The sequence below is a fragment of the Zootoca vivipara genome, chromosome 9 (genome assembly GCF_963506605.1).
Source record: "Zootoca vivipara chromosome 9, rZooViv1.1, whole genome shotgun sequence".
NCBI classification, from domain to species: Eukaryota; Metazoa; Chordata; class Lepidosauria; order Squamata; family Lacertidae; genus Zootoca; species Zootoca vivipara.
In genome coordinates this window covers 59,269,314-59,321,056 of record NC_083284.1, presented here as the reverse complement: position 1 = coordinate 59,321,056, position 51,743 = coordinate 59,269,314, and the positions used below count along the sequence as shown (strand labels likewise).

Below are 51,743 nucleotides of genomic sequence, written 5' to 3'. Positions count from 1 at the left end.
ATTATTATTTACATTACAGTATTGGGGTTTTTAAATTAATTATTGGGGTGTTTGAGGTGTTAGCAGAGGGGTAGTACCTCTAGAGGGGGTTAGACATCGTGTTCCTTCTGGGGTAATTTCTGCACTTTTGCTCCCCACCCTGCACTCTGCTCTCACCTGTGGCTCCTAGAAGCTATCAGTATGCAGCTGCAGCCACCACACCACCAGGAATGGCCTTGGCCAGCAAAAGTAGGTGAGGGTAGTCTACGGGTCTCAAACTCTCTGTAAATTAGGGACTTCCCCTGCATGCAAAGACAGGCTCTGGCGGATTGAGCATGCAAGACCAATGCTGGGTTTCTGCACCAACGGTGGAGGGAAGAGAGAGGCAAGTGGAGCTTGTCAACCTGAGAAGAAGGAAAACTCTGCCCCTAAACCTCCGCTGTATAGGGAAGTTTTTAAAAAATGTTTTATTATGTTTTTGACATATGTTGGAAGCCGCCCAGAGTGGCTGGGGCAACGCAGTAAGATGTGTGGGGTAGAAATAGTAAAATTATCATCATGGAATGGGACACCTCTATTTTCTTCGGATAAATGTTGGAGGGTATGTAGGACACATGATACAGAACTGCTTTCACACTGTGGTTGTAAAGGATAAGTATTTTAAGAGGAGGTATCAGCAGGTTGATAATATCAATGAACATGCTCAATGGGAATGCAGTATTGACTGTCAAAACAGGAGGAGCGTGGAAAACTAGGGGAGTGGGATGGAATGGAGTAGCTGAAATCCTGAACAGCCGCAGGATTGTTCTGCTCCTACTTGAAATAACATGAATACCTGCAGCGCTATAAACCAGCCATTATGATTCTGATTTCTTAACTAAAGGTAAAGGGACCCCTGACCATTAGGTCCAGTCGTGACCGACTCTGGGGTTGCGCGCTCATCTCGCATTATTGGCCGAGGGAGCCGGCGTATAGCTTGCAGGTCATGTGGCCAGCATGACAAAGCCGCTTCTGGCAAACCAGAGCAGCACATGGAAACGCCGTTTACCTTCCCGCTGTAGCGGTTCCTATTTATCTACTTGCATTTTGACATGCTTTCGAACTGCTAGGTTGGCAGGAGCTGGGACCAAGCAACGGGAGCTCACCCCGTCACAGGGATTTGAACCGCCGACCTTCTGATCAGCAAGCCCTAGGCTCAGTGGTTTAACCACAGCGCCACTTCTTAAGTAGCCTATTCCAAATATAATAGGGTCACTGTGGCATTTTGCGAAATGCCTTAATAAATTCAGACTCTGTGCACCTAAGTTGCTCCCTACAGAGTTTAAGTTTCTTTTCCCCTCCATCAGAGCGGCCTGATCCATGGAGTACCAAACTCCTATTCAGAAAGGGGCAGGTGGGAGAAAAGTGCTCATCCATGCCCTCCAAACTCGGCTGTTTTTCTCTTGGTTGGGATTTTGGACAATAGTAAGTCTAAAAAGGTAAAGGTACCCCTGACCAATAGGTCCAGTCGCGGACGACTCTGGGGTTGCAGCGCTCATCTTGCTCTATAGGCCGAGGGAGCTGGCGTTTGTCCACAGACAGCTTCCAGGTCATGTGGCCAGCATGACTAAGCTGCTTCTGGCGAACCAGAGCTGCGCACGGAAATGCCGTTTCCCTTCCCGCTGGAGCGGTACCTATTTACCTACCGGGTACTTGCACTTTGATGTGCTTTCGAACTGCTAGGTTGGCAGTAGCTGGGACCGAATAACAGGAGGTCACCGTCGCGGGGATTCAAGCCCCCGACCTTCTGCTCAGCAAGCCCTAGGCTCAGTGGTTTAGACCACAGCGCCACCCGCATCCCTAATAGTAAGTGTAGAATCATACAATTGTAGAGTTGGAAGGGACCCCAAGAGTCATCTAGTTCAACCACCTGCAATGCAGGAATCTCAACAGATGGTTCACCATCCAATTGGAAACCATACTGGCCCCTGCTTAGCTTTGCAAATGCATTAGCAGCTTTATTTCTGCACCACTAGGGAGAAAAACAATTGAGAAGGCACAGTTGGGGGGCGTGGAGAGAGAGGAATGCACAGGCAATTGAAAGGTTAAGCACCTCTGTCCTTCCCACTCCTAATATATGTATTTCACATAATCCATCACTCACTGAATAAGGATTCTCCAGCAACCCAGTTCTTATGCCAGGGTCTGCCACCATTGGATCCAAAATCCAAGTGTGCCACACATCCTGCTCTGTGAAAATGCTTCAGGGCTGTTTTGTAACTTAATTATTTCAAAGTGCTTTCCATGGACAGGTAATCCTCAATAATGTTACCGATTCGAAAGTCAAAGGAGAAAAATGGTCCTTTGCAATATGACTAGGGAAAGCGGAGATACATGTGATAACGTACCACCAGAGGGCAGTGTTTGGGAGAAGAAGAGAATGATTGAAATAAGTTTTCTCAAAACATGCAGCCCCTACTCTAAATGAAGTGTTGCTTAGATTTGCTGGCAAAGTAGCCATTTAGGCATTGCCAAAAAAGAGGAGATGCAACCTCAAAACACTAAGGCAAAAGAAGGCGCAGATTTGCAAAAAGAAGAATGTGTCAGTATGGATGCAAATTTAGAAATAATCAGCTATGATTTAAACAGAAATACGGTACATTTTAATATAGTAGGGAAGATTGTGACCTGGACAGCAGACTGAGCTGTGCAGGTCTTTAAGACACACGTATTTCTCGGTCTCGGTCTCCATCTCAGTCTCTCTCTGACCTGGACTGGACAGCCCTTCAAAAGAAAAGTCCTCTTACAGCACTCCAATTAGAGCATTGTATTGGGGGGGGGGGGGGAGAGACACATACCACCCCCCACCCCACCCCAAAAATACAGGTTTCTGAGAAGGCATTACCTAAAACAGGAGTGCCAAAAAAAAATTTCAAAGAGGGCCAGATCTATGAAGTGAACATGCGTGAGGGCTGACCAAAGTTGTTGTTGTTTTTTACAATTTTACCCCAGGATATGTACTGCCACGGGGGCCAGATTAAATTGACCGGTGGGCTGGATTAGGCCCCCAAATCGAACTTTGGACATGCCTGACCTAAAACAAGCTTGTTCCTTGGCTCAATTGTCACCAAATTCGGGTGGCATTTCAGCAGAGGCAGACTTCCATCCAAGGTAGATCGGGTACACACAGGTAGTTAATTGCAGCAATGCTGCAATATCAGACCACATAAGGTGCCTAACTAGGCGTCTTCTTCAAATAGATAGAATAATATTTACCCAGGTGTAAAAAAAACTCTGAGCAGGTACAGAGTTTCTTTCCCCACCACCCCCTTCCACTTGTATTGTAATTAAGATGCAAGCCTAAGCCATCACACCTTTTCAGCAATTAAGTACAACTTTGGGAATTAAGCACAATTCCCAGCTGCTTGAAAGCATTCTAGCAGCACCATCCAAGAATCTTTGTTAATATTTAGAGTGCTTAGCAGCATTCTCCTGCCCCACTAAACCTTAGGCCAGTACTTTGTACCTGACCACATCCCCTCATTTTCACAACCTCTGTAGAGATAATGGGAAATATAGAGAAAGCTTGTTTGGAAGAGAATGTGCCAAAGCTCATTGAATTGTGTCCAGTATGTAGTAAGAAAGAAGGCAGTTTCAGGATATGTGTATCAATGTACATCAGTGCACTTGCATCAGCTGTGAATCTAGTATTATGCCCTTATCCTGATTCACTGTCCTTTTACTTCCCACTTCTACAATGCTGTTCCAAAAAATCATCACAATGATTCCCGGGTCTTGCATCATCCAAGCAGCAAAGGGAACCCAAGCTCTAATAACAGGTGCTCCTTTGCAATCTAAACTGGTGTGACTATGACTGCTTACAATTTGGGGGTGAGGAGTGTATGGGGGAAACACAATTTGATTTTGACAACATCAATAAAACCAGAGATGTGACAACATAGGAGGGTGCAATTTAATTTGCGTTGAAATAAATATTAGGCATACAGAGCGTCGTGAATGAAAGAGGGTCACAATAAATTACGAGCTGAGACATTTTGCACAATCATTGCAGAAAGCCCTTGGTATTTCCAATTTCAGACCATCGAATTTATCATTTTTGCTGATTTAAGCAGAACTCCAAATAAATATGGATCTCGGCGCTTACTTTCACAGGTACTGGCATGGATAATTTACGGTTGTGATCCAATTTGTAAATCAGCAGGGGCCACTAAATTGCAGCATAAAAAAGAAAGAGCGAATGAGGGTCCTTTTTCCTTTGTGTCAGCAGGCTGCGATGATTATGTTTATTAGATTTCCTTGAAAGGGTTTCACATTTTCTCAAATATGCAGGAGAACTATTTCCCCTCTGAGGCCGGCATTAGCATTTTGTGCCTCAGTCCTCGAAGACAGGGAAAGTGATGAATTTTTCAATTGGTTTTTTTGAAATGTGTGCTCAGCCCCTGCCAGCCAGGGTACAGCAGCAATCTGCCACCTAAAAATGGCGCCGTTACCAAGGAAGGAGCAGGTCTTCTGCATGGAAATATGTGGAATGTACCATTTGAACAGACTGGTATAACTTGATTTATTTTTAGGTAGGCCCAATCTGACATATGGGCTGTGCAGGAAGCTAAAATCCTTCTAAAACAGATGCTTGAACTGGATTCAATTCCAGTGCAGCCCCTTTCCCTGCCCAATAGCTGACAAAGGACTTTTTTAGCACCCATCTGTTCCCTGCACCAGCTAAGGCCCCACATGCACAGGCCGAGATGATGCTCTGCACATGTCTTCTTGGATCCGATCTGCAGTATAAACAGCCATTTGGCTGTGCTGGCAGGTCAGGCCCCCAGAACCAATACAAGAGTTATGAAAAACAGCCAACATGTTTGAGTTACTTGAGAAATTATGCAAATATACTCCATTTGCATATGTTACAGAGGACCTCGCATGCGTCTTTTGGGATGCAAATTTCTACTTTTAGCAGAGAGTATACACAGCTCTGGGCACAGGGGGGTAAGAAGGAAGATTTTTCATTCTCCAGTTCAAAGGCCTTCGGCTAAGATTCAATTACCACAAAACAACTTCTAGGAGCCCAGGGGAGGGGCTGTAGATTACCTCTGCCCCTCAACTGCTGCCCTCCTGCTGCTCAGTACACAGCTTTGAAACTGGAGGGGACTTTTAGCAGCTGTTTGTAATAGACCTGCAAGACTCTTGGCTGGAAACTACCAAACAGATCTTTGCACCCCAACTTTTATACAGAAGGCAATAAAATATAGTACACTAGTGGAATTGAGTTAGCTGTAAATCCCGACGTTTAAAATCATACTCGGGAACCAGTTGTCTTGATTAAGTAATAGTTCTGGGAGGGGTGTAACCCCGAGAGCTCTGAAAAAACAGTCTTTCAAGAGATCCAAAGATAGCTAGATGATAGATAGATGATAGATAGCTAGATAGATAGCTAGATAGCTAGATAGATAGATAGATAGATAGATAGATAGATAGATAGATAGATAGATAGATAGATAGATAGATAGATATGGCATACAAACACTCACTCTGACTTTGCAAGCGTGGTCACCGAGCATTGTGGGTGAGGACTGATGCAGCAGTCCATCGGCAAAGCTATGTTTATTGAGATTCATAAGAATGCAGATGTACAGTACATTCCTGAGTGACCAGTTATGTGAGTTTTGTTGCCTGCAGTTGCAGCTGGATTGGGGTGAGGACTCTGTTGTGTTTCTTTTCCTCTAATGGAATTACACTCCAAGCCTCGGGATTCAACATACAACTACAAATAACGTTAAAATAGGTTCAGACATTTCATTCCAGGCTACCACAACAGTCACTTTATTGCTGTAGAAATTTTTATAAAATCCTCAAAGCAAGAGAGCCTAGATGAAAAAACTCATGAAGCATTCCTGCACACTAGTGTGCGCCTTCCCTATAAGTAGATGTTTATGAGCCAAAAAGCTAAAAGGAGTGCAATCAACCAGCCGTACACAGCCATTTTTAAAGCTGCATTTGTCCATACCCGGAAGTTTAGCAAGCAATGCGCAGGGTGGGCTATCGACAAGCTAATGAATGAGTTCAATCTAAATGGCATTCACATTTAATCAAAAAGAAATAAGGTAGTTACAAGGAAACATAAGTTTTAAAAACAGCAGCACCGTTCCAAACTATTTAAATGTATCATTCGGTTCATGCAGTTGTTAAGACACTAAATCATGAAGTGGCTTAGAAAAATCAATGAGTAAGTATAGTGCCTGGGCAAATTCCTCAGTTCTAAAATGCAGGCACTCAATGGGAAAAATAGAATTTAATCTTCATAAACAGCAACAAGCTGACAGCGCAGTGCCTTCCATTTAAGGAGAAGACGCACACACACAAACACACAAGTTTACATATCTCCCCAGCGCACGTTCCCCATCAGATATCATAGAAGACTATGGCTGTAACGTACATACTTCCTGGCCCTTTTTAGGATGCCTAGATCTTGCTATCCCTGGCTTCAAGAGTAATCCCGGAACACTTAGTGAGGATTTATCTCAAGGAAATACCCAGACTGGGTTGCGCGTTTAGGACATGTGTTCACTAAACCATCAGCTATCATTATGCAAAACCTCTCCCGAGTATTTCTCAGGAACAGGTTGTATTTCTGAGTGGTCCAAATAATATTACGTGATTCGGACCAAGTATACACCAACAGCTCGACTGGGAAATATCACACAACTGAATACTCCTGCATAGTTAGGAACTGGGAGTGGGGGCAGGAGAGCAATGAAAAACAGCAACCTGCCTACACCAACCTCCTAACTCAGGTCCAGGAAGAATTTTAATAAACACCAAGGTGTTTGGCTAGACACAGATGCCTAGGCCCTGACCCAAGAGCCTAAATTGATTGCCCTCCGCCCCCCCAAACCCCAACTTTTTCTGCCTCCCCAAAACAAACCCACACTCATATTTTTTTCTGGGGGTGACATAAAAAATGAAAACCAAGAAAACCCAAGTAATCACAGCACTGGGGTGATCAGAACGGCTTAAATTTCTCTGCCCAGACTCTTGGTGGATATGTAAATAACCCTTCCCCAGTTACCATTTCAGGAGCGGGGGAGGGGAGCCCTTTTCTCAGCAGATCTGCAAGGATCAACTGCAAAGGGATGGGCTATGTACCTGTGTGTACAAGTGTGTGCAGCCCCAGGTGGGTTGACTACAGCAGGCTTCCTCAACCTCGGCCCTCCAGATGTTTTTTTGGCCTACAACTCCCATGATCCCTAGCTAGCAGGACCAGTGGTCAGGGATGATGGGAAATGTAGTCTCAAAACATCTGGAGGGCTGAGGTTGAGGAAGCCTGGACTACAGGAATGTAACCCTCAGACCAAAATTTTAAAAAAAGTTGGGCAGCTCTGCTTAAAGAGGAAGAAGGCAAGTTATGCAAGTGTGACGCAACTCAGTTTAAAATGCTCTTCAGTCCTCAGGACATTCAATAACCGGCTTATCATGGGAATCAAAACTATTAGGTTGCTGAATCTGCTAAGTGAACCAATTTGTGCAGTTTTTTCCTTCTTGGTATGCTGAAATAGCAAATGACCAGGCTTCCAATTACCTCTGCTTTGTAAGACAACAGCCCCACTTCCACTGGGAAGTGGGGCTGTTCTAGGGGAGAAGTACTGCAATATTATTTTATCCCTGTGGTGAGAAATTTGTGACCCTCCAGGTCTTAGACTAGCAATCCCATCATCCCTGACCCCTGACCATGCTGGCTGAGGAAGATGCGAGTTGGAGAGCAACATCATCTGGAGGGCCAGAGTTTCCACACCTCTGCTTTACATACGTAATAGTTCCTCTAGTTTGAGCATGATGGGCAGGATGCTTCCCTGTACAGGCGCAGCACCCCCAGTGACAGAAGTCCTATGAGGTCGCAACAGAGCTGTGTTCCCACAGTCACATCCTCTCAGTTTCCTGACCATGTATACAGGAGAAAGGGCTGGGTCAGGAGACGCATGCCCACTCCACATTATGGTCCGACACATCTGCAATTGTGCCCATGCATACAAACTGAAGGTAGAGGAAGAGAGAAGGTTCATGCTCATAACTTGGAAGGCAGACCCATGTCATAATGTAATTTACAGCTACAGTCATGTTTAGCATTGCACCATGAGTATGCAATGGTGTTTGGAACTAGCCTAACTGCATGAACTTTAAAAATTACCTCGCAAGGGCAACGCTTCCAATGTATATTGAAAATTAATGTAACATCCATCTTTATTATTCAGACTTTTCAAAGACTGGCATTTTAAGAAGCCTGCTTTTTGGAAGGCAGGAAAAAATAGGGCATTCAGATGATCTAGAGAAATATTTACTTTACAAAGAAATAAAGTACTTAGGGAAGGGTGGAGAGCTTTCCATTTCAAAAGCATTAAATAAATCAGAACAGTGAAATTTGACGCTTCGTTCTACTGTTCACATTTGAAGTAGATGCCAATTGATTTGTATTGACCACAATGATTTACTCAATTGACTAAACTTGTCTCATTTACTGAATGGAAGGAATACTGACTCAAATGTACCGCATGGGTAGAGATTTCAATAGGTACTCCTAAGAGGCTACTAGTTATGTTGCAGCCACAGCTTATAGCTTGTTAGACACAATCCAGCTAGTATTGCCTGGACCTTTAAAAAAAATAAAAATGAGTATTTTCATTCAGTATCGAAGAGGACATACATGACAGCACAAAAGCCATATTGTACAATGCAGGGTTGTCGTCCTTGTTTTGCATTGGAAAGTATTCTGTCTAAGATGGCAAGCATTCATCTTCCACAAAGCACGGAAACATCTTGAAAAACAAGACTTTTTAAACATATAGGGTACAATTCACAGAACAGGCTCTTGGAAGAAAACATGTTTCCATACAACCTTGACTGAGATCCAGAATTTATAAATCACCAGCAGAAATACCAGCTGCTTAGAAAGTTCATCAGACAAACATACGCATGTTTCCAGTATTGACTATGCAACTGTTGGTGCCAGTCTGCTTATAAAAGAAATGCTGCTGACGCCGAGCCTTCGTACAAATGCTGGGCAGGACGGTTTCATGATGACATGCTCAACGACTATCCGAAGTTCTGTGAAGAGGGTTCTGAAAATAACAGACACTTTTTACAGAAATATCTTTGCAACAGAAATATCTTTGCAACAGTACATCCTACATCTCGCTCAAAACTTCATCAAAATCAATAATAAGGAGGAGGAGGAAGATAATTATACCCCGCCCATTTGGCTGGGTTGACAATAGGAGGAGCCTAACATTGGAAAGCATTTTCAGTGATTGCCACTCATCTCTCCCTCCACAGGGACTCAGGTAATGAGTGCGCAAGCAGGACCACTGAGAAACAAGACAGAGGTATTACTATAATAATAATAATGATGATGATAATTTATTACTTATATCCCGCTCATCTGGCTGGGTTTCCCCAGCCACTCTGGGCGGCTTCCAAGAAGAGATTAAAAATACATTAAAACATCAGTCATTAAAAACTTCCCTAAACAGGGCTGGCTTCATTACCATAGCCAGAGAGATTCTGAGGTTTGCAGAAGTACAAAAACATTTAAACGCACATTACGGGACGAATCCATTCCCGTACCAGAGAGGGCATTGTGTAATTTGATTACCAATGTTTCTAAAATTAAGACAACCAACAGGCAACAGAGGACATCCCTGTTTTGTTCTATGGCTAAACATTGGGGGGAGGGAGCAATCTGAATTATTTATTCTAATTGTGGCCTGCAATCTTTATTTATATATATATATATATATATATATATATATATATATATATATGAATGAAAGTTTTTACATTTCTTTTGCCAAAATCACATTTCTTAACTATTTCCTATTTCCATTAGATAATTTGGTTCTAGGCAATCAAATAGTTTAAAAATATCAAGTGGGAGGCTTGCTAAAGGTTATGATTTTTTCTAATGAAATAAAAATGTTCAATAATTTCCTTATTGGATCAGTAACTCTTCACCCTGGAACAAACCCAGATTGGTCTATCTGTATACAGCTGCCAATAAATGTTTTTAATCTATTGACCAGATTGGCCATAAAGATTTTATAATCTAGATTTAATAAAGAGATTGCTTGGAATAATATTGGTGGAGTCCTTGTGAGGTTTGAGAATAACTATGATTCTTGAATGCTTCCAAGTTGCAGGAAGTAGATTACCGGCTAAAATATCATTGTATAGCCTGGCCATTTGTGGAAGTGTTTGTTCCTTAAATGTTTTGTAAAGGATGCTGAGAATCCATCAGAGCCAGGTGATTTTCCCATCTTCATGTTTTTAATTACTTCCTTTATCTCCTCTTTTTAGTCCATGATATGGCAACACCCAGGAGCCAACTGTTTAAGCACTGTATTTACAGACAACAACAGCAACTTTTACAACTTTAAATCGTAATTGGTTTCTTACCGGCAATATGGATTTCGGCGGGAGGAATAACGGAGTGTAAGAAATCTGTAGTAAATAAATGGCTGCAGCAAGCTTCCCTGCCCACTGAAAAGAACAGAAGAAAAAAGGTGGGAGGATGGAGGGGTAGATTTATTTAAAAGGAGGCAGTGTAGGATTTGCAGTAAGACACTACCTTATGTTTTTCTTCACACATAGTAACTGCTTTGACCTGCAAAAGACCCTTACAACTAAATGTTTTCACACAGTATTTGACATACGCACACACTGTGATGAATGACAGCCGCGACAGCCGCAGATCATTAAATAAAATGCCTCAAGATGGCTGAAACATTAAAACCTTATAAATGAACGAGTGTTGCCCCTCCTGTATGCTTACTCAGAAGCAAGCCCACTGTGTTCAGTAGACCTTTCTCTCGGACAAGCATGCACTGAAAGGAGCTGCCTTATGGCAGAATTCTGTGCATATTTGCTTAGAAATAAATTCCACTGAATTCAATGGGACCTGGGAGTTTGCAGTGGCTCCCCGTCTGTGGAATGCTCTCCCCAGGGAAGTTCATCTGTCACCTTTATTATACACCTCTAGGTGCCTTTGGTTGATTTGACTGACATCCTATGCCCTTTCAAAATGTGGTTTTTTTTTGGGGGGAGGGGTTATTGGGTCATTGTTTTTATTTTGATTATATATTTTGTGGTTTTATATTTTGATTTTGTTCTGTGAACGCCCCTGAGACCTCTGGGTATAGGGAGGTACTTTATAAATTCAATAAATAAATAATAAATTACCGGTATATGCCATTCTTCTACCAGTGGTCTTGCAAGGTGGCTTAGATACAAAGGATGGTATTTAAATAAATAACTGTGCAAGGGGAATGAGTTTCGCTTGCACAACAGGACCTCACCCCTCTCTTCCCCCTGTGCACACCCTGTTCCACCCCCCCAAAATCTGCTCTAGAGGGTTGGGGGAACTCAGAACAGAATTAGGGGGTACGCAGTGGGAGGAGAGGGGCAGAACATTCTGTTGAACAACGAGAAATTATTTCACTGATAGAAGATTTTCTTAATGCTACTTTGAATACAACCCTACATTAAAACACAATACTACAAAATAACGGGCACTTAAAATGCAATATTGTCTTTTTGGCATCTGAATCAAGAGCTTTCGTCATGCACATGAAAAGTAAAATTTCTCCAAAAGAACAAGAACAGACTATGCTGATCTTTGCCTTAAGGATCAAGAAACCATCCTTATATTAGTCAGCAAGCAAACCCTGTGCATCTTAAAAATAGGGTTCTTGGTGCAGCACAGCCACAGGGTCAGCAGATGGTGAGAAAATCACAAACCGGCCTTAGTTTTCAGCCTGCAAAGACGGTCCCTTATAGGGACATTGCAATGATAAACAAGAAACAATCTGATTCTGTATTCCCAAGCAGTTATAGAACACCATCCGAATAAAAATAAAGGTTAATGTTTTATCTCATACCTGAAAAGCATAAACACAGTAGCCGGCATCAAGAAGATCTCATTGCAAGCTATAAATTTCAGGATGTTTTGCTGATTAGCATTTAACTTGTCCAAGAGATTTCTTAGGAAAAGAAGACTATTTGAACCTCGTGCCTTTAAAGAAGGGAGTAGAAAAGCAATGTCAGGAAACTTTGTGCTATGTCTACAAAGTCAAGCCTTGGGAATACTTTCAGCGATGCTATAATTATTTTATAAACCTTGAAAGGCAGTCTAAAGAATAAGCGGGAAAACTGAAGAATTTTGCCAACCTTGCTCCAATGTTTATCATGCAGGAAACAGTCAACCTAAAATTCAGTTTCAGTTCCCCACTGCCACCATTTAACCCAAACAACCCTGTGAGGGAGGTTAGATTTAATAATGATCAAGGTCACCCAGCGAGCATCACAGCTGCATAGGGATTTGAATCCTCATCAAACAGTCTGGCTCTCCACGCGTATCCTTTTCTTTCCTACTTGCTAACTCTTTGATAGAAGCAGCAGCACCGGATGAGCTATAGCTGTCCTTTCAAACTGTGACAGAAAATAGCCAGAATCCCCGTTTTCAGTTTACCCCTTAAGAAATCCATGTCTCATCTGAATCCTGTCCTCCTTACAAAGAGCAAGGTGGCATGTAAGGGGCACAATATACTTACATCAAGAACCTTCTTTGTGTAGGTGGCAGCGTGAAGCAAAGAAAACAACAGAACTGGGAAAATGCTCACTGAAGTCAAAGTTAAGGAGAATTACAACCTCACACATGTTCTTTTACATTTACACTATAGTCTGAATATTCAAGCACATCTTCCACTTATGTCAGCATGCAAGCTTGTGATCTCTTGCTTTAAAGAAATTCAGATTCTTTTGTATGAGAAAATGTTTGGACTTTTAAGATTCAGGTGATTAAAGCTAGGCAGCTTTATTAAACACTTAGTAACACAGAACACAGTCCTAATCTTGGAATGGGATTTGAAAATGAGGGTTAGCGGTATGCAGCTGTAGAAGTACAGGCATCCAGCAGTTTGTGCGTACTTAACTTATGTAAGGCCAGAGTTTAAATCAGTAGATCAACGTTTTAGAATGAAATCCTATACAGGTCTTCTCAGAAGCAGGTATAGGATTGCAACCTTATTAAATAAATTTATGGGGCTAAGAAATATGAGCTCACTTGTTTATTTTGATTCAGATACATTACATCAATAGGTAATAAATAAGAGTTAATAAAGGTGGTGCTTCTGTCTAGGGTGAGACTAGAGGTGATGAGGCCTCAATTTGTGTGACTGTCCTATACATATATAAGGCAGGAAGTGAGGCAGTAATTTCACTAACAACATGAAGCACACATAAGGCCGGGGGGGGGAAGAGTTCAGCACCCCTTTCCCCTGAGCTTTACCTCCTTGTAGTTGATTACTCCAGTCAGCGGCGGAGGAAGCTGCTCGGGCGCCTGGGGTGGCACGCCCAGGGGAGAGGCAAGCCACCCATAGGGGCGGGGCAGGGGCAGGGCGCACCGCAGGGCCTCCAGAGTCTGCCTGCCTCCTCCCACTCAGCTGCCCTACAGCTGGGGGGGGGGAGAGGTAGCAGGTGGACTGTTTGGGCAGCACAAAGCCTTTGCGCACCCAAGCCACCACATCTCTCCCAGGACAGACATGTGGCTTTGGCGTGCTGCAGGCCCCGTGGTGAGTGCCCCCTGGCGTTTTGTCACCCCCCTCAGCGGTGACACCTGGGGCAGCCCGCACCCACCGTACCCCCCTCCCTCCGCCCCTGACTCCAGTCCAGTGGTTCACTAACTTTTTCTGTGGGCCACATTTTCAGAATAAAATTTTACTCCCCCCACACCAACATTTTTATTTATAAGATAAGAAGTACATTGGAAAACAAAAAGAAACAACTCCTAGCGGTGCTTGATTTATAGCAAAGAACACAACTACTTAATATTATGATCATGGGGCATCCAGAAAGTATAAAACAATGTAGCTACGCAAGAACATGAATGTGGCCCGTCATCACCCTGTGTGGGCTTTGTGGCTGAGCGAAGGTTTGAGCTGGAGTAACCCCTGATTTAAGTCTAGCACTCTATGATAGCAGAAGCACAATCAAACTATTACAGAATTGGAAGTATTACAAGACTTGCAGAAAGGATACTTGTAACAGGGTAGGAATTGACAAAGATGAGGGAATACAAAAGGTAGTGGCAGCTGTCCTCCAGCAAGGCTTGAGCCAGGAATGCCCTGCTTAGCTGAAAATGTGGTAGCCTTTGGTGAAGTCGAAGGGCGCTGGTAAGAGCATTTGCCAGCAAGGCACGTTGATAAAAGCTAGCTGCTTCATGCAACCTTGAGAATTATCAAAGGAGAGGTTACCATACAAACCAAGTTGTGGCTTCAAGTCTTCCTCCCAAGAGAATTGCATCATCATTTCAGTTTCTGAAGCCCGCCCTGCTAAGCTCTGCCAAGATGTAACTGTTACTCAGTCTGAGAAGCATTCCTGGTGCTTGGCACTGAACACTACAGGTGTGCCAAGTTTGGGGGAGTGGGGGGAGGGGAGAATGTCATTTAAAAGTATTTTCAATGCAGTTATCTATTTGACGTTTCTTTGGAGAGAAAAATGGCAGATAAACAATAACATAATAACTGGAATCTAGTTAAATGACAATATCAAAACCTAAACAATAAATGACACTCACTTGAGCTGAAGGTGTATAACAGGCATCCCCAAACTCTGGCCCTCCAGATGTTTTGGCCTACAACTCCCATGATCCCTAGCTAGCAGGACCAGTGGTCAGGGATGATGGGATTTGTAGTCCAAAACATCTGGAGGGCCAAAGTTTGGGGATGCTTGGTGTATAATGTACAGATTACTGAATAGGTGTAAAGTTGGTTCTTAAACAGAACCATATATCAAGCACTAATATTTGCAAAATATTGGTCAAAATCCAACCAGTCAGTGATATAGGTTTCCTGGATTTTTTTCCTATGCAAATTTAGGCTAATTTGCATTGGAAATCTTTCAGTCAGCATGTAAACATTTTCTGGTGACCTAGAGAGTGATCTAATTTGGCATTCAGCAAGCAAAGCTACAAACTTTGAAATTGCTAAGTTTGCCTAATACTGTAGTTGAAATGGGCATCCTTTTGTTGTCACTAATGAACTTAACGAAAGTTAAAATTCCCACATAAGAATAAAGCACTAGAAAATCTTCTGCCCCATATCACTGACCAATATTTTGCACCTATACACCACACTGATTTCCAATGGACAGCTAAGAACATAGATTGATATCTCATATTGAAATGGATGGGAAGTAACAAAAGCTTAACCTCAGCTGGATTAGAACAACTGTACGTGCATATAAAATGTGATACAGAGCTTTTAAGCATAATGTATGCTTTCTGTTTCATTCTGTGGCTTAAAAGAAGCAGTGTCCTTTCTAAGGATATCAGGGGCAGTACTGCTTTAAAGAACATTATTATACATACCCTAGAAGAGGCAGGACAAATAAAGCCGAACAGTAAACTGTGAATATACGGGAAAGCCACATTGCTGTATCCAACTTATTAGTAATCAGAAATTGCTGTAATGAAAGGAAAAGAAGTTAGTGACTAAATATTTATTTATTTATTGCTTTTATTTATTAATAAATAAATTATTTATTATTTATTTATTTTATTTTATTATTTATTTTATTATTCCCGGCCGCAGGATCACATTCATCCAGTGCTTTACCAGCTGCACTGGCTCCCGGTGGCGTACAGGATCATGTTTAAGGTGCTGGTTTTGACCTTTAAAGCCCTATGCGGCTTGGGACCCTTGTACCTACGGGACCGCCTCTCCTGGTATGCCCCGCGGAGGACCTTAAGGTCCACAAACAACAATATTCTGGAGATCCCGAGCCATAAAATGGCTAGATTGGCCTCTACTAGAGCCAGGGCCTTTTCAGTACTGGCCCCAACTTGGTGGAACGCTCTTTCCCAGGAGACCTGGCCTTTGGGTTAGACTCAGCTTGACCCCTGTGTTTTTCCTCCCTCATGGCTTGGATTTATGGAATACTTGAATTGAGGCTGCACTTTAAATTTTAATACTGTATTTTAATCTGTATTTTAATTGTTTTTATGTTTTATTGTAATTCTGTTGGTGTCAGCCGCCCTGAGCCCAGTTTTTGACTGTGGAGGGCGGGGTATAAATAAAAATTTATTATTATTATTATTATTATTATTATTATTATTATTATTATTATTAAATTTCTATCCCATCCACCCTCCCAAAGGAGCCCACTGTTTTACCCACTGTTAAAGAACAAATACCCACCAAACTGACCAGATCCAGAACCAACATAGATAACAGACAATATGAAGAACGCAAAACTTTGGCTTTTTCACAAATGCATGTGTAAATAACAGATAAAAAAGCAATCTCCACACAGCCGCTCTTAAATTTGGAAGACATAATTATGAGACTTAAAATAATAATTAGAGGGTTTACTTTGAATATCTGCTCTTTGGGAACCACAAGGATAACTCAGCTGCTCTCTGCTAGCACCCACGGCAGATAGTAGCTAGGAAGCAGTTCTGGTGAACTTCACCACCTTCTGGAATGGAACAGGACACCCCAAAACCAATCCCTACTCGGTCTAGGTTCCAAGGAAGCCCAGTATAGCCCTCCATTGCTCACAGAATGAAGATATCTACTTTGCCTCATGGCTAGGACTAACTGAACTTAGCAATCCCTCCCATCTCTGAGCAGTCAGGGCAACAGCAGTGGCTGCAGTCAACTAGAAGAACTCTCAGGGCATTTTCAGTAGTGCAGGCATTTACCATATAAAATGCCCTGGGGGTAGTTTTCTGTAGAAAATAATGAAGTCACCCACAGTATGTGGGACATTCATAAAAAAACAAAGTTAAACGGCTAGCAGATAAATCTTTTAGGTGTTTATGGAAGATAAGGAAGCTATCAGAACTCAAGAGAGTTTCGTGTTTTCCCCAGAAGTACATCTAGCATCAGGTATGATTCCGATCTAAAGGTCCAATTCAAAAATTTCCTGCAAGAGGATAGAAGTAGCTATGACACAGCTTGCTAATAGTTTCACCAATGCAATACAGTGGTACCTCGGTTTACAAACACAATTGGTTCCGGAAGTCTGTACTTAACCTGAAGCGTACTTAACCTGAAGTGAACTTTCCCATTGAAAGTAATGGAAAGTGGATTAATCCGTTCCAGACAGGTCCGCGGAGTACTTAAACTGAAAATACTCAAACCGAGGCGTACTTAAACTGAGGTATGACTGTACTGCAAAGTGTACTACAACTACATTCTATCAAGGCAAAGCACCTGTTGAAGGGCCACATGTTGTGCAAACCTATCAAGCCAAATGCAGCCCCATCAGCCAGAAACAGCAGCTCATAAAAAGCTTTTGTTGTTGGTTCCTGCTCAGGATTGCAAAAACAAATAGGCTGTCAAGTATTTTGCGGATCCAAATACACAGCTGGTGGTCTGCATCTGGCTTGGTGGATCACAAGTTAAGCAGTCCCAGCATTAACTACCACCCATAGCATGAAACTGCTTGTGCATTTCACCATGACTAATAGGCTTTGCAAGTTGTTATGTGTATGTGGAAATATCACCTAGCCTGAACATTTTGCCAATGGCCCTGCCTGCCTCTAAACTAAATGAGGCAAGGTAAATCTGGTTTCCAGGGAGGCAGTCACACCCATCCTACAGAGACAAGAAATGAATCAAATTGACCAGAAGTTGACTGTTCCCAGTTCCCTGCCCTTTTCCAAAATATGCTTTTGGTTCGTCGGTTTGCAGATTTCCAAATGCATTCACATCCAGCCCATAAAAGAATTTACTGCATGGTTTTGGCATCCTATTGCCACTTCATTCCAACCTTTACACTTTTTTCTATTAGATCTGATGTGCATATACACCTGACAATTGACAAAACAGCTGGTGAATTGGGCTCTAACCCACAATAGCTTGTCCAATTTTTAGTCTCTTTACCAGTCAGTGTGGATAGGGAGGGGAATCATTTTGGCCTAGTGAGTCAGATTTTTACCTCCGCATACACTGCAGACCACTTATGACAGTGTGCTGGGCCACCCAGTTGTCAAAGTTTGCCCACGGGAGTGGAGGAAGATAGTGACTCAGCAGAATTTAACTCCCTATGTGTCAGCGGATACACAGGGTGCTCAAGCCTGTTTTCTGCACCAAAAGCAAGCAGGATTAAACCGATGCACAGGGAGTTTATTCATGATTTCTAAAAGGATCCAACCACATTTCTACTTGCCCCACAGGTAACGGACCCCTGGACAGTTAAGTCCAGTCAAAGGCAACTATGGGGTTGCGGCGCTCATCTCACTTCAGGCCGAGGGAACCGGCGTTTGTCCACAGATAGTTTTCCGGATCACGTGGCCAGCATGACTAAACCGCTTCTGGCACACTGTGAGGGAAACCAGAGCACACGGAAATGCGATTTACCTTCCCGCCACAGCGGTACCTATTTATCTACTTGCACTTGGATGCTTTCAAACTGCTAGGTTGGCAGAAGCTGGGAGCTCACCCCGTCACGCAAATTTGAACACCCAAACATCCGATCAGCAAGCCCAAGAGGCTCAGTGGTTTAGACCACAGCGCCACCCGCTCCCATATACCCTACATCACATATGGTGCTAGGCATGAGACAGGTGTCTGTGGTTTGGGGGAAATGGCTTGGCAAGCCAAATTTGGCTCATAAGACAGAGCTAAACAAACCAATGGTCAAGCAACTTCCTAAATACCTACATACTAGTGCAGTAATCTAAACATCTGTTGCGTAGCCCACGTTTCAGAAAACAGCCAGAACTTGGGACGCTTTACACCTAGTCAGCCTCTTCCACAAACCTTTGCCAAAGGCAGCAATGGAGAGGAAAAGGCCATGCCTGGAAGGTTTAGACCAGGCATCCTCAAACTTTGGCCCTCCAGATTTTTTGGACTACAATTCCCATCTTCCCCGACCACTGGTCCTGTTAGCTAGGGATCATGGGAGTTGTAGGCCAAAACATCTGGAGGGCCGCAGTTTGGCGATGCCTGGTTTAGATTTAAGAAGTTAAGAGGAACTGAAACTTCTCAAGGGCAATTAAGAGGCAAGAGGAGGCAACTTCTAATGGAGATGTGTCACCGTGACAAAACTGCCACTGCCAACATCAAAATTCCCTCCTCTACACAACATTGTATTTTAATCTGTATTTTAATTAATTGCTTTTTATGTTTTATTGTAATTTTATTGGTGTTAGCCGCCCTGAGCCCGGTTTTGACTGGGGAGGGCGGGGTATAAATAAAAATTTATTATTAGTTATTATTATTATAACTATCAGAGATTCAGAAGAAAACCTCAGTGGAGGTGGGGGGCATGCGGTTGTATTGAGCTGCTCCCACACATGCCCATAGATACATTAACAGTTAAAGCACTGGGACTATGACCTGGGAGGCCCACAGTTCGAATCACTGCTCAGCCGTGAAGCTCACTGGGTGACTTTGGGCCAGCCACCATCTCTCAGCCTAACCTGCCTCACAGGATTGTTGTGAAGATGAAAATGTGGAGGACAACCATGTACACCACCTTAAGCCACTTGGAGGAAGATAAAGGCAGCTTATAACTTCCATCACTAAACTGACTAACACTGCCTCGTTTGTAGCCCTGAAAACTGGGTTTGGGGGTGTGTGAGCTACAACACCCTCAATCTCAGAATTTGAGCAGATTTGCCCTGCTACAAGAGGTACACAACTGGAGACAACCCACAGATTTGAAACGACCTGAAATCAGAGCTCTCCCTACGAAGGAAACCACATATGGCTCTCCATGGGAGCGCATTTATAGACTGACATAAGGACAGAGTTGTTGTTGTTGTTGTTAATTGAATATATATCCCACCCAATACCTGGGGGGTCTCAGGGCGGTTCACAGAGTTGGAAGGGACCCCTCCCCAGGGTCATCATCTAGTCCAACCCCCTGCCACAAGCAGGCATAGCTGCCAAGTTATCCCTTTTTTAAAGGGATTTTCCCTTATGCTGAATAGGCTTCCTCGCGAGAAAAGGGAAAACTTGGCAGCTATGCAAGCAGGAACCCTTTTGCCCGACGTGTGGAATTCGAACCCACGACCCTGAGGTTAAAAGTCTCCGGCTCTACCGACCGAGCTATCCCGGGGGCTGAAGAGGCGTGAAGCCGGTTTGGAATAAAACAAAACCCTCTCGGGCCGAGCGTCGGGATGCCGCACCGCCGTGGGTCGAAGCAGGGCCGCGAAGGCCGCGCCGCGCGTCACGCTAGGCCGCCGCCACCGCCGGACTCCACTCACCACGGCTCCGCCGCCCGCGCCTCCCTGCATGGGCCCGTTCTGCGCCGTGTCCGCCATGGCCGCGCCGCCCACCGGCTCCGCTCGGGGCGCGAGGAAGAGGAAGAGGAGGAGGAAGGAAGGAAAGGAGAGGCTCGGCCACGAGAGGGTTAAGAGGAGAGCGAGGCCTGCTCGTGCCGCGCGGGAGGGCCGTATCTGGCAGGTCGGAAGCGAGGAAGGAAGAGGCGGCGGCTGGCGGCGGCGGCGGCGGCAGCAGCAGGTGAGCGGAAGGAGGCGAGCGAACGAGGGACACTCCTCAAGGCAGCCCCGCCGCTGAGCAGCCCGCGTCGCGCAGGCGCAGAGGGGCGGCTTCCGGGTCGCTTGGGTAGGGGGAGAGGTCATCCGATGGAGCGTGTACTCTGCGAGGCGCAGTCGCCGGATTTCGGCGCTTTGGTATTTAGTTTTGGAACCGGGCAGGGTGCTTTTCATGCATTTATTTTTCCCTCTCACTTATTTCTTTCTCTCTCTCTCTCTCTCTCTCTCTCTCTCTCTCTCTCTCTCTCTCTCTCTCTCTATATATATATATATATATATATATATACATACACACACACACACACACACACACACACACACACATATAAAATATTATTATATATAGAGAGAGAGTCACACACACACACACACAAAATATTATTATAGAGAGAGAGAGAGAGTTTATTTAATTTTCTGTTTTACAATTTAGAATATTCATTTAAACAACCTTAAAATGTCAATGACTTCCCTTCTTCTCTTTCCGTGGTTCATTTTGCATATCATAAATCCCTGCATATTTTACATAAACTAAACCATTCAGTATTCCATTTTTATATCTATCGAACTTGTTGGATATATACACACACACATACATACAATATACATATATATATTATTTATTATTATTTTTGCATATAATTTCCAAACATCTTATTACATTCATTCATATCTTATACAATTTTTTTTACTTCCCTCAACCACGCCTGAAGATTTCCCCTCTTCATCACTTAGTCTTACATTTTATTATTTTCACTATTACTTATAAATACACCATAGCTCAATGTCCTTCCTAAATTTTCCCTGCAAAATTTCATATAATCCTCCTTACAGAACTTCTTGTAGTCCTACTAGCGTAATCTGTTGTTTACAGCTATCTTTCAAATAGTTTGCAAATTTTTTCCAATCTTCTAAGAACCTCTGGTCCCGTCGGTTTCGAATTCTTCCCGTCATCTTATCCAGTTCTGCATAGTCCATTAATTTCCTCTGCCACTCTTGTTTGTCAGTAATTCTTCTTGCTTCCATTTCTGTGCCATCAATACTCTTGCTGCTGTCATCGTGTACATAAACAATTTGTTATCATGACTATTAATATCTTCACCTACAATGCCAAACTTGTTTACACTGTTGAATTTATCTTAATGCTACCAACGTTTTCAAGTGTACACAATTTCCCTCCGTATATTCAATAAACATTTTCCAGTCTTGTTGAAACGTATATTCTTGTTCTCTTATTCTATATGCTAAATCTGCAAGCTGCGCTAATAATAATATTTATTTATTTATACCCTGCCCATCTGGGTATTCTGATGTTCCATCAGTTTAAGCTGCTATTTTAAGGTATACAAATTTAATAAACAACAACAACAACAATCATTTATCTATGGGCCATTTGCCTGCGTGGCTGGTTGTAAGCCGCTTTGGCAAGATAAAGCAGGTAACAAATTCAATAAATTATAATAACGAATAGTTTCCCTGATCTCATCAGCATTGCCTTTCTGCTCTGTTTGAGGGAGATGAGAGGGCAGTCATGATACTGGGTTTTCTGGCTCCTAGTCAGGGCCAGCCCACCCATGAGGCAAAGTGAGGTGACGCCTCGGGTGGCAGGATCCACAGGGGCAGGAGATCCCAATGTAGATCTTTATTACCCTCTTGTTCCTGATACCGTATGTATATTTTCACTCTTTGGTGGGGAGCCCTTTTGTGGTTTGCCGGGGGGGGGGGGGGGGATGTCAAAATGTCTTGGGCCAATCCTGCTCCTAGTCCTTATTTTTGTTACAAAAACGAGTTGAAGAGGAGGGAACAGCAACATGCAAAAAGAGCAAACAGTGAGAACTGATGCCCAGAAACCAGGAAGAGAACAATTCAACATCCCAGACCACTGTTACAGATTTTGAAGTGACTGTTGTTATAACACTGTCCTCTCATGAATTGCAAGGGGAGACTGCAGCATTGGGGGTAGAAAAGGGGGAGGGAAGCTGAATTACCATTAAAAAATGAATTCAATTTTTAACCTGAATCAAGATTTTGACTTTTAAATCAAAATACACATTTTTATTTGCTCACCAAGCCAGGATATTTGTGATGCCACCAACACTGCCTAGCTTGTGTTTACATTGTTTTCTTTTTAGATTTCATCTCCCTGTGACCTCACTTATCTCCCTTCCCTTCCCTCTGCAACCATGTCTATGCCTGCCAAGTTATGATTACACTTCACGCAAAAGCTTATGCCACAAAAAATGTGTTAACGTGCCCCAAGATTCTTGTTTGGTTTTGCTGCAACAGACTAACATCTGAGAAGCATGGAGGGTGGGGTCCCTGGTAACAGCCTTTTCTGTGGCAGCCCTCCTAGAGTTGTTTTACACTGGAGAAGGGATGGCAAGGCAATATGCCTTCCCAACATAGGACTCGTTGGTTTCAATTAAACTTTTGCACACAATTATTGCATTGCAGCTCTTATCTTCAGTTGGATCAAATTGCTTATTTCAAGATATATTGGCTTGACTTGGTGGGTAAATGAGCTGTATACTTTCTTAAATCCACGTTTCACTGAGTTGTGGATCAGGTTGCTTCTCCCAAAAAGCAATATTATGAGTCATATTCATGGGCAATATGCAGTGGGAGATGCAGGGCCAAAGTTGTTGAGCTTTGTTTAGGCAGCTCAGAGTTGTTGAGCTTTTTGGGGGGGCACACAACTCTCCCACGGGTGGAGGGAGGAGAGCAATCCCCACAGAGGCTTGGGAGGGAAGCTGTGTGCCTCGTGTGAGCGGCGTTCGTGTGCTCAATCCCAGACGCGCAGGAGTGCGAAGCCAACCGGCTGCCTCAGCGCCTGCAGCAGAAAAGCCTGTGGCGCTCCAACGGGCTCTGCTCCACTCGGCAGCAGCTGGCCTGGCTCTTCAATCCCCAGACTCAAAATCTCAGCCCCGGACTCTCGGCCTGGCGCCCCTGAGAGCCTGGCACCCGGGTGCCCTGCACCCCTAGTGCCTATGGGTAAGCCGGCCCTGAGGAGATGAGTCTGACATAAGAAGTCACTTTGGCATACAATTGGTAGATACATTAGTTTTAAGACAGATGCGGGTTAAAATCCAAGAATCTGTGGAGCAGTTGATCACAGTGAACCAACACTGATCTTGCATAAACACACACAAAGATGTGGGTGAGGGAGAATGACATTGAACTTAGTTCAGTCGTGCGCACAGTGGTACTGTCAGCCATTTTCAGATCCTCCAAGTGTCCCTGTTTTCCAGGGACGTCCCTGATTTAGAGAAGCCGTCCTGGTTTCTGATTTAATCCCGAAATGCCCCACTTTTCCTTGGGACGTCCCTATTTTCATTGCAGAAATGTTGGAGGGTATGGAGTTACTCAGCTCCCGAGCTGTCTGAAGGCAATCCTGTATAGGGAAGGTTTTCTTAAAATGTTTAATGTTTTATTATGTTTTTATATATTTGGAAGCTGCCCAGAGTGCTGGGGCAACCCCATAAGATGTGTGGGGTATAAATAGTAAAGTTATTGTTATGGAATAGGAAGGTCCCTATTTTCATCGGAGAAAAAAGGACAATGGTTTTAACACAAACATTCAGACACAAAGACTTAAATGCTAACCAGTGGCTTGTGGTCAGTGGGCTAGGGGGACTAGGCATAGCTGCCAAGTTTTCCCTTTTCTCGCGAGGAAGCCTATTCAGCGTAAGGGAAAATCCCTTTAAAAAAGGGATAACTTGGCAGCTATGGGACTAGGTTAGTCCCCTAAATGTTCCTGGTAAATTAGAGTATTAAAGTCTTGTGCCTCCATCCCAAAGCCCGGGAAGCTTCCGCGCGGCTTAGGGAGGGAGGTGAGATGCTCATGCCGACGGCGTCAGGACATCACAATGTTGCCCCCTACCCCATCGCCTTCTCAAATTAGCACTTCTGCCCTAATTGTTCCCCTACCAAAAAATTCACTGCACGCCACTGATTTAATGTGTGTTAATTCACCTCACTCAAAATGTAGTGAGCCAGTCAAGCTATGTTTGGGGCCTCTGCTACTTATTCTGCTGAGCTGAACCCTGGACACCAGCCCCCAAGTTCTATGGGAATGTTAGGGATGTGGATTAGGATATATTATTAGATAGATCCTATCCAAGCTTGTGTTAGCAAGCTTCCAATATCAGCAGAGTGACATTCCCCTTTTGTGCGCAGCAAAGCATGTGCGTTAGATTCGCTAGAATCTCTATAACAATATTACACTTTATAGTTCAACATTACACTTCCTGGCAAAGGTCCCCTTTGTCCCTCTTAAAAGAAATACACAACACAGTGTTTATAAAATAAGATAGAGTTTACTTACAGTTTCATCCTGAGTTACAGCATAATCTCAGAAAGGCAGGCTTGCTTAGAAAAGTTACAAGTATATATATATCTAGAGACTACTTAGTAAAGTAAGACTCCATTTGGTCTCACTCTTGGCTGCAGGCCTAGAGTGAGAACCATGCTAACTAGAGATTCTCTGGAGATGTGTCCTCATCGAAGGAGGAAGTAGCTAAGAGAGCGAGTGATTGCAGGCTAGGGCTTTTGTCCCACCTAATCTCTTCAGCATATCTGGAGGAACAGGAACTGACCTGTAGTCAGGTGTCCCTCCAGGTGAGTTCCTGTTAGTGGACACTCTAGGAACTGTTGTGACTTGTCTGCCCCAGTGTTCCATCCCACAAACCCCTTCTCAGGCAATTCACAACATTCATTACATACAAAACAAAACATAAACAACTTTATTCAACCACCCAAGAGTCCCAGCTTGACACGCAGGTTCTGGAAACTCTGTCTTGGCAGGGGTTTTGTCAGGATGTCTGCTGTCATCTCCAATGTGCAGCAGTACGACAGTTCGACAAGTCCATCTTGTATCATCTGGCGAACGTAGTGGTACCTGGCCCCAATGTGTTTTGAGCGTGCTAGGAACTTCTCATTCTGCGCCAGCTTTAGACAGCTTTGGTTGTCCTCCAGCAGGCTTATAGGTTCCTTTCTCTCCACGCCAAAGTCTGTTAGGAGTTGGTCCAGCCAGGAAATCTCTCTGCACGCTTCTGTAGCCGCAACATATTCCGATTCTGTAGACGATAAAGCTATACATTTCTGTTTATAACTGCCCCATGTGATAGCTCCGCCCCCATACATAAAGACATGCCCGCTTGTGGATTTATAATCAGAATTATCACCCGCCCAGTCAGCATCAGTGTACCCAATGAGTTTAGGGTCACTGACAGCTGGTAACTTTAATTTACAATCCATTGTACCCTTAAGATATCGAACCACCCTCTTCACACCAACCCAATCATGCTCAGTGGGACTACTCACTTTCCTGCTGAGAATCCCTACTGCATTGGCTAAATCAGGTCTGCATGTGGTAACTAAATACAAAAGTTTACCAATCGCTGAACGATACTCTGTGTTGTTTGGCAGCAGCTTCGAATCCTCTTGGTTCTTTAAGAAGTCTGTAGCCATCGGGGTGTCGACGGGTTTTGCATCCTGCAATTGCATACTCTCCAACAGTTCAATTATCTTTTGCTTCTGATTGAGTAGAAATGAACCATCCTGTTCTCTTTCCACTTGAATCCCGAGGTAATACTCAACTGGTCCTAATTCCTTCACTTGCACTTCCTTGTTGAGGTGCTGGACTACATTTTTATAATCCCTGTCATTTGACGTTGCGATTAAAAGGTCGTCAACGAAGGCAAGAATATAAGAAAATTGTCCATTACTCTGCTTAGTGTACAAACACTTGTCAGCTTCACCTTGCTTGTACCCAAGTTTCACCAGCATTCCATGCAATTTCAAGTTCCAGGCTCTGGCTGCTTGTTTTAAACCATACAGTCCCTTTTGAAGCTTGCAAACCAAATGTGCCTCATTTGGCTTTAAAAAACCTTTAGGCTGCTTCATGTAAATTTCTTCAGAAATTTCCCCATGCAAAAACGCAGTAGCTATATCGATGTGTTTCACCTCCATCCCTTTAGATGCTGCGATGCTTAAAAGTAATCTTACGCTACTGTATCTTACTGTCGGTGCAAAGACTTGGTCATAGTCGTGGCCATATTGCTGTGAAAAACCTTGTGCCACTAGTCTTGCTTTGTAACGTTGCACCTCCCCTTCTGAACCCCTTTTAACCTTGAACACCCATTTGCTCCCAATTGCTTTCTTACCAGCAGGTAATTCTGTGAGTGTCCAGGTCTTGTTCTTGTGCAGTGCGTCAATCTCCTCCTGCGCGGCTTTCCTCCAGAGACTGGCTTCGGTGGCTGGCATCTGCTCTACCTCTTCCCAAGTGGAAGGTTCTGGTGGAGACGCCGACCCTGCAAAGTAGGACAGTCGTAGTGGCGGAACGCCCTTGTTGGTTCTGGATGAGCATCTGACCTCTGGTTGTGCAACCGCATCAGCATCCTCATCCTCCTCCAACGCTGGCATGTCCACGTACAGCTCCTCCTCTTCGTCTCTGGTGCCGCCAGGGGTCTGGACCTCTGCGTCTTCTGGGGTGTCGCCTGTAGGGGGTGTTGTGACACTAGAAGGTATATTAGTTCCTTGTGCTAAAGGAAAACTTATAAACTCTTCATCTGGTGACTCTCTAGAACAGTCAATAACAGTGTTCTTTGTATCAAACTTTCCTAGTTCATCAAAATGAACCACATGGTATGGGTCTGCTCTGCCACTCTTTGGATCTAGAACTCTATATCCCTTTCCTCCAGGAGCATATCCAACCAGGATACCTGCTTTTGCTCTGGAGTCAAGCTTGTGTCTGCGCTCTTTGGACACGTGGTAATAACAGACACTTCCAAACACACGTATGTGCTGCAGACTTGGGACTCTCCCGTGCCAAAGTTCAAATGGTGTGCGTTCTGCACCCTTTGTAGGCAATCTGTTTTGCAGATAAATCGCCGTATTCGCCGCTTCAGCCCATAGCTTCTGTGACAAGTTGGCCTCTTTTAACATGCACCTTGTCATCTCCATAATAGACCTAAACTTTCTCTCAGCAATGGAGTTCTGTTGAGGCGTGTAAGCAACTGTAGTTACATGTGCTATGCCTTCTTGTGCCATGATGGCCTTCATCTGCCGTGAGCAAAACTCTCCACCATTATCCGAAATTAAGGTGGAAGGAGCTCTCTGGAATTTGTTCTTCACCATGTTTAAGTACAGTTTGAACAATTCCGGTGTCTGACTCTTTTCTTCTAGAAAATATCCAACACAATATCTTGAGAAGTCATCTATAAATATCAGAATGTACTTATTGTTTCCTAGGGAAGGTACATTCAGCGGACCACATAGGTCAGTATGAACAGTGTCCATGACTTTTGTGCTTCTCTTCTCTGTACAACGTGGGAAGGAAGGCTTGACTGCCTTTTCAGTTATGCAAGTTGTACAGTTTGGCATTGGTGTACTGCAATTCTTTACCTGTAGACCTTTTACCAGATTTTCCTTCTGCATTTTCAGGATAACGTTGGTGTCCCTGTGTCCAAGCCTTTTGTGCCAGAGTTCCAGATCTGGTTGATCCTTTTCGCTGGGTTGTGCAACCCTTGCAGACTCATTCTCTGAAATATCAATCTCATACACATCATTGATTAGTTTGGCTTGAATAAACACTTCACCATCTTTTATCACATTGCATTGTCCATTTTTAAATATAATTTCACAACCTTTCTTGTCCAAGCTAGACACACTTATTAGATTACAGTTCAGCTTTGGTGCATACTTAACATTACTCACTGTAGTATCAAAAGACTCATTGTTCACTTTGAAATTCAAGTTCAAAGATCCTGCACCTATTGACTTTATAACATTTCCATCAGCAATTTCAATCTCAGACTGTTTATTATTGTCTATTTCATTGAAATATTCCCTTTTATAACAGAAGTGGCTGCTTGCTGCACTGTCCAGAAGCCACTTATTGCGCTTTCCTTCACAGCTCTGGAAAGCTACATTTCTTTCTTGCAATATCATTGCACGCCCACGACCCCCCTTCTTTTCGCCTTTTGGTGGAAAGGGGCGGGATTCATTCTTTGTAGATGCTCCATACTTGCGCTCAATATCCTTTAAGATTTGCGCTGCATCATCTCTGCTATTAATTGACGTTAGATGCTTATTGCGAAGTCCACTCAAAATTATGTGTCTGGCCTCGCTGTTCATGCGTTTCCAAGTTGCTATCTTTGCTAAATCCTCTTCTGTTTCGCCAGTAGGCATAGGATTTTCAATGGCATCCAAAACATTCCTTGCATCTAAAAATGCTATCAGGCGTTGTTTCCAAAATACGTAATTGTGGTCATCTAAAGCCATTAATCCTAGGTTAACTCCACTATCAAAATCTGCAAAAGCCATCTTGGAATTCTCAAAATTCTAAAAATTTCTCAAAATTCAAAAATTTGCCAAAAATTCCAAAATCAAAATCTCTAAAAATATCTCAAAATGCAAAATAATCTTCACTGCCTCTGAGTTCTCAGTGCTGTAAACTCTGAGGGAGGGGAGGGGTAGCTAATCCCCTAGGCACACTGGATAACAATAGACCATGTGCTTACCAGGAAGTTCTAACTGAAAAAATCCTACTCAGTTCAAAATCACAATCCAAAGCAATCCTTCAAAAATACACAAAAATACGCAGTCCTGGGCCATAATAACCCTTTATGGGAATGTTAGGGATGTGGATTAGGATATATTATTAGATAGATCCTATCCAAGCTTGTGTTAGCAAGCTTCCAATATCAGCAGAGTGACATTCCCCTTTTGTGCGCAGCAAAGCATGTGCGTTAGATTCGCTAGAATCTCTATAACAATATTACACTTTATAGTTCAACATTACACTTCCTGGCAAAGGTCCCCTTTGTCCCTCTTAAAAGAAATACACAACACAGTGTTTATAAAATAAGATAGAGTTTACTTACAGTTTCATCCTGAGTTACAGCATAATCTCAGAAAGGCAGGCTTGCTTAGAAAAGTTACAAGTATATATATATCTAGAGACTACTTAGTAAAGTAAGACTCCATTTGGTCTCACTCTTGGCTGCAGGCCTAGAGTGAGAACCATGCTAACTAGAGATTCTCTGGAGATGTGTCCTCATCGAAGGAGGAAGTAGCTAAGAGAGCGAGTGATTGCAGGCTAGGGCTTTTGTCCCACCTAATCTCTTCAGCATATCTGGAGGAACAGGAACTGACCTGTAGTCAGGTGTCCCTCCAGGTGAGTTCCTGTTAGTGGACACTCTAGGAACTGTTGTGACTTGTCTGCCCCAGTGTTCCATCCCACAAGTTCTGCCTGATGGGACAACTGCACACGACAGAAAAGGGGGCTCCTGGACCGTTTTCATTAATAGTTGCATTGAAGAATGGGTTTTGGCCTGTGAAACTTGTCGTGCAGCAGGGTAAGAAAAGCTGCACCTGGTGAAATTTGCACCTGCACCGCCACTCAAGTTAACAGGCCGCTGTTTTCCATGGCATCTGGTCTCCGTATTTATTCCCCTTGTTCCACCATGGCCGGGTCAGGAACTTACATTTCTGCATTGCCGGCCTGGTCTGCAAATATTCCGATGTGGCTGTTTGAGGTTGCAAGGGAGACAAAAGGGATGGGGAAACAACTTTAAGAAAACGTTCAGATGTTAGTGTCAAAACCCTGACAGAAAAAGGCCAAGAAGACAAGCGAGGGGGGAAGTGTGAAGAAACGGACAACGCTGCCTGTCAATTAGACTAGGAGAAGCTGAAGCTGATGTCTCCTCTGTCAGAAGAGATGAAAGGCAGAAAGAAAAGGGCCAGGAAAAAGCAGCACAAAGGGGGCGGACGTTGATTTGTGCTTTGGGCGCACGCGCCCCTCCCTTGATGGCAAACAGAGCCCATACGAAAAGCAGCCATTGCTTTGTGTTGATTTCTCCAAGGATCTCAAGGTGGCACAAATGGCTATCCTCCCTCTCCATTTTATCCTTTCAACAACCCTGTGAGGTAGGTTAGCCTGAGAGGGAGGGATTGGCTCCAGCATGCTTCAAGGCTCAGTGGGGATTTGAACCCTAGTCTCCCAGGTCCTAGTCCAGGGGTCAGCAACCTGTGGCCCATGGGACACGAGCGGCCCACCGGGGTCATTTAAATGGCCCGAACTGAGCCACCTGCACACAGTGCGGAGCGGGGACTCACTTCCACAGTGCCGGAAATCACATCTGCTCAGATGCAGACACCGGAAATCGGGCCCGCAGCGTGATCTCCGCAGGAGTGAACCAGACCAGGCGAGGTAAAACCTTGCCGACTGGGCACCTCCCCTGCTTCTCTACAACCTGGTGTAAGCCAAGATAAAGGGAGCAGTTCCCGCTTCCCTTGGCACATGCCGCTTCCCTTGGCAGTTGTAGATTTTCACCCTTCGTTGAAGGAAGGAAATGATTGATTAGATAAAGAATCCAGGGTGGCATTGTAGAGATATGAGCTCTAGAAGATAATTATAGCCTTGGGGTGAAATTAGATTAGACACAACCACCAGCATACCCTATGCCCACCCGCCCACCGTGCTGGGAAACGGGGCGGAAGGGCGCCGGAGAGATCCGGCGCACCATGGTGACAGGGGCGCTTAAGACGGCGCTGTCTCTCCCTCCCATCCATTTAAATATATGATTAATTAACAACAGACACTCCTGAAAATGGGTTCCCAGTTCATGTTGTTTAGCAAAATAATGCCCTCATCTTAAAAAAAAAACACTTGAAAATGGCAATCAAAAACATAAGCCATTAAGACACTTCCTCCCCTCCATCCTGCCTCCCCCATACCTTGGTTTTATCTGCATTATTATTATTATTATTATTATTATTGAAAGAAATGAGGCTACATTGCTATGTACCCTTCCTCGGAAAGAAGTCCCACAGAGAGGATTCAGATTCACTTTCAAGAAACGATGGTTTGGCATGTGGAAGAGAATGCCACAGAAATATGACTCTCCAAGGGACAGTGGGAGAGTCAGGATTCAGGAGAAGATATTCCTGGTACAAATAATTGTTCTGGGTGCAGATTAGATGTGATGGAGGGCAGCTCAGGAGCAGAGCTCTCATGTGGATGTGGTACCATCGCCACTTGAGAGGAGCAGGTACTGTAGAAGATGAAGGCAAGAGGCCTCTCTGCTTGTGGTATTGGAGAGACCCTGCCAGGTCAAGAAGACAGGGAAGCCCTCGTGTGCCTGAAGGTCATCCTGCTTATGCCAATGAGGAGTGCCCTGGACGTCTGCCCCCAAACTCTGTCCGGATGGTGCCCCTGATGACAATATTGAGCATGATGGACCATTGACAAGGGTGGTCCTCCAGCTGTTATGGACTACAACCGATATTATTGGACTACCATAGCCACCAAGGGGTGTATGGGGTGTTAGGAGGGGGGGTAGTGGGACTGGGAGACCTGTCCTGCTCCTTCTGGGATAGTTTGTCCACCTTTGGTCCCCACCCTGCACTCAGCTCTCACCTATGACTCCTAGAAGCTGCCAGCATGCGACACCGGCCACACCCGGGAAGCGGCTTCGACTGGTTGTCTAAATCTGGTGATTGCAGGGTCTCAAGCCCTCAGTGAGTTAGGGACTCCCGCAAGCGAAGACAAAGTCTGAAGGATTGAGTGGATGAGACCAATAGTGGGTCCAATGGTTTGGAAGGCGGTTTCTGCACGTGCTGTAGAGGGGGCAGGAGATGGGGCTCATCAACCTGGGAAAGGTAGCCCATCTAGGAGAAGGGAAACTCTGGCCCTAAACCTCTGCTACCTTGAGGGATAGAATCATAGAATCATAGAGTTGGAAGAGACCACAAGGGCCATCCAGTCCAACCCCCTGCCAAGCAGGAAACACCATCAAAGCATTTTTGACATATGCCTGTCAAGCCTCTGCTTAAAGACCTCCAAAGAAGGAGACTCCACCACACTCCTTGGGAGCAAATTCCACTGATACATTTGGGAGAAGAAAAGGCTAAGGAGTACACCCTACACAAATCTGGAATTAAGTCCCTAAGATGGTTGGAAGATACTTTGTAGGCCTCCTTCTGGCAACTCTTGCGCCCAAGTTAGTGCCAAATGTATCATTCTGCTTTTCTTTGGGCCACGTCGGCAAGGCTAAGAGGCAGGTCTTGTCATCTGGGCAGCCTAGGACCTCTATACGCACTGCCCAGGTTTGCACCCCAAGGGAGGTCACTTTAGTGCTGCTTAGTGTAGCAGTTTGACTTAACCCCCAGAGGCACACTCCATTGTTTCTCAAGACACATGGATCTGGAGAGCCACAGGCTCCCAATTTCTGCTCCAGGGTTGTGGTTCGAAGCCCAGCTCAGCTCACTGGGTGGGCTTAAACCAGTCTTTGTCTCCCGGACTAATGTACCCCACTAGGAAGATAATATGGAGAGGGAAGAGAATCATGTTTGCTACCTTGAGCTCCCTGGAAGAAATGTGACTTATAAATGTTACCAAAAAAAAGGCAGTTGGATTCCACCATTGGTACATGCTTTATTTGTGCTTCCGTTGTAATTCTTTAGTTCATCACTTTTTGTCAGAGAAAATTAAAATGTGGACCTGATGCCCATTGAGCATAGCCAGTGGTCCTCCATTTCTTGAAGAGGCATTTCCCAGCCTGGGAAATAAATGGCTACAATCGCCATTGACAGAACAGAATAAATCTGGGGCTCAGAGCTGATTATAAATCGAATTTAAAACGCACGCCTTTTGAATCTGCATCGCATCAAGGGAGGCTCCCGCACTGATTAATCGATCCATTCCTTCATCCCACATAAACGGGGAGATGTGTTGTTGGGGATAGCGACTTCTTAAGGAGATCCGGGTCAGATCTCAAAGGAACAGCAAAAGACTTGAAGAGGATCAATGCGCAATTGGGACGAATGTCAGTAGAGTTTGGTGTTTATGCCAAAGCAGACGTCCGCCGGCCTTTTCTGAGAGGTGATATTGATCTACTCGCATGCCCGATGATCAAAGGAAATGATAGAACCCTATATCCTAATTTTCATCTCTTTCCATTTTCTCTACAAATCAGAGAAATTTATACCGTCACTTTGTGTATAGCTAGCTATAGAGCAAAATCGCGAGCAAATTAAAAGGTCGTATGTGATTGCAATCCTATACACGCTGATGTGGGAGTAAAAAGTCCCTTAGAAATCTGCTGGGTTTACTTCGAAGGAAGCACACAATAGACTGGGCAGCAACCTTACAAATGTCGTGTTTATTCAGAAGAAAATTCCACAGTGGTCAACGGGACCACCTTATTCTCAGCTCAAGTTTACATCATGTATACCTGAACGTAAATTTAAATGATTTCAGTGGCGTCAACGGGCTTAAAAGTGGAGCGGGGTAGAGAATAATCACAGAAGAGAAAAAAATGGCAATTTTATTAGTGGTTTCAAAGACGTTCGGTTGCTCTGGTTGTTCCCTGAGAGTAAATCCCGGTGAGCTCAATGGGACTTACTACTGAGTAGACCTTATTAAATGCCATTTCTCCCATATTTTCCTAGAACTGCCCACCCACCCGCTTGTGTGGGGCTTCCTTCCCCTTCCGATGAACCTCAAAGATCCTCTCGACAACAATTGCCCGTTTATTTAGCTCCGTGCGGTGCCCCTGCAACAAATCAAAATGGAGGTGGTATTGTTATAGGATCTGATCCTGCATTAACCACTGGGACCAGAGCCTCGCACTCCTATATGGTATATTTCTATATTTATAGCGCATCTCAATTTTGAATAACAGTCAGGTCGTCCGAGTTTCCGATCGCTTTCCAACTCCTGTCCGCCGATAATCAGACTCACGTCCATTTTACATGTTATTGCTTATGAACATTTTGCAGAACGGATCCTGCTCCTTCAGGTTGCTGCATGTCTCCGCTCAGCCGCTAGAGGGCACCGCTCGCCTCTCTTCCGGGCTGTGACTTGATCAAGGCAGAAGCCCCAGATAATTAGTTTTAGGTATAAAATATTCGATCATGGAAATATTCTTTGCCTTATCCTAGGATAGGGAGCCTGTAATATATGTTAAAACGGTTAATTTTTTTATTATCTCTCCGAATTGTTTTACCAGCCCTGGCCCCCCAAATTATTGTAGCATCCACTGAAAATGCAGGCAATGTAAGCAAATGTTAAATCTAATTTTTTCCTGTGCAAAAGCTAATTAGCCATTAAAAAAAAAGAGGAGAAGGTTAACGCCAGCGCCTGAGACGGTTTTTGTTTAATAATCCTATTACTGACGGCTCATCATGTATAAAATGGTGCTGTAGGATGCAAAATTTTCCACTTGTTTGTGGGGAGAAATGTATAAGCGCAGGAGGCAGGCCGGGGCGCGATGGAAGGCAGGCACACGCCTCAAATGTAAGTAGTCGTCTTCTCCTCGCATCCTCTGCTCTTATCGCAGTCAAAATAGAAATGTTGTTTTCTGCTCCGGGAGAAGTTGTCTCCAAATATCCTGCCAGGAACCGCTGTTGGATCTTTGGGTCGTTCTTGCTCTTTCCCTGAAGAGGGAAAAAGGCGATACCTTGGAGAATTAGAGAGGTTTCCTCTTCGAGGTTGTTTTTCCCCCTGGAAAGGGGACTAAATGATGCGCAGCTCTATCTCTTGCCCTGCACCCCACCCAGCGCCAAGACTAGAATTCATTGCTCTCCTCTGATCGGCGCAAAGCTGCAGCCATCCCGAGTTTTAAGGCTGCGATCCTTTAGTTTCACGGGAGTCGGCGGGGCTTGCTAAAGAGTAAGCCGCCTTGCTTTGGGGAATTTGCCTTTTCAGTTCCCAGCGACTGGGAACAGTGAGCTTTCTTTTTTAAAAAATAACAACAACAATAATATTTATTAAATATTTTCTTGGGTTACAAAGGGAGGTGCGTGGCGTGTATTTTCAGGTCGTAGAGTCTTCTCTACAGATCGGTTACATTCGATGTGAGACAGTGAGCTTTTTTTTTAACGCCTCAAGTCTATTCAACTTGATGAGTTCAGTACTTTAGGGAGGGGTCTCTCCCCCCCCCCAAAAAAATCAGATCTCTTTAAAAATTCCATAACCAAGGTCCCGAGCCTTACAACGAAAAACAGAAAATAGATTCGTTCCCCTAAAACGCCCAGTATCTGATAGGCAGCCCGCTTTATATTTTGTAAAAATAAAATAAAAATTCTTTGGGGGGGAATAGAAGGCGACCTGGATAGTTTTAGTTTTATTTATTTAAATATTTCTGAAAGAGGGGTTTGCAATGATAATCGAAGCGGGATTTAGAAGCAGCTTTCGTTTTCCAGGGAAATGTCCGGAGATCCATTGTACATCCACCACTTTTTGTCCCGCGGAGTGAAAGTTAGCGAAGGATAACAAAAGCGCGTTAGCAGCGGCCAGACTCCCGCCTCCCCCGCAGACAAAAGACAAAAGACATTCCATCCGATTGTTACGTCCGCAAACAAACGCGGCGAGATCATTAGGGAGGGAAACTCCTGACAGGTCGCCCTGCATTTCTCCCCCCCCCCCCCCCGAAGTTGACCCGGCTCCGTGTTTGAGAAAATGGTTTTGCTTTTTTTTAAAAAAAATGCAGACATACCGGCCGAGATTTTATTTTATTTTATTTTCGCCTTTCTGCGGCCCGATCCTAAACGCATTATAGCGAAGTGCGCGCGCGGTTTTATTCGTTTATTTTAAGCGCCCTGAAAAATTCCCTTCGGCTGAACTTCTCTCCCTCGCATTCTCTCCTCACCTCCGACATATGGAAGAATTGGGCTTCGCTTTTTAAAAACCTCTTTCCCCATGAGAGGAAAGAGATTGCATTTTCACTCAAACTAGAGCAACTGCTTAGGAAACGCGGATCCCCCTCGGATCCTACTTTCGCTTTCTCGCTGCTTCCGATCCCTTCGGAATCAAATCCGTCAGCGGGGACCGGGCATCTGAAGGAGAATTTTTATTTTCACGCCTTTCTTTCTCTAAGGGACTGTGAAAAAGAAACAAAAGACTGCCATTCACACGAGAAGTCAAAGGCGCTAAATGAGGAATCCGGGTTCAAACAGGGGCGGGCGTGTGGGGCGTGTGTGTGCGTGCGTGTGAAATACATAACACACCCTGATTTATTTCCTTTGTCTTTTTTTTTTAAAAAAACAATGATGATGAAAACTCCTAAAACAAACAAGCCGAAGAAAAAGCAAGGATCTTTTTTGTGTGTGCTTGTGGTGGTGAGAAAGGTGAATATATATATTTTAAAAAAGGAGAAAGAAACTGTCTTCCTTGGGTTTTGAAGGAGACGAACGGCAAGGCAATAGGACCCGCAGCTTGCCGGGTCTTTCTTTTATAACATCAAAGAATTGGAGAGTTAAAGGGCACCCCAAGAGTCATCTAGCCCAACCTTTCTGGCAACGTGGGTTTCGCTTGAGAAGCCAGAACAGAACCCCTTGACGTAGTGGTTTGCCGATTTTTAATAATAATAATAATAATAATAATAATAATAATAATAATAATAATAATAATATATTTTTAAATATATTAACTGGCCCGCATTTTGAATGGATCTGAGTACGTTTACATCGGTTTCATGGGCGGGGGAGTCCATTGAGGATCCGGGATTAAAGCGTGCAAGACTCGGCTTTTATTCAAAATATAATAAATTAAAGCCATCGGGGCACTGGTCTTTCGGAATTCACTATGGCGGGTCTGCGAGGAGCTTCTAGGGCTCTCCACAAATAAACCAAAAAGTAACCCCACTTTGGTGACGCGTGTGCAGGTCACACACCCTGTAAAAAAGGGGGGGTTTCAAGTTTCCTGTAGATTCGAGGCAGCGTGCAAACGCTTTTTAAAGCGTTGTGACTCCGACGCTGCACTCCTTCGGCACCGTTACTTGATCTTGCTTCCGAGTAATTGTAATAATAATTTTATTATTTATATGTCGTCCACCTGTCTCATTGAAATATCATCCGTTGCAAAGGTCCCGTTTTAAAAAGTCTCATTCGGATTGTGCAAATGCATTGTTGGATCGGGTCCGGCGCACCGGCGCACTTCCCGGCAAACGGACAACTCTGGCTACTTTCTGCTGGGGTCAACATAAGTCTTCCCCGCCCCCCTAAGGAAGGAAGGCTGTTCAGTGACCGGAGGACTGCAATAATCTTCCTTCCACCAGGCCTACCGCCGCCTTTGAGTCGCAGAAGGCGTCCTCGCGGATCTTGCGCGCGTCCTCGCTTCATACGTTCATTTCAACACGGGAGAGGGGACCTGAACGAAGCAATCCCTCGAAATGCCACGTCGACAGCTTTTAGGAGGCCGAGTTTCCACCAGGCGCTTGGCGATCTTCGTTTCGGCCCGTTGCGCGAGTTCTCTCGGTGTTTACGCGGAAATAACTAGGGTTCCAAGCAACTAGTCCCGAGTGAGGTTTAAAGCCAAGCGGAGCGCAGCAGCGGAACCTTCTAGTTGAGGATCGGACTGATCGTTGGTACTGGCGCCGGAAGAGAGGGTTCTGAATGCGGCCTCTTCGGGAAACTGTATTTATTTATTCCGTTCAAACAGAGGAAAACCTCCCGGATCGCATTCCCTTGCCAGCTATCGCGGTCCCTAAACAGACTGAGGCTTCTCTTCAGTTCCTTAAACTTACATGCAAAAGAAATGTGTGGGTGGCCGTGCAAAAACTAATTTCTGGCCAGCGCATTGGTTGGCATCGTTTTATTTCTGTCTTTTCGTTTCTGTGTATTGTCTGGGTTGATTCCGTTCAAACCGGGCAGCCGGAATCGTTGGATTCTTTAAGCCCATCTAGTCTAGATCGAAGAACGAATCTGCGCGGATAGACACGATCCCGGAGTCAAAGGAGCAAAAATGCCTATCAAATAAATCCTGCAGTAAAAATAAAGGTAGCTGGCCTCAAAGGAAACGGGGGAAAACAAAAACAAAATCGATCTCAGGACAATCCCTTTTATTAAGCCAACGAGAAGGACCATGAAATCGCTATTTTATTTTATTTTATTTTAGTAAGGGGAGAGCTGATGACTGGATTTTGGATGGGGTTGGCGGGATCGGGCGCTTCCTAGATCCAAGAAAGCCTCTGGGCACCTTTTCGGTATGCGCTGCAGTTTCTGGGAACGAGTCCGCTCCTTGTCTCCCAACTCCCGGTTTTTCCTCCGCCGCCCCTTGGCCGGATCAAGCCCCCTCCGGCAAGGGAGGGGAAGGCCGTTCTCCAGGGCAGAGGCTCCTCTTTGCTCTCAGTGTGTGTTCTGTAAAGTTGTGACAGATTATTAGTCAAGGGAGGGGATTCACAGTTTGATGGAGATCTAACACACTCTGGACCATCCATCCTCCGACCTCCTTCATTCATCGGGAGGAGGAAAGACAGAAGCAATAATAAAAAAAAAAAGCCAGTCGCGGGAAAACGCCTTTCCTCCAAAGCGATTCATCACCGCAGGCTGAATTGAGGAAGCTTTTTCCCCCTGTGCTTTCAGCCAAATTCGGCTTTCCTAGTTACCTCTCCGCGTGCTTAGCTCAGAAAAGAGCCCTCATCACTGGGGGGGGGGCGATTTAAATGCCGCCCTGTTAACGTGAAATAAAGATCACGTTTGCGTAACTGATTTCACACGTGACGTTTTCCCGACACCCGTGTACACCATCACGTGTGAAAGACAGTTGGGAGGCTGCTTTTGTACGAAGCGGTCAGAAAGGTTACATCTTTCATCTTTCTAAGGAATGACACACCCGCGGTGGAATATAGATAACCATGACGCATATCTCTCTCTGTGTGTGGACACGTGTTCCCCGACTAATATCTCCAGTGAAGGGAAAATTGAGCTCCATGCCGTAAACACTCAATGCCATCTAAACCTCGCCGTAGAAAAGAGCTCAGGCTTGCGTAAAAATCATAGCATCACAGAATGCAGAGTTGGAAGGGACACCCAGGGTCATCTAGTCCAACCCCCTGCAATACAGGAATCTCCACTAAAGCATCCTTGATATATGGCCATCTTAGCCTGGAAACCCCATAGAAATCGGCCGGGGGGGGTGTTGCTCACTTCCAAGAAGAAACATGGAGGTGAAAACAGCGGGGGAGCTTCCGTGAAGCACACAGGCAATGAACGTTTTTGCGGGTGGCATGGGGGCCTTGCTTGCTTTTCGAAGCTCCGGTCGCAGGATACTTCAAACCGTATTAACTTGGGTACGTGCTCCACCTTTAATGCGCATTTGTTCGCTCTGCGGCAGTTTCACCCTCTGCAATTCTCAGCAACGCTTAGAAAACGGCAGTTCTCAGAATTCTTTGAGGGGACATGTGTTTTGAATGTGCTGCCGACTTCAAAGTTATAGGATTGCGCGCAGGCATGCTAAAGAGGACTTTTGTTTTGCGCATGGGAGGGCACGACAAAGGAACGCGTTTTTTCTGGGTTGATTCGTTTATCCATAACTTTAGGATGCGCCCCTGCACCCCTTTACCAGGGCGTAAGCCCTGTCAAGCTCCTTACCTCTCGACCCATGCAGGATTGCGCTGTGAATTCGAATGAATGGCTCGAGAATAATAAACACGAGCGAGGTCACTTCGGATTCTCTAGGACAGGTAATCGTTCGCAGGCTTTCTTATTCCAAACACTTCGCATCTCCCCAAGATTCCTCTCTTAACTTCTTTGTTGCACGGAGAGATCTCACTGCGCACCTCGGGGGCATTGGCTATTTTTGGATTTTGAAGCAAAAATGGTTTAGACACAAACAGTAAAGTGACCCCTAAGCGGAAAAGAAATAAACCCGAAATCTCTCCCCCCCCCAGCTCTTAAGAAACGCTTTGTTTTAGGGAGAGATCACCACCAATTTCAAGACACGGCTCATCTGAAAATTAGGTTAGTCGATTAAGGAAAACTTTGGGGGATCATCAATCTGCGAAGGGATTTTATTGCTGGGGGAAGGAGAGCTATGGGCACATTTCTTCATTTTCCGAAGCTCGTTTCCTTCAGAGATGCTATTGTAAAGGAAGGCAACATGGTAATGATGGTCTTCTTCTCTAGCAGCATTGTTCCTGGTTAAATCGTCACGTCTCACACAGCCTCTCCCCGCTGACCAAGCCTCCAAAAATCGCCTTTAGTGAAGTTTTGGTTAGAATTGTTACAATGAAATCGTTGATCCGAGTGTGGTTAATGGACGAGGGTTTTTAAGAGACATACATGAACAAAGCACATCTTATGTAAATTAAAAGCAGAAAACGTCCCCTCAAAGACGTAGTTTAACCCATGGACCTGCAATTCCAAGCACCCTGAGCAAACTACAGTTCTCAGGATCGGGAGGGGAGCCATGTGCTTAGAGAAAGGTTTCTCTACAGGGCAGAGCAGCGTCCCCTGATCTTTTTGAGACTGAGATTGCAAACCTTTCCTCACCTCACTTACCTCGGAGTCGGCATCCACAGATTTGCGCCTTAGGGGTACAACTTTGCAGCTTGGGACCGCGATCCTAAGCAAGCGGTCCTTTGAAAGTCAGTACACCGAGAATTGTGTTCGGACACGCCTCCCCCCCCATTTCTAAAACCGGGTTAGGTGGAGGCAGTGCTTTTTTTCTTTTAAAAAAATGTTTGGGGGTACTATCATTTTCCTACGCATATTGAAATACTGCCTCTCAATGAGGCCAAACTTAAATCCACAAAATGTTTAGGGGTATGCGTCCCCCTGTTTCCCCCCAGAAAAAAAGCACTGGGTGGAGGTAAATATATGTAATAGATTTTCTGTTGTTTAGGATGGGGGGGCGCGATCCTCCAGGCCGTTAATCCTGCTTAATCCACTTGGCTCCAAGTGAAAACCCTCCGGAAAACGTGGTGTGTAGTGACTTCACTATCGTGCGCGAGTGCGAAAGAGTCAAATATTGTCCCATTGGCACCTCGCCTAACACAGCTAAACTGGTTTAAATCGGGTACGTTGCGGCTGCGCCTTTAAGGCTTCGCCGCTACACTTGCGAAGCTGTTGCTAATGGCTGCTGAGAAACAAGGCATTCCTTAAAAAAGCAAAAAGCAAATCGAATGTATACACTTTCAATCAATGCTGGCTTTATGTATTCGAAATGATAACAAAGAAGTGGAATGACACGTACACTCGCGCACCTACGCACACGGAAAAAAACGGTTTGAACATCACTAGTGAAAAAGGAAACCGGACTCCAAACCAGGGAGGGAGAGACTATTGGTGGCCCCCCAAACTGACCTCACCCCCAGGTAGTACCTCCAATGGCCAGGAATGACGGGACCCCATAGTCCAGGGGGGGTTTCTCCACCAATTTAAATTAAATTTTAATATTCTACAACCTTTTAAATGTGTCTGTGGAAAGGGGGCATTTTTGTTTTGCTGTTTTGTTTTACTTATTTTCATTCCCCCCCTGCATTTTTTTCTATGAACCACCCTGAGATATTAGGATGAAGGGTGGTATACTACTACTACTACTACTACTGTACTACTACTACTACTACTACTAATACAATCAAAACCTGGGGGAGGATTGCTCTGAAGCCTGAGACGCATAGCCATCCAAACAATCTGGAGATGCCATAGATTCAAAGCACACTACTTCTCCCAAGAATCCTGGGAACTGTAGTTTGTTAAGGGTGTGGGGTGGGGGCAGTAAGGGGTAAACTACAGTTTCCAAGATTCTTGGGTGTGTGTGTGTCATGTGGTTTAAATGTGCAGTGCATAGGCAATCATACTTAGGAAGGGGAAGAGCGTTAGAACTTCGGCCATCTTGGCTGCAAGCTTCTTGGGGCAGGGACCTCTCTTTGGAATGATGGTGGTGGTGGTGGTGGTGGTGGTGGTGATGGTAGTTTGGGGATAACAGTATAAAATGTGATATAGTCCTCTTGTCTACTTCGAGGTCCTGGTGGGTGCTGTTTGTCAGCGAGGGGGAAAGAGGGAAATTAATTGCAAGCAATTAATAATTAATCCCTTTTTAAACAGCTTTATTATCTTCTCTTCCCTCCTCCCCTCCTCCTCTTCTTCCCCCCCACCCTGCACGAACCAGAGGGAATTTCGCCTGATAACCCCCCAAAGACCAAATGTCAAGTTTAACCAAATAGTTATTGCTTTATCAAGCCGAGCCTGCAAATAAATTAATCAAAAGCAAATATGTCCTGGGCGAGCCTCATTTGCCCATAATGGATGGAGAGGAAGCTCCGCCGATATTATTGTCTGTCATTCAATCTAACAAAGTGAACATTTATTGCATATATATTAAAAATTATCCCTTAATCGAGCGGGGAAACGGGGGGGGGGGCAGTTAGGCAGTTATTGGAGTCTTCCCAGAGGTGAGGTCTCCCTTGGATAGAATTTGGGAGGAAGGGGGGGGCTTTCTCCTACCACCCCCCCCCCAAAGAAATAAATGCATTGGATCTGCAGTGATACTGAGTTGCTTTGCTAAGCGACCCCAGGAAAATGATCAAGTTGAGGGTATGAGAAGCACCGTGGGCATATGGAGGTGTACAAGGGTGTGTGGAAATTATCCCCCCCCCCCGGAAGGGGTGGCTGGGCACCCCAGCCAGCCAGGGAGAAGTACCAGGTTCCCTTTGTCTCCCCTTGTGGGATGCATCATTTTCTAATTAGGCATAAAATTGCCTTCATACACTGGGATCGCTGGCTTCATAAACATAACCATTATGGTTCATAAAGGAGTCCATTGTGGTTGCCTCTTCTCAAAATAGAAAAGAAATTTGGAGAGGTTCAAGAAAGGACCTTCTCTCCTCTCTCTCCCCCCCCTCCTCCCTCCGCTGCTTTGTTTCCCCTTTAGGGAAGATGGATGGCCAGTGTCTCCCAGATGATGACTTTGGCCCAGTACATTGTCCAAAAGGAAGAATATATCTCATAATCATCACAATAATAATAACATGGAGAATTATAGAGTTTTCTTCCAGAGGAGACAGATCGGTTCCCGGGGCTGGGGTGGGGGTGGGGGAGGGTGGGCAAGGGGACAGTTTGGAGACGAACAGGAGGGCGGAGAGAGGGGCAAGTCGAAGAGGATTAATGAGGATGTCTAAGGGTGAAGAACCAGGAGAGGAGAAGACTGGGGAAACTGGGATGAGATAGCCAGAGAGGCTGAACTAGGAAAAACGGGCAACTGGGCATAGCTGTGCAGGCTGGGAGGAGCTTCAGGCCTGGTGGCTGATTAATAGGCATCAGAATTAGTGGAAAGAAGAATGCAAAAATGTTTGGGCAAAGAAGTAGCTTATGGAAATTGTGAAGGATGCTCTGTCAGATGGTTAGAGCATGGTGCTGATAACACCAAGGTTGCAGGTTCGATCCCTGGGAGTTGGACTGGATGATCTTTGGGGTCGCTTCCGACAGGACGATTCTAAGATCACGGCCAACCAGCTCAGTACTGAGACCCCCTCCAACATTCGGTGTGTGCTCTGCGTCGCAATGTGGTGAATTTATTCTGCTTTGTTAGTGGTGCTTTTCCCCAATGCTACTACCATCGTATGATGGCTGTCCGGAGGCCCATTTGTGGCGTGAGAGAGTTAGTTTAATATCAGCAGGAGACGACAGGGCGTCTCACTGGTTGGAACGGAAAGCAGTGCGGCCGCGCCAAACTGTTTACAGGTGAAACGGTATTAAAAGTGCGATAATGTAAGAACCACCTTGATACCATCCTAAGCACAAATCGGCAATAAAAAGGATCCCTGGAGAAGCCCCAAATCTACCCTTGACAGGCAGGGTTTCAGTAGCTATATACAACTGATGTACACACACACACACACACACACACACACACACACACAGTTGAATTCCATTGACTGTCCATCCTACTATATACCGACTGTTACGTTTTAGTCACATTGATTTCAATGGGAAGGAGCTGAATACACAAGTCACTCAGAAGTAAGCCCTACTAAATCCAGTGGGGCCGGAGGCTGCAATTCTGAGTAGACATGCACTACTCAATGTGCTGCACCTCATTTGGTTCATGTCCAGCTATTTAAAAGGCAAGCTTACTCTTTGGTGATTGTAGCTGGCCAGGTACTCAACAGAAGCTCAACACATTGACTTAACAGTGTATCTATGTGATAGTTTGTGTACAGTACTCCGGGATAAAGTCTATGCATAAAAACAGAAACCAGAGCTATTAAAAGAACTCACTGTTCTGCCCTTTGCTGCTTGCTCTGTTACAATGTCTGACATTTTGCATTAAACATTTTACTTAAGGAAACTCTTCCTCCACCCCAATGATTGCAGAGGCTGGGAATGGATAACTGAGGAGAGGCACTAGTCTATGAACTCCTACAGACAGGAAGGTGTCCCCCTCTCCATGTAACTTGGTAAAATACCTCTTTCTCTTTTGTCACATCTATATCCTGTTTTTCCTAGAAGGAGATCAAGGTGGTGTGTATGGTTCAGCCCCCCTCCTCTTATGTTTACAACAGTCCTGCAAGGTAGGCTAGGTTGAGAAGTAACAAAAGGCCCAAGGTGAGCTTTGCAGTGAGTGAGGACCTGAGCTGACATCTCCCTCAGTCCCACACAATCTGACACTCAGATCACTAAAAAAATATGGGAAAGAGAGAAGCCAGGGCTTCTGTCTATCAGGAAACACTAAGCTCTGATTTGCAAAGCATCCTGGGAGCCCAAGGATTTGTTGCGCTTACAGATTGTGAAGGATTATTGTTTTGCAATGAATAATTGCTCTTTCATAGAATCATAGAATTGCAGAGTTGGAAGGGCCCTGAGGGTCATCTAGTCCAACCCCCTGCAATGCAGGAACCTTTTGCCCAATGTGGGGCTCGAGCCCATGACCCTGAGATTAAGAGTCTCATGCTCTACCAGGTGTGCCAGTATTCAAAACATATGCAAAGGCTCAGTTCTGGCACAAAGTATTACATTAGACTTCTCAAATATTTCTCCCTTTTCTGAGTATTTGGTCCCAAACACAGTCAGAGACTGCACTGTCTCTAGAGCAGGGAGCCAAATATACTATTATTGCTAGCCCCTCGCTCCTGCGCACTTTTCTTCATTTCCTGTGCAAAGGCAACAGAGGATTAAATGGTCAAGGGGGATTTTTCCCCTCCTCTCCTGCCTAGGCCAGGCCAGGCCGAGTCCTGCTGGGAGCACAAGCACTAAGTGGATGGAGATGGATGGAGCCACTCCAGTCCCCCAATGTGGCGTCAGGCCTGGGACAATTACTGTCTCCTGAATACTGCTGGACAGCCTGGACTGCCACTGACCTCAGCACGCTGGCCCACTGGCAGCCCCGAGGAGTTTCTCCCCTGCAAATTGCCGGCTTGCTCTTACAATAAGCCGATTTGACACAAATAACTCTCATGCTGTGTCTACGCTTGTATGACCTCCTGAACTGGGGCAGAGACCCTTCTGCCTCTCACGTCCACAGGCACAGAGCTGACTGGAGCTTCTGTCTATCATCTATCATCTATCTATCTATCTATCTATCTATCTATCTATCTATCTATCTATCTATCTATCTATCTATTTATCTATCATCTACGTATCCTATCCTATCCTATCTATCCCATCCCATCACACAGGGAGAGAGAGAGAGAGATGCTATTATGTCACAGGAAATCCTTACTGCAACCAAATGCATAAGGAATTAAGGCCAATTGTTGCTACTTCACTTTGTACAATAGTAGCAGGATCCTGGAGGTTTCTAAGCAGAGGTTAGATGGCCATCTTTTCATGGATGCTTTAGCTGGGATTCCTGCATTGCAGGGGGTTGGACTAGAAAGATGACCCTTGGAGTCCCTTCCAGCTCTTAAGATTCTATATGAAGCCATAGGCTAGCCATGATGAAAGCCAGACTTCCGTCACCACCAGACGGGAGCTCCTATCACTGAAATGGTCAGAGAAGCCCATCTTAGAAACCCTGCCTTGCTGCAGTGACTCTACAGCCAGCCCCAGGCCTCCACAGGTGATGTGTGCCAAAGAAGACCACACAAATGACTTTCTCTGGTGCTCAACCCGGTGCAGCAGTAAAAGGACTTTAAAAATGGACATGCCCAGCTTACAGCATGCTGAACATGTCTGCTGCCGTCCCTGTGGACCAGTGGTCCTTTTCATAGAATCATAGAGTTGGAAGAGACCACAAGGGCCATCCAGTCCAACCTCCTGCCAAGCAGGAAGCACCATCAAAGCATTCCTGACAGATGGCTGTCAAGCCTCCGCTTAAAGACCTCCAAAGAAGGAGACTCCACCACACTCCTTGGCAGCAAATTCCACTGTCGAACAGCTCTTACTGTCAGGAAGTTCTTCCTAATGTTTAGGTGGAATCTTCTTTCTTGTAGCTTGAATCCATTGCTCCGTGTCCGCTTCTCTGGAGCAGCAGAAAACAACCTTTCACCCTCTTCTATATGACATCCTTTTATATATTTGAACATGGCTATCATATCACCCCTTAACCTTCTCTTCTCCAGGCTAAACATACCCAGCTCCCTAAGCCGTTCCTCATAAGGCATTGTTTCCAGGCCTTTGACCATTTTGGTTGCCCTCCTCTGGACACGTTCCAGCTTGTCAGTATCCTTCTTGAACTGTGGTGCCCAGAACTGGACACAGTATTCCAGGTGAGGTCTGACCAGAGCAGAATACAATGGTACTATTACTTCCCTTGATCTAGATGCTATACTCCTATTGATGCAGCCCAGAATTGCATTGGCTTTTTTAGCTGCTGCATCACACTCTTGACTCATGTCAAGTTTGTGGTCTACCAAGACTCCTAGATCCTTTTCACATGTACTGCTCTCAAGCCAGGTGTCACCCATCCTGTATTTGTGCCTTTCATTTTTATTTTTTTTGCCCAAGTGTAGTACTTTACATTTCTCCCTGTTCAAATTCATCTTGTTTGCTTTGGCCCCGTTGTCTAATCTGTTAAGGTCATTTTGAAGTGTGATCCTGTCCTCTGGGGTATTAGCCACCCCTCCCAATTTGGTGTCGTCTGCAAACTTGCTCAGGATGCCCTCAAGCCCATCATCCAAGTCATTGATAAAGATGTTGAATAAGACTGGGCCCAAGACAGAACCCTGTGGCACCCCACTAGTCATTTCATCAAATGATGCTGTCGAAGCCACCTTGGACTGCCTGTCCTGTTGCAGATGCTGGCCAGTGGAGGTTGGCTCCTTTAGGCTGATGGCCATTTAGCCGCCACCTGCCTGCCTTCTTCCTTACAACCAGTCAGGAGGAGGCTCTGCCTGCCATTGGCTCCACCTGCTGGTGGTCTCCCCACCTTTTGCTGTCCCACTGGGCATCACCCACCACTGGGTGATGGTGGTACTTTGAGCCTTCATTACGGGCATCTCCTGAACCATGATGGACTGACACATGACAGATGCGATCTTTCGTGGATGGGGAGCCTGTGGCCCTCCAGATGTTGGAGTCCATTGTCCATCAGCCCCCAGCAAGCATGGCCCATGCTCAGAAATGATGGGCTACATGCAGTATGGCTTTACATCAGTCAATGCTCCTGCCCAATTCATCTTGTAAGTCAATACAGTATTGCTTAATGCAACCTTCACCTCCCCTCCTGATATGTTAGAATACAACTCAGATGAGCCCCAGCCAGCCAGTCCTCCAAAAGCTGCAGTAATGGAAGGGTCTAGTTGGGTGCAAAACCGGGGAGTTAGCCAGAAATAGAGGTGCTTTGGGGGAACAATCACATGCAATCTGAGACATGGCACACCAAACTAATGGCCCTAAGACATAGTACTAATAGCCATAGCACTAGGGAGTAAAGGCAGTTGCTATAAGTCAGGCATCCCCAAACTGCGGCCCTCCAGATGTTTTGGCCTACAACTCCCATGTTCCCTAGCTAAGAGGACCAGTGGTCAGGGATGATGGGAATTGTAGTCCAAAACATCTGGAGGGCCGAGGTTTGGGGATGCCTGCTATAAGTAGTTTTCAAGCTCCCGTCATCAATGCTGATATCTGTCTCACAAATCATTTAACGTTTTCTTCACAGATATCCTCCAAAGTGGCAAAAAACAAATTAAACAGAAACATTGTCATCAATAACAACCAACACACACTAAAAAAAATTAAAAAATCAGTATGGTTATAGCCCAATCTGTTTCATTGCCCAGTTAAACTGAAGAAGGAAGCCTAAAAGTGGTGTGCATTTCAGTATCTGAAGCCTATTTACTCAGAAGTAAGTTCAGTGGGACTTACGAGAAAGTAAGTATGTTTAGTATTGCATCCAGTCCTATGTGACTTGAATGGGTCTGAACTGGTCAGTTGCCAAACGCTTCAGCTTAATGGGAGCATGGATTGAAGCAGGCATTCTTTAGATCAGGGAAGGTGAGTTTCAAGCAATTGGGTTTGACGTTGGGATGTTGAAGGGGCAACATGTACACCACCTCGAGATCCTTGGAAGATAAAGGTGGCATATAAATGTAACAAATAAATAACACATTCTGCTATGAAAGGTGGTCTAGAAATCAGGTAAATCTGAAAACAAGAGTGAAAACTTAGTCCCTAAGATGGTCGAGTGGCGCTTTTTACTCCACTTTCTGGCAACTCCTGCAGCCCAGCTGGTGCCAGAGCAATACATGTGGCTTTCCTTTGGACCACATCAGCAAGGCCAAGGGGGCTGGGGGTGGGTGAGTCTTGTCTTCTGGGCAGCCCAGGATCTCCATACACACAGCCCAGGCTTGCGCCCTGAGATCGCTTGACAATGCCAGTCAACAACATGACCTGGAAGCAGCTCTGCGTATTCACTTTCTCAGCATGCATGCACCTGGCCTCCCATCTACCTTGGAGCCAAAGACTCGCATCTCCCCCTCTGCAAAGCCGGATTCCTGGATGCAGCCTCTCCTTCACAATCATGCTGGGCATCCTACCACAGCAGCCTCCCCTCTACTGATCCGAAAGCCGTTCGGAAATGCCCCGGCTCAGCGGCACCAGGCCCCATCCGTGCCTCGCTCCCTCCTAGGGGGGTCGCCTTTTCTTCTGCCCTCCCCGTTCGCCTTCCAAGCACAGCGGATGGGGGGGGGGCCTGCTGCGGCTGACCTCCTTGGGTGTCTATTGCTGGGTGAATGTTGACTCGGACGCTGTCTCCTTGTCTGCCCATTGGGAGCCGGCAGATTTATGGATTTTTGATATTAAATCCTTGCCATCATTAAGCCTGCTCTCCTGTTGACTTTCATTGACCCGCTGCCCTTCGCTCCCCCCTCCCGCCTCCTCCTTTTCTCCCCGCATGGAGGCCCGATCTCGTCTTCTCCCCTCCTTCGCCATTGTGGCCTCCAAGTCGACTGCTGCTCCTAATGGCCTTTGCATGTTTGCTCTGTTCTTGAACTTGGTGGGGGTCATGGAGTCTAGGCCCGGGTTACCCTCTGCCTGCCTGGCTCGCCCCGATCCCTAGCTACCAACTTCCTAATGACTTAAACAAACACCTTCCCCTCCGCTAATGATCCCCAGGGCTCCCCTGTGCTCTTTGGGCGGTTTTGTTCAGCTGCAGGCCTGCTTTGGCCTTCGGATGCCTTGGCCTCTCTGACCTGAGTCATCAGCAGCTCTCCCCTTGCCTTGTCCAGTTCCCCCGGGCCAAAGGCCAACGCCGTGGGAGCCTTGCATGCCACCAGCTGCCTTGAGGTGACACCCCAGTCACAAAGGGAGAAAACCCTCTGCTCCCAGGCCAATGAATATGCCCATTGATCTTCCCTCCTGCCAGTGATGCTTGTTTATTTTTCACCCCCTTGCCCCCTTTTAAATTGCTGCATGCAGGAGAATAGGAAGCAATAGCCTCCTATCTCCAGAAAAATTGGCTCTCTCATATGTCTTGGGGGTCTGTTTAATATCATGGCAGTCCATTTTGCCGTCCCCCCCCCTCTCTCTGCCACCAGAGCTGCTTGATGGTGTTTTCGATTCCGCCCTGCGCTTGCCCGCCTGCCTCCCTGCGCATTGGCGGCCTAGAGGTCCCCTTCCAAATGGATACTAATTGCAGGGGCTGCACACTGCTTGGCTGCTGCAATTGCCCCGGGGCTCCCAGGGCCTGCTCTTCAATGGCTTAATTGACAAGGGCTTGTCTCTAGTTAGGAGCAGCTGGTCCAAAGCATTGGCACATCACGGCCCGCTTAACACAGCAGCCTTGCTTTGCCTGGAGGAGGAGGAGGAGGAGGGGAGAAAGGGAGGGTTAATCGTGGTTAAAATGAAGAAAGATTTATAGTCGGCCCCTTTGGGGAACATGACAGGAGACAGCTCCCAATATGCCTCCCCGCCTCCCTGCCCCACTTTTCCTTAAGAGAGAAAGAGAGAGATTTCATTCATCAAATACCAAGCATAGCTGCCAAGTTATCCCTTTTTTTAAGGGATTTTCCCTTATGCTGAATAGGCTTCCTCGCAAGAAAAGGGAAAACTTGGCAGCTATGATACCAAGTCTTGGCTACACATCCAGGAGCCTCATTCTAGCCACTATAAAGAAGGGGAGCTGGCATCTCCAGCCATCAGGCAGGCGAGCATCTTTCACAAGGTTGCTGTGGTCTTGAGCGAGCCCCACTCCCCAAACATGGATCTGTTGCTGGACAACTCTGCACTCACTTCCCTAGTCAGTGGTGATAGCAAACAGGTATGGTCCGGAATGCAACAGAGCCTTAAGATTTAGCAGGCAGCAGCACCAGAAGTGGTCAGTCAGCAATTTAGCATTTCCAAAGAAAATCCTGAACTGTGTTCTCAATATGTCCTCCAGGGAGGTACGAGCAGTTTGGATGAGCCCTGCCCAGACTTTGGCCTCCATTTTGCCTGAAAGACCAGCTCCCAAATTCTGAGTGTTTGTAGGGACAAGCTGCAGTTGCTCAAAGGCACATGGTACATGCTCAGAGGCACTTTTCTTTATGATCTAGGTAAAAGGTAAAGGTAAAGAACCCCTGGACAGTTAAGTCCAGTTAAAGGCAACTATGGGGTTGCGGCACTCATCTCACTTTCAGGCCAAGGGAGTTGACGCTTGTCCACAGCCTTCCGGGTCATGTGGCCAGCATGACTAAACAGCTTCTGGTGCAAAGGGGCACTTTGATGGAAACCAGAGCGCACAGAAACGGCGTTCACCTTCCTGCTGCAGCGGTACCTATTTATCTACTTGCACTGGTGTGCTTTCAGAGTGCTAGGTTAGCAGGAGCTGGGACAGAGCAACAGGAGCTCACCCCGTCGCACAGATTCAAACCGCCGACCTTCCGATCAGCAAGCCCGAGAGGCTCAGTGGGTGAGACCACAGCGCCACCTGCTCTCTTAAGATCTGTTATAGATATTTATGATCTATTACTTCCTAGTTGCTAGGGACCTGACCACTGGTGGGAGTGTTGTTAAATGGCCCCAATGAAGAAACAATGGTCTAGACCAGGCATCCCCAAACTGCGGC

At 45.3% G+C, this 51,743-nt stretch overlaps 1 protein-coding gene across 1 annotated transcript; it reads right to left on the bottom strand.

Annotated features, from left to right (window-relative positions):
• Positions 1–3,909: 3,909 nt before the first annotated feature.
• Positions 3,910–20,565, bottom strand: TMEM33 (transmembrane protein 33). Its single transcript, XM_035111815.2, has 7 exons — positions 20,246–20,565; positions 15,395–15,489; positions 14,065–14,252; positions 12,579–12,646; positions 11,907–12,040; positions 10,426–10,509; positions 3,910–9,092 (listed from the first exon to the last, which is right to left on the bottom strand). The coding sequence occupies exons 1-7, from the start codon at positions 20,300–20,302 to the stop codon at positions 8,963–8,965; spliced, it is 756 nt and encodes a 251-aa protein (XP_034967706.1). The 5' UTR covers positions 20,303–20,565; the 3' UTR covers positions 3,910–8,962.
• Positions 20,566–51,743: the final 31,178 nt, after the last annotated feature.

What these genes read in the sequence shown, in the direction of transcription:
- TMEM33 (XM_035111815.2), bottom strand. Translation starts at nt 20,302, where the DNA reads ATGGCGGACACGGCGCAGAACGGGCCCATGCAGGGAGGCGCGGGCGGC. An exon ending in GCGCGGGCGGCGGAGCCGTG is followed by an intron (nt 15,490 to 20,245) that starts GTGAGTGGAGTC and finishes CTTTCATTACAG; the next exon opens with CAATTTCTGATTACTAATAA. An exon ending in CAATTCCTACCCTGTTACAA is followed by an intron (nt 12,647 to 14,064) that starts GTATCCTTTCTG and finishes CTTTGACTTCAG; the next exon opens with TGAGCATTTTCCCAGTTCTG.